At 33.0% G+C, this 72,089-nt stretch overlaps 4 protein-coding genes across 5 annotated transcripts; 2 read left to right on the top strand and 2 right to left on the bottom strand.

The window, feature by feature from the left end:
- The first annotated feature begins 9,041 nt into the window (after nt 1–9,041).
- LOC133290375 (1-aminocyclopropane-1-carboxylate synthase 3-like) lies at nt 9,042–14,151 on the top strand. The gene is made up of 4 exons (XM_061488446.1): nt 9,042–9,188; nt 10,943–11,074; nt 12,942–13,102; nt 13,212–14,151. Exons 1-4 carry the CDS (start codon nt 9,042–9,044, stop codon nt 14,149–14,151), a joined length of 1,380 nt encoding a protein of 459 aa, XP_061344430.1.
- Nucleotides 14,152–18,168: 4,017 nt separating this feature from the next.
- LOC133290374 (CSC1-like protein RXW8) lies at nt 18,169–26,693 on the top strand. The gene is made up of 11 exons (XM_061488445.1): nt 18,169–18,443; nt 19,443–19,589; nt 20,044–20,107; nt 20,230–20,439; nt 21,496–21,684; nt 22,900–23,198; nt 24,590–24,866; nt 25,063–25,341; nt 26,024–26,257; nt 26,353–26,518; nt 26,614–26,693. Exons 1-11 carry the CDS (start codon nt 18,169–18,171, stop codon nt 26,691–26,693), a joined length of 2,220 nt encoding a protein of 739 aa, XP_061344429.1.
- Nucleotides 26,694–32,876: 6,183 nt separating this feature from the next.
- LOC133290372 (transcription factor RAX3-like) lies at nt 32,877–34,151 on the bottom strand. Its single transcript, XM_061488443.1, has 3 exons — nt 34,016–34,151; nt 33,783–33,912; nt 32,877–33,657 (listed from the first exon to the last, which is right to left on the bottom strand). Exons 1-3 carry the CDS (start codon nt 34,149–34,151, stop codon nt 32,877–32,879), a joined length of 1,047 nt encoding a protein of 348 aa, XP_061344427.1.
- An 8,286-nt stretch (nt 34,152–42,437) lies between these two features.
- LOC133290371 (branched-chain-amino-acid aminotransferase 2, chloroplastic-like) lies at nt 42,438–57,896 on the bottom strand. Of its 2 annotated transcripts, none has more exons than XM_061488441.1 (10): nt 57,606–57,896; nt 54,978–55,042; nt 54,498–54,669; nt 45,639–45,815; nt 45,369–45,500; nt 45,150–45,248; nt 44,344–44,460; nt 43,771–43,866; nt 43,457–43,569; nt 42,438–42,764 (listed from the first exon to the last, which is right to left on the bottom strand). In XM_061488441.1, the coding sequence occupies exons 1-10, from the start codon at nt 57,681–57,683 to the stop codon at nt 42,641–42,643; spliced, it is 1,173 nt and encodes a 390-aa protein (XP_061344425.1). In that variant the 5' UTR covers nt 57,684–57,896; the 3' UTR covers nt 42,438–42,640. The 2 variants fall into 2 exon arrangements, with proteins under 2 accessions (XP_061344425.1, XP_061344426.1); XM_061488442.1 differs by having other exon boundaries at nt 54,498–54,666.
- Nucleotides 57,897–72,089: the final 14,193 nt, after the last annotated feature.

Below are 72,089 nucleotides of genomic sequence, written 5' to 3'. Positions count from 1 at the left end.
CCTAGTACTGACGCAACCAAACCCGCACTTGGTATTAACGTATTTAGACGCATATATGTTGTGTTCAAGTATGTTGTCACTTACACGCGCATGTGCGTCTTTTACTTTTTCGGAACACGAAATGCACACCTGACAAATGCGCGACTGAACATGTAGACACCTGATAGGTGACTTTCTGCATTAGTCTAATTATACGTTTGACCAAAGAACTAAGTAGGTGGAATTTTCTTAAAAATACATTGGTATGGTTAAAAAGCCTGGGTTTTCCTACGGCACTTTTAAAAAAAAAAAATTCAAACTAGTGCTGTGGGGGGTCCTTCGTGACACTCAAATTTTTTTTTTTAAAAAGTGATGATGCAATGGGGTCAACCCACCAAATGCACAAATATCCGTTGAAAAAGTCCAAATGGTCAATGAGCCCATAATTTAAAACAAGTGGAACGAAGCATAAATTGAATGTGAGCATGAAGTTCCCTTACTATGATAAACAAACACTTAAGTACTCTCATTCCAGTGGATTTCCTATATTTTGGAGTACTTTCTACTATCACTAACAATTAATTGTTAAACTAATATCACCCAAATACATAACAAATGATGTTTTACGCCGGCCACTAGGCCCAATATGAAGACTCATCACATGCACTTTTAGGGTAGGATAAATGTTCCATCACACCAGAGTGGGCCCATATAACAAAACTATTTGACTGATCTGCTTTTCTTACAAAGGAAAAATTTAATATGTTCAAGTCCCATCACTTATTTAATGGTTCATTTTTCATAAATAAAAAATTTTCTTCTATTTTTATCTCTCTTTTTTTGATTTTTTTTCCCTGCATCCATTTTTTTTTCTATTTTGAGAAAGGACCACCATGGTGCAGGTCCACAAAATACCTTCTCTCCTTACAAATACTACACTCATTCATTATGGAGTCATCTTCTACACCTCATTCTCTATTGTTACTATGTTGGATTACAATCTCACACAGGCACCGTGCCTTCAATCTCCCCTTGATTTTAGTCGTTGCCTAACATTTACACTATGACTCTATTGCTGAGCTCTGATTTACGCTATTTATATTGATGTACTATAGAGGACAAGCCTTATTACAACGGTAATGTTGCTCTTTATGATCCGAAGATTACAAGTTTCGAGTCAAATAACCTCTTGATAAAATTGTAATTATAAGAATGTATATAATTAACTCTCAGTGATCGAGAAATCCTATGAGTCGCATTTCGCCCTGTTATATTGATATATTACATCCTTTATATACTTGTGGACGAACTCCTAATATTACTTTTGGTTGAAAAGACATGGGATAAGGATAACTACATGTAACATTCAACTTTCAAGCAATATACTATGAGCCTTTTGAATAATGGTACTTGAAGTTGCGTAGTTTCCATCCTGACACTCCACCAACTTTGCTGGGTCTTGGGTGTCACGTGGGACTAAGTGAATAAAATGACATTAAATATTGAAAAATTATCCATGCCATGTTAATGATTAATAGTCATTTCGGCTTCTTCTTTTTCTTAAAAAAAATTGTGTAAAGACTTTAAGGTAGCATATCCAATTTCTCGCCTCAATTTTCGAAATAACATCAAACTGACCTAACATAAAAAATGAATTTTGATAATATCACTGTATGAAACATAATTTTTGCACAACTTGAATCTTATTCATAGATGTTATTTAAATGTTTATTCGTCTATGTTTAAGATAACAACATAAACAAATAAAATAGAACCTTGGTATAAAAATAATATTATAGATTTTATAATACTCCGCGCCAAATTGGGGTCTAGAATTGAATTCTAAAAATTAATTGAATGTTTATTACTTTCAATTCTTTTAATATAAGGAAATTATTTGATATTGTCAAAAATTTGGGAACAGCAAGCAATAAGATTGTTCTGCCTTGTCCTTATGAACACAATTTCACGTTTCCAAAATTTTGGTCAAAGAATGCAGAAGGTTGTAGTTTTGAAACTTTTGTATAATGTTAGATGATAGTTTATCCTGCCATATTTTAGGGACTACATAGGTTTAACAACTAATTTGAAATCGATTTACAATTAATAAATATATTGTTGCTATGAAATTGAACTTTCATAAATATTTTATTATTATTACTCAAATTTTTATTATTCATGAATGATTAATTCATAATTTTATATATGTAACCAAACTTTTTTTTATGGATAATGCATGTAACATAAAAAAAAAATCACTGGACTAAAATTGATTTCACAAACCATAGTACGTGGAGTTTTCTTTTTCTTTCTTTTTGTTATTTTGAATCCATTTTGAAACTTTTAATAAGACAAAAAATTAAAATGTTGGTTTTAATTTATTTTTTAAAAAGGGTTATATTTACAACCTCTTTTTCCTTACAATCATTTTTATAGTTGTTGGATCAAAATTAAATCAACGGCAAATTAAATCAACTATAACCGTTGATTTACTTTTGATCCAACAACTATAAAAATGATTGTTAGGGGAGAGAAGTTATAAATATAATCTTTTCTTATTTTTGATAGAATAAAGTTTAGAGGAAGGTTATACTTACAACATTTTTTTTACAACCTCTTACAATCATATTTTAACACCGTTGATTTTCGCCAATCAACGGTTATCACTTATTGTGAATTAATAATTAATTAATGAGTTTAATTTGCGAAAATCATAACTATTGATTGGCGGAAATCAACGGTGTTAAGATATGGTTGTAAGAAGTTGTAAAAAAAAAGTTGTAAGTATAACCTTCCTCTAAAGGTTTATATTTTAACCATATGATTTACTTAAAATATTGGCGAAGATTACACTTTCTACCATTTTAGCTTTATTATCTGATTGATTACCGTTGGATTAATTTGAAATCAATTGCAGTTATTTTTTTTCTCCATTTTTTAATCGTTTGATTTCAAATTGATCAAACGGTAACTAATGAGATACTAAGAGTAGTAAACCTAAAATGCTAGTAAGTATAACTGCCTCTTAAAATACTTAGGTACAAATATTTGAAGAATATATATAATTAGTACATTACATTTAACTAATTGCATATATAGAATAGATTATCTAGAAACAGTTGTAAAGAATCATTTCAATCCAAAATCTTAAAATGTTGGATGAATTTCTTTTTAATAATTTATATTATTTTCTAACTATAGTAGAATAGCAATACTTAAGTATGATGAAAATCAAATCAATAAAAAGATTATAAAGAAAAGCCCATGTATGGTGTTTTGTTTCTGACTAGGGGTGAAAGTGGGCTGGGCTGGGCCAAGCTTTGCCCCAAAAAGCCCAAGCTTATGTCAAAAAAATTCAATTTGGCCTGGCCCAAGCCTAGTACAAGTCTAATTGTTAGTTGGACTTGGCCCGTTTATAAAAAAATAAATGGCCTGGCCTAACCCGTTAGCCTGTTAATTTTTAACTTCCAAACAGAACCATGAATCAACTTTACAAAATACTCAAATTCTGTTGTTAAACCAAAAATCATAATTTCAACATCCAAACAAAATCATGAATCACAACAAAACTCATACAATATGCATTTAAGTCACTTTCAAAAGCAAAATGCTCAAACTAAATAACATATATTTCATTAGATCCAATAAACAAATCCATATTATGTAAATTAAAATAATTACATGAATCCAACAAACACATCATGATGCTTGTAGTAAGTATAACCTCTCCCAAAAACCTTTTAATATATTCATATACACAATCTAACATGTAGAGATATTGGTTCCTCCTACATAACAAATAAAGTCAGATTTCTATTGAAATATAATCGAATATAATTAAGTTATAAATAATTGCAATTGATTAAATTTATATCTTTTGTTTTTTCTTCAAGACATACTTATTCTATTTTATTTTATTTAAAATAAATAGTACAATATAGGTCGGTCTGTAGGCTTATAGACCAGACCTTGTGAAAGTGAGACTATGGCTTTTTTATTAAACAAGCTTTTTCAAGGCTCAAGCCCGGCCTATTTTACGAAATATATTAGGTCAAGTCTGACCTGACGTAAACCGAGGCGTAGGCCCCTGCAGGCCGGCCCGACGCAGTTTGACCCCTATTTTTGACAGAAGAAATCAACAAATGAGCTAAGTACGTCGATATAAAAATTTTGCTTCCCGCGAAGTCAGAATATTCAATTGCGTTCGTATCTATTAACATGTCTACTTAATATTCAATGTCCTCAAATGCAATGTTATTAAACATGATCTGATTATTGATTTGGCTGAGGTATTAGGTTATTGATTCAACTAATAGATCAGTGGTTCAATCATATTAACTGGTATATATATATAAATTTATAATTTATATTAAAAATATAAATATATTCAAATACCTATAAAAATATAATATCAATTTCAAATATTTTAATATGAAAAATAATAAATTACACATCATTGTCCAATAAAAAGTCAATCAAACATATAATACTTGTGATACTAGTACTTCAGGTTTAGTAAACGATATCTCTAACCATAAATCAAATGAAAATTTACTTCATATTATATAACCAAGATAATAATTAGTGTTGTAGTTACATAACTTATGTAACTCAATAAATAACAGATCACTCAAATATTTCAAAAGAAAACAAATTATTTGTGTATGAGAGTGAAAAAAAGGAAAAAGCATCAATTAGTGAGAACAATTTTTTTTTTATGAATCGGGTCAAGTCACCGATTTTTAAAAAAATCGACTGAGTCGCACTGATTTCATTACATGGTAGATCCAATATGAAAATTGGATAAATTATATGAACGGTTCACCAACTTTCGGGCTAACCTGGCCAGATCAATCTGGTTTTTATGACATTGGTCAAAAGTCAAAATCAATGTTTTTTTATATAAAAAAGTTTAACTAATTACAATGCCGGAGTGAGATTTTTTGTAAAGGAAATATAAATTACAAGGTGTATTCTTTATTGTAAACCACAACTATATATAAATAATAACAATAAAATAAAGATGATTTCCATAACTAAAACTTTATATGAAATTATTTAAGTATTTATATAATACTAAAATATATTCACAATAAAAATTTATATAAATTTAGAGCGATTGCTTTCTCTATCACTTCACCACTGTTGTATGTAAATTACTAAATTGATTCAATCAATAATGGCAAAAAAATAATTTTTGATCACTCCACCATGTGACTTCTTAACTGCCCCATGCGTTTAATGACTTGATTTCTGCAGTACAACAAATTAAAATATAAAGGTACAAAGGCTAATTAATTGTTAAGTACTAGTCTACCAAACAAAATATACTTCTTCAACATTCCTGGTTATATTAAAAATAATTGAGATTCAGAATTTTTTTAAAAAGAGTATCCTATTTTAAGATCAATTAATAAAGGGAAATTATTTTCTTATGTGACATACGATAAAATCTCTCTCCTACACACATAAAGATGAGAGAGAAAAAATATAAATGGGTCTCATATATCTTTATATGTGTACGTAGGAGAGAAATTTTATCTTATGTGACATAAGAAAAACAATTTCCATTAATTAAATGGATCGCCGACTGATGTGTAAAAATTCTTGTAATGGCTTGAATATGGAATGTCAAATCTATTTGTCAATAATAACGCTAGAAAAATATACATACTGTTCAATACCATTGAATCGTATAATGATACCTTAAAGGTATGTGCTTAAAGATATCTTGGTTGGCTTATAGTCACTCTCTCAATCATTGCGCACAAGCAATAGGCTTATAGCCAATACGTGAGTGTGTGCACAATATTGGCAGTAATAGTAAATAGGTTAAAAGTGTGTACCTGAGGTCTCTAGCCTTTTGATTATAGAAGTTACCTCTTGGGCTTGGGCTGTGTAGATCTCTCAGTTGATATAGGATTTAACCTCTTATTTGTAGGGATATGGGTTCTATCTCCTTATCTTTATTATCTTATGTTGTTGAGACACTTGTGCCATTATCCATTAAGGGATATATGAGATATGGAAATGGATCCTCTCATGTGTAATTTAACATGATCATGTCATGTGGGAGGATCTTAACCATTAGTAATTAAATCAACGGTGATGATTGTGTAACTTCCTATCCTTATATTTTTTCTCTTCTTCCTTATCACCATTAACTCACCCATGTATGGTTATGATTGCCCCATATGACATGGTCATGTTAATTAGCACATGAGAGGATCCACTCCCTGAAGGATATACGGTTAAGATATAGATATATTCCATAACACATACATTGTAAGTAAAAATTAAGTCTAATTTCTTAATGAATAAATAAATGAAGTTAAATTTATATCACAGTTTCAAAGACTTGAGACAAAGTTTATCTCCGACATGAGCAACATTGAACAGTCTTATAACAAATCAATCCAATTCAATGAAAAAACGAATTAGAAAAACAAAAACTTCGTAAATTAAAAATTAAGATTCCAAAATATAAAAATTAATTTTTTATTATATTTTATCAGTTTTTATTTTCAACTTTAAAAATTGATTTAATTCAAACTAAACTGAACTTATTAACATAAATATAATTTGTGTGAACATAAAGAGTGTGCATGACCACTATTCTATTCACAGGTATTGTTTTTGAAAAGAAACAATTCTTTTCTATTTTTGTGCCTTCGAACAACTTATGAGAAAAAAAATATGTTTGATAACATGTTCTATTTCTATTATGAGAATGAAAATTGCGTTTGATAATACAATAAATAATATAATAAAAAAATTCCTATTAAGCATAAAAAATTTTCGGATCATCATTTTTCTTTTCATATAGTGTGTTGGCGGTAGCGGCGGCGGTGGTAATAATGGCGATTGTGGCGGTGGCTGCGGTAGTGATGGTGGTGGTGGCGGTTGCGTGGTGATGGTAGTGGTGGTGGTGACGGCAGTGGCTGCGACGATGATAGTGATAATATTGGCGATGATGGCGGCATGGTGGTGGCGGCGGCAGTGGTAGTAGTGGTGGTAATGGCATGGTGGTGGTGGCGATGACAGTGGCTGCGACGGTGGCGGTGACGGTAATGGCTGCGGCGATAGTGATGGTGGTTGGTGACAGAGGTGGTGATGGTGGCGTTGGCGATGACGTGATAATGGTAGTGGTGGTGGTGATGGTTGCAACGATAGTAGTGGTGGTTGGTGACAGTGGTGGTGATGGTGGCGATGGTGATAGTGGTGGCGTCGTGGCAATGGTGATGGCAGTGGTGTAGGTGGTGGTGGTTTGTGGCGGTGTTGGTTGTGATGATGGTGGTGGTGACGGTGATGGTAATGGTGGTGGTGACGAGGGCATATTGGTGGTGATGGGTGGAGGTGGAGGTGGTGATGACGGCGACACTGGTGGTACAACGACGGCGATGATGGTGGTGATGGTGGTGGTCGTGTCGGGATGGTGGTGGTGGTGATGGTAGTGGTGGAGAGTGATTATGGGAGATAAGTGTTTATCATTTTGTGTCCGGAAATGAAAAACATTTTTTTTTTATTCTTCTTTATGTTTTCCAGCACAAATATTAAGCTGATTTATTCCGAAAACAAAAAAATAAACCTATTTTACCAAATAAATTTTCTATTCATTTCTTTTCTCGGGAATAGAAATTAAAAAAAATGATTATTAGAATATTATCATGCACACCCAAATAATCGTAGTTTGTTGGACTATAAATTTTTCATTAATACGAGTGAAGCAGGAGTAAAATTGAAAGTTGAAACATTACATAGAGTCCCTTTTAATTGTCTGAATTTAAAATGAGTTTTACTATAATGAACTATGCTAGACTTTTGGAATGAGATACTTGATATTTTAAATTAGTTTTTAATATATTTATTATATTTCAAGATTTATTTATTCTCTTTAAAAAATTAAAAGACAATATATATTTACAATATCTTTTCGCTTACGACCTCTTGCAATCTTATTTTAATCGCTGATTTTCGTAAATTTAATGAGTATAATTTATTAGATTACACATATTAATTAATTATCAATATTTAATAAATTATAATCATCAAATTTGTGAAAATTAACGATTAAAATTTGATTATAAGAAATTGTAAATAAAATTAGATTACAAATATAACCTCCTCGTGATAAAATATATGAAAACCAATAATTGAATGATTTTTGTTTAATTTGAAATTGAAACAATCCAATCTCTGTGCACCTTTACTAATAACTTTAAAAGTAAATATCTTTTTGGGTCCTCAACAAAAAATATGGAACCCATTTTAATTTCTTAAAATAAATAATACCTATATTAGTACTTTTTGAGGAATTAATATGAGTCTTATTTAAATTTTTGAGGAACCACAATTTCAAAGAATTGAAATTTCAGATAAATCACAAGTCGCATTTTTTTTTCCTAAGAAATTAAAATAAATTTTATAATTTTTTGTTGAGGTCCCAAAAAATATTAACTCTAACTTTAATTATTACATCAAAAAAGAAAACATGTCACTTTAACTATATAAAATAAGGGAAATAATTATCTCATGTTGCATGAGATAATATGCAACAGAGACAAAATAGTGAAGTTCACTATTTTTCTTTTTTTTTTCTTTTTTTGAAAAAATAGTGGACCTCACAATTTTATCTCTGTTGCATAATTATCTCATGCAACATGAGATTAATAGATGTACGAAGTTACAATTCTCCTTGCCAAAAGCATAGGCAACATAAAAGAATAAAAAATTAACTCAATGAACCCTGTTTATTCAAAGAAAGAAAAAAGATTTTTTTTTAATGGAATGCAACAAGCTGAAGCCTTGATAATTTCAAAAGGCGCTGTCATTTTACGTTGTCGGGCTCATGTTTCTTATGATCTTACCCTTATAAATATGCAACCCTTGCTGGCTACTATTTTCATTTCCTCACATCTCCAAAGTCTCCCACATGTTCAAAAACCCTTGATCTCACACCTTGTTTGTCACTCTGTGCTTCCGGTTCTCAAGATTGCTTAAGCAAATTACCTTGTAGGTGTTGTATTCATCAGTAGGTACCTAGCATCTGCTAAGAAAGCATGATGCACATGCTGTCTACAAAGGCTAGTAAGGACTCTCATGGCGAAGACTCTTCTTACTTTCTAGGATGGCGAGAGTACGAGAAGAACCCTTTTCACCCCATTCAAAATCCAGCGGGAATTATTCAGATGGGACTCGCAGAGAATCAGGTTGGCTTGTTTACTACTTAATTAAAGTCACCACCTTCTGTTTATAGTTACCTTAAATTAAAACTACATACAGTTGAGGTTAATTGCAACTTCCAGCTAGCTATAAGTCGATTTCGATTCACCAATTAACTTTCCTTGGTAACAAGGATCGCTTTTATTTTTTTGCTACCTTTTCCTTAATAATACAAGGGGAGAATATACATAAGGAAAACAAAAAAAGAAACAAGAAGTTCCATATGGGGGACACAAAGACAGGATAGTACATTGTGTTTCTATTTACAATCTGACATGCTTGAGCACGGCTCGGGATGTCAAACGCAATGCTTTTTAACTGTTGTTCACTGCAAATTCTCTCTGGTGGTGGCTATATCAACTGAAGAAAGCATAGGCGAGCTATATTTCTCTCTCTCTATCTCTCTCTCTCTATATATACATGACTTATAGTTTTGAAATAATTTTATTTTCGACTATTAAATCATTATGGTACAAAGATGAATGGATGGTGATAAAGAAAGAGAGAAAAAAGAAATAACTATTCAAAGTGAATCAATTAATATAAGAAAATAAATAAACAAAATGACGTAATTTTGGGATAGACGAAAATAAATATATCTCAAACTGTTTGAGAAATATTTTTCTTATATATATATATTGAGATAACTTTATCTCCGGCTACTAAATCATAACCGTACAAAGATGAATCAATGGTGAAAAAAGAAGAGACAAAAAAAAGAAATCATAACCATTCAAGAGTGAATCAATTAATATAAATAAATAAATAAACAAAATGACGTAGTTTTTTGATGGATGAAGATAAATATATCTCAAGCTACTTGAGAAATATTTTTCTCATATATATATATAGAGAAAAGTATTTCTACAGTCACTTTATATAAGGTTATCTACAGCTACTCTTTTTTAATTAAGTATGACCGGTCATACTTAGTTATAATAATAAAGCTTTTTTTTTTTCTCTTTCCTCAGACACTGTCGGCTGACGTGGCAGAGAGAAAACCTTATCTAAAAAATGGTAGCTGGTTAAAAAATGGTAGTTGTAGACAACCTTATCTAAATTGGCTGTAGAAATGTTTTCCCCTCATATATATATATATATATATATATATATATATATATATATATATAGGCTTTTTCACCCTTTTGCCCCTTATTAATTAATTAATAACCATTTTGCCCCTGATTCGAAACTATTTATCAATCTGCCCCTCTTTAGTCGACTACCTTGCATTTTTAATCGACTAAATGGCCAAAACAGACAAAAAATGGCTGCTGGGAGATTTAGTCGACTAAATCTCCCTATTTGACAAAAAAAAAAAATAAGTCAGTATGATTTTAATCGATTAAGTAGGGAGATTTAGTCGATTAAATCTCCCAACAACCGTTTAGTCGATTAAAAATGTAAGGTAGTCGATTGAAGAGGGGCAGATTGGTAGATAGTTTCGAATCAGGGGAAAATGGTTATTAATTAATTAATAAGGGACAAAAGGGTTAAAAAGCCTATATATATAGGAAAAACTATTCTCATACTACATGTGACAAGTTTTTTCTCCTACAGATCCTTCGATAATCGTGCCATATTTTTCTTTTCTTTTCTTTTTATTTTTTCAAGTGGTGGAGTCCACAAGTTTGTCTCTATGACATGAGATAATATATATATATATATATATATATATATATATATATATATATATATCATTCTTTAGCTATATTCAACAAATTGCTGTCATCTTTTGCAGCTTTCGTTTGACCTTCTTGAATCATGGCTTCAAAGAAATCCTGATATAGTGGGGTTGAAGAAAGATGGGTCATCCGCATTTAGAGAACTTGCTCTATTCCAGGATTACCATGGCTTACCTGCTTTAAAAAAAGTAAGATATCTCTTACTTTTTCAGGCCCAAAATAAAGAGTTGTATGAATTAGCTTTTAATGCCCTTATTATTTGGTTCATTTTAGTATTTTATTTTCAAACTTTCGAAATATATAGACACGTGCGTGTATATTAGATTCATTGTTTATTTAAAAGAAGAAGGGGAAGGATATACTTACCACCAAAAAAGCTTATCACCTTTACAATCAACTTAATTTTCATTGATTTTCGTCAATTTAATGGTTATAATTTATTGGATCGCATTTATTAATTAATTATTAATTCTTAATAAATCCAATAAATTATAACTGTTAGATTGACAAAAATCAACTGTGATTAGATTAATTGTAAATGTAGTAAACTTTTTTGGAGGTAAGTATATCCTGCCGCAAAGAAAAAATATTTTCAAATTAAAAAGAATAAATATTATTTCAATAATTAATGGTAATGAATTCTCTCATTGTTAAATTTCATATGACTTGTTTATGAGAAAATTTCATTTTATTTTTTATTCATAAATTCTAATTAAACTTCACCTATTTAATGCCAATAAAAAGAGAGATTAATATATTATTTTCATAAAATCAAATCATCTGAATTTTTAATAGAAGACGGGGCTCCCATTATTAATACTCGTGCAGATATTGGTCATATGCTCACATAATAGAAGACTTCATTATTGCCGTACATAACGTGTGCGCCTATCGTTGTACGCTGTCAAGCACGGAAACGCATTTTTTGAAAATTTTGCGTGTCGACACGTGTTCAACACGGACACGACACGCGGTTAATACGTGAGGACATGAAATTAACTCTTCGACACGTTTTTTGACACGCAGTCAACTTTTTCTGACACACAGTCAAAGCTCCGACACATTTTTTTTCTAAACTTTTTAATTTTATTTTATTAACTAAATATAAAAAAATAATTTATAAATTAATTTTTTTCTGTCATGAAATTTGACATGAAAAATTAATAAAGTAAGAAAAATTATCTTTATATATATTTATGTTATAAAATTTATATATGTGATTGGTTATATGACTTATTGTGGACTCTTATATGTATTAAATATAAATTATATTATATATATTAAATTTTTTATTTAATATCAAAATGTGTCTCAACGTGTCGGAATATGACATTTTTTAAAATTAACGTGTCAGCGTGTCGTGTCCCGTATCCCGTGTCAGTGTCAGTACATCATAAGTTGTACGTATTTGAAGATGCATTAAAAAAAACGACATTAATGATGATGTCATCAGTTGCATGCACTCAAGAACTTGGTTAAAATAGGAGAAATTCTTAAGAATATATGGGAATAAATCCTCAAGCTTGAATTTTCTAATAATTAATTTGTTAATTTGGTATTTTTAAAAAAAAAATATATTTATGACATGGCTTGCAATACATGACTTTGCGTATGCTTGATTTTTTTTTTTTTTTTTTTGGAGAACTTCGTATGCTTGATGTTAAATGAGTACCTACTTCTGTACCAAAAAAATAAAATAAAAAAATGAGTACCTACTTAGAATTTGTGATCAGTTGCATGCTTTCTGTCTATTTATGTCGCTCGTTCTACTTTCTTTTGTACGTATTCACACTCCCATGAAAAGAATTTCTAAGATAGTTTTAAAAAGAAATTCTATTTTATCCAAAAAAAAAAAAAGAATACAATTCTATTTTATATAACTAGTTCATATCAGCCATTGGTAAGAGAAAAGAAGTAAATTCCAAAACGATGCTTATTAATATAGTAGTTTTTGATGAATAAAAATGTATTTTATTTTATTTTAAATTACCAATATTGATGTGTGAAATATTAATTTACATGCTTAGTACTTGGCAACTTTTTTCCCCCTTCTAGGAACTAGTGGACTTTCTGGCAAAATTAAGAGGAAACAGAAGCAAATTTGTTTATGAGAAGCTTGTCCTCACAGCTGGCGCAACTCCTGCAAATGAGATTCTTATGTTTTGCCTTGCTGACCCAGGGGAAGCTTTCATTCTTCCCACACCTTATTATCCTGGGTAATGAATGGTTCTGTTTAATTTTGAATTATGGTACTATATTTCAAAATCATTCGATTTAACTATAAATCAGCGTGTAACCCTTTTGGATTTTGACTTAATTTGGCAGGTTTGATAGGGATCTTAAATGGAGGACCGGGGTTGAGATTGTTCCAATGCATTGCTCGAGCTCAAATGGTTTTCGAATCACTTCCTCTGCTTTAGAACAAGCCTATCAACAAGCACAAAAACAGAATCTTAAAGTCAAAGGGGTACTAGTAACTAACCCCTCGAATCCACTAGGCATAACCATGAGCAAAAAGGAGCTTAACCATCTGGTAGCTTTTGCAATTGACAAGGACATTCATATAATAAGCGATGAAATCTACTCAGGAACAGTCTTCGACTCACCTAGATTTGTAAGCATCATGGAAGTTGTAAACGAGAGTAGTGTAGATGGTGCTGTCATTTGGAACCGCATTCACATCGTTTATAGTCTCTCCAAGGATCTAGGGGTGCCAGGATTTCGGGTAGGAATGATTTACTCAAATAACGAAAAGGTTGTGGCTGCGGCCACCAAAATGTCAAGCTTTGGTTTAGTTTCCTCTCAGACACAATATTTGCTTGCCAACTTACTCTCAGACAAGAAATTCACTTCGAAATACATAGAGGAGAGTCAGAGGAGACTGAAAAGGCGCAAGGAAATGCTTGTCTCTGGCCTAAAAAATGCAGGGATTCGATGTTTGAAGAGCAATGCTGGGTTGTTCTGTTGGGTGGATTTGAGGCATCTATTAAGCTCTAGTACTTTTGAGGCAGAGAAGGAGCTTTGGAAGAGGATTCTTTGGGAAGTTGGTTTGAACATATCTCCTGGGTCTTCTTGCCACTGCTCTGAACCAGGGTGGTTTAGGATATGCTTTGCCAACATGTCCGAAGACACATTACAAGTTGCAATGCTACGGATGAAGGCTTTTACAGACTCAACCGTCTCTACTATCCAATGCAGTAACAATTGTACTCAACAACAATATGTCAAGCAGTACAAATTTTACCTCAAGAAGGTTAATTGTTAAGTGGGTTTTCCAGTTATCGTTGTATGAATAATCCTAATCACACCGTTAGTTCTGACACTTTTGGGAAGAAAAAGTGTTCAATGCTACTCAGCCTTATAAAATATATAAATAAATTTTCTGCTACATATGGAAGTCAAAACATTTCATTATTTGTGTGATTATGTACTCTACGATTCTTTGGCTCAATGTGGATCAAAATTCTGAACCTGCTTCTTGATAATGAGTAGAACTGAGTTAATTTTTTTTCCTTTTTTTTTAAAAATAAATTGGATTTACTTGAATTAATTTTTGGTTCTTTTATTTAAGGTAAAGGTATGGGATTAAGGTGGTCAAAGGATATGAAAATAAATAAACAGACAAAAACAAAACGTACATGAGTGGCTCAACAACACCACATGGGCTACGTGCATTCCCTTGACCCTGAGGATAACACGAAAGCTTTTGGAGTTGATTGGTACAGGAGATATTTTCTTTGGTCAGAAAAAAATATTTCTGAGAACATAGTAGGAAATTATTTAACCCGGAAAAGTAATGAAAAGTTATTTGTTATGTCAAAATTTTACCAAAAAAAACTTAGTTAATTTTATTGATAATGCTTTGGTTGATTGTAAAATATTAAAAGGAATATTAACATAAATTACCAATTTACTCATAATCTTTTAATATTGTAGACGTTCGTTTTACCTGGGCGCAAGAGGTTTGCGCTCGAAACCCACTTTATTTACTCAAGGAGAGTCGTTTTTTACTCAAAATCGGAAACGATTTTGGGTAAAGTGTATTGTGCGTAATTTGAGGGAGGAGATATTTGCAAGCATTGGACTTCATAATTAATTGCGGTGAGTAAATAAAGATTGTGTCTTCATAATCATGTCCCTTTATTCAAGAATAGAAAAGAAAATGGACATTGAGAGAAAGTAGAGCAGATGTAAAACGATGACGTTGAGAGCGAGAGATGGGGGCATAATGAGAAAAGTTTATGTAAATGAAAAACAAAATGGTGGAGATGTGAAAAGTAGCCCTTTAGGTGGTGTTTGGTTGGGAGCTTTTCAGCGGATATTTATCTTTCTCAAGTATGGCTTTTAGAAACACCATGTTTGTTTCAACGTTTTTCACCAAAAATCCATCTATCCAATTTGTCTGGATTTATGAGAAACATAGATATCCGCAGTGTTTAGAAACCCAATTTGAAGGTGAGATTTTTCGGAAAACCGGTTATCTGACTTTTAATGCACCGTTGATTTCATAAAGTTATCTAATTTTCCCAGTAAAGTTTTTCCCTACCAAACAACTTTTTTTTATATTTTTCTACCTATCTCACTTTATCTATCTTTCCAATTATTTCTCTATCTATTTCATTTTCCTACTATTCCAAAAAATTCTCCTGAACCAAACGCCCCTTAATGGTTTTTGAAGAGTGGAACGCGAAATGGTTAGTTTAGTATATTTTTACCATTTTATTTATTTATTTTTATGGATATATGTTATTTGTGAATAAATTATGTAGAACTAAAAGATAATGACAAAATAAAAAAATTAAGGTTAAGTTTAACAACTATTTAATGATGGATAAATTAGAATTCTATGGTTGAAAGTTTGATTCTTAAAACCTTTTACAGGTCGAAATTTCTTGTGGTCAAAATTTCCAAAGCAACGTATATATGTAAAAAAATATGAATAAATGAGATGGACGAAATAAAGTGAAATAAAATAAATATATTATTATTTAAAGGGGAGGGTTATATTGATTTTTTTTTTTACAAACTCTTACAAATTACATTATGTGTTAGGAATAACATACTGTGTGCTGAATATACTATCTCTAGTATATAGTGTAGTTTATAAAAATTTATAAATAAAAAATTTGTAAATTTAATTTTTCACTTATTTAAATGAGAAAGGTTATACTTAAAACCTATTTTCTTTTGTAACCTCTTACAATCATATTTTAACCATTGATTTCTGCCAATCAACTATTATTATTTTCACAAATCAAATTCATTGATTAATTATTAATGGGTTCGCTTTTTCTACAGATACTGCATATAAGTTATCTGCAGTAAACCCAATACGACGTCATTTTGGGACAGAAATTATGGTGTTTTTGTAATTTTAATTTATTTTAGGGTTATTATAGTCTTTATAATTATATTTTTTTAATTTTCAATCTCAAAACGATATCGTTTTGGAAATAAATGCAGATAACTTATCTACAGTAGCTGCAGAAATATTTTTTTGATTATTAATTCATAATAAATGATAATCATTGATTGACAAAAATCTTTTAAGATATGATCGTAAAAGATTGTAAACGAAAATAAATTATAAGATTAACCTTCTTTATTTGAATATTTTTAATAAAATGAGAAATTTAAATGTCATTGAGTCATTCTATTCGTTACGCTCCATTCTTTCGTTCCAAGGACATGCTAGTTTGAGAAGAAATATACTATAGATGAAACTGGGAACATCATTCCTCGTGACGTAGCGTTCCATTATGATTTGGTAATTGAGATGCATGGGAATGCATCGTATCAGAGAGAGAGAGAGAGAGAGACAAAGGCAAATAATGCGTTGAGAATTGAGACATATATTTGATGTGATTCCCCGTTTAACTGTCTTGTTCTCTTTTCAACTTTGAAGACCATAAAGAAAAACGCAAAACTGTTTGGATTTCAAATTTCCTTTGTTTCCCGAATCAGTTTTTGTATAAATCGTTCCTGTGAAGGTGAAGCCCATTCACGTTCTCTTTTCTTCGACATTTTGCTTTTTTCTGCCCCTGTTTCCCTAATTTATCTTCATCGACAAATTCTTCATCCCTATGCAGGTACTTCTTTGCTCTTTTCTAAAAATTTTGTGTTTTATTTTTCTTTATTCAGTTCCTCATCTCCCTCATTAGAAATACTTGTATACACATGGTACACACAAGTTGTATGTACTAACTCAATCAACATTAAATAATTGTATTAATATGTTTGTGCCACAAAATATTTTATATTTTAAAGTGATAATACATGTTGATTGGCTTAGGGCAGCCAACTATGTAAACAAGAATATCTTTTGCCATTCAATTGTTTTTAGGCTTCTCTACGCTGTTGTGCTTGCTCTCTTGACTCGCGGTTACATCGATGGCGTTTAGTTTAAATGGTAATGTGACAATGGGAGGGGAGGGAATGATTGGTTCCAAAAACTCTGTTAGTTTCAGACTGTTTGGACATATCAGTGAATCTGTTCTTGTTTAGATTACTCTTCGGTGCCTAAGCTTATTTTATTTTACTGTTTAGTTATTTACCGCACAGGTTTTGCCCCATTTTGTTTTTTCAGGCTTACAAATCCTATGGATTTAAGTGCAATTCCATGGAAACTAAGTAGAATTTTTCAGTTACAATATTATATTTGTGAATTGATAAAATTGAACATTTTATGTTGGCTCTCTATTTTGTATCTCTTGGTAACTTGGACAAGGGTATTAACTATGATAAAAATGTTTATAATACTTGATGCCATGAAGAAATTCATGCACGTGCAAGGTGCTCCTATCAAATCCTCCAAAACTCAGCATCTGGGTTGGGTTTTGGACGTATGATGAATACAGGAGTGACTGCCAAATGATGAAATATTTTTCTAGAAACTATGCGACATTTCTTCATGACTATTCAATTTGAGTGTAAATCATTCTTGCTTACAGTTTTTTCTACCTTAACTTCTCTCGAATGCTCTTGGCACGTATGTGTGTTGAGTTTTAGGTGAGTGATCGGTAATTTTACTTCAATCCTTTGGTTCTCTGTATTGCTGCCTATTGTTTTAAGGTTAAAGTTACACAGGTTACCCGTACACCTTAACCAAAGAAATCAAAAGATATTTCAATGTTGCATTCCTGAACTTGTCCAAAGAAAGTCATTTCTTTCTGAGACGTTGATTGGATTATTGTTTTTTCAGGTGATGGATATGATTTTGATGTCTTATGTCTTTCTTTTTGAGTATTGAGATGTGTCAAGTTTGCCAATATAGTGGGCAGAGATGGACATTGCTGCTCTTTTAACTTCTGCTGGAATTAACATCGCCTTGTGCGTGGTGCTCTTTTCACTCTATTCAATATTAAGGAAACAACCCAGCAATGTTAATGTGTACTTTGGAAGAAAGCTAAACTGTTGGCATTCAAGAAAAGTTGATCTTTTGGAAAGATTTGTTCCCTCTCCTGACTGGGTAATGAAAGCATGGGAATCAACTCAAGATGAAATACTGAGTAGCGGTGGCTTGGATGCTGTGGTTTTTTGCAGGATGCTTGTGTTCAGGTTGTTCAATTCTTTTAAAATTGAAACTCTTTAAAGCTGTATGTCTTATATTGTGGCGGACTAGAGCGAACTGCTTTCTTATCCAATAAGTTTTTAACACGAATATGAACTTTGTCCACAAGATGCCAACCTACTGAATGAAGATATTTGAATCCTATGGTATCATGCTCAATCTTATGATATGAACTTGAAGTATATTTTATTGATGAACCTGGGGTCCCAAGAATACACATACCAGGAATATATGTTTTGATGACATGGCTCTGGCATTACGTAGCGCAAAACCTCCTTGAACAGTATTTCACAGCATGCTAACTGTACTGCACAACAATTTTATTATATTATTAATGATTTTACCTTTTTAAGCCTCTGAACTAAATGACAGTTAAACATTAAAATTGGCTAGGAAGTGTACCACTTTTGCAAAAGTCACACTTCAATGCATATATATGCTGTTGTACACTGTGAGAGTTAAAATCTAATATATTGTTATGGCCAGATCTGTAAATCTTGATATATTGAAGATGACAAATGTATATCTACCTTTATATCATCCATAATGATGGTCACTGCATGCATAAGAAATTAATTGCTTAACCATTGGTTCATTAATAACTTGAACTGAGATTTGTGCTCACAGAACTAGAAGTGATGCTACTGTTGACTATATCTCATGCTTAATTAATATAGGTAAGCCAGTTAAGTCATCAAGTTACTAAAATAGCTTCTTGGTGATGCTAAACCCAAGTTTTGTGTTGGGCCCTTTATGTAGTTTTAGCACCATTTTCATTTCAGTTTGGTAAATTTGTCCAACTTATTCAATTTACTTGTCTGAGTTTTTAAGTGTTTGCTTTGAGCACCATTTTATTTTACTCAAATCAAAACTAGTTGCTTATCACACATTTAAAAGTACATCAAATAAAAAAATAAGTGTAAACGCCTTTTTATTGTTCATTTTGTGGCTTTACTAACTGTTGATATTGTTATTTTCTCCTTCAGTATTCGAGTATTCTCGGTTGCTGCTGTCATCTGCGCTGTTTTAGTGCTTCCGGTGAATTACTATGGTCGGGACAGAATACATAAGGATATACCTTTTGAGTCACTGGAAGTATTTACCATTGAGAATGTCGAGGAAGGATCCCGGTGGTATGAGCTTTCTCTTATTTTAAAGTGAATGTGTTCATTATGTGAGTTTAGTTCAAATAGCCAGTAGAGTGTAGAAGCTGAGAAGATAATGAATAAACAATAGAATATATACAAAGGTTTCTTGACGTTTCATAGGTAGGAATGAATAATGCTCTCAAATAAAAAGTTTGGATTTGCCCTGTGCGTTGGCTCATTGCTGAGAAAGCTACTCAAATTCTTTCTTCTTCTTCTTCTTCTTCTATTTTTAAAAAATGATTTGTTGGAGAGTTTATTTTCTCAGACTTTTCCCCAAACAGCAATTGGAATTGTTACAGGCCCGAGTCCTTTTCCTTTATTATAATTTCCCCCCTCCATTTTTCGATGTTGATGTATTAGTAATAGTTAGATGTTGAGTAATACTCCTACTGCAGACTTGTTATTTATTGGTTGTTTTTATTCTTGTGCTTGATGTCAGGCTTTGGGCTCATTGTCTCTCCCTATACATCATAACTTTGACAGCTTGTTCTCTTCTTTACTTCGTAAGGGGCTGAATTCACCAGCAAGATTGACTTCTCTACCTGTTTTCATTGAGTGACCTAACAAGTTCTGTTTTTCTTTTCCAGTTTTTAAATATGACTAATCAAGTGGAAATAATGTCCAGGAATATAAGACCATTACTAATTTGAGGTTAGCACATATTACTGGATCGCAGCCAAATCCAAGTCTTTTTGCAATTCTTGTCCGAGGATTACCCTATTCTTCAGAAGAATCATACAGCGACACAGTGAAAAAGTTTTTCTCATATTACTATGCATCAACATATTTGTCACACCAAATAGTGTATAAGTCTGGTGCAATTCAGAAACTGAAGGTCTGCCTCTTAACTTCTTTAAATACTTTATTGTGATTTCAGTATATATCATACTTTTTAATCATCCAAATTTAAATTTGTGTAATTTTGTCTCCCTCTTTGTTGACGTCACACTTAGTGTCGTCATCACAGTCAATGTGTGTGTATGTGATAAACAGTTGAAGGCCAATATTTGGTTCAAGGAAACTTATATGTGGGCTCTTATTATGAAAATAAGTGTATGCATTTCTTTCATATTTTGATTCATGCTTTGTGCTTTGTAGGCTATTTGGTACAGAACTTTTTTCTTGTATCTCTTTTTCTTTGAAGGAAGCTTGCAAATCCTAAGAATTTTATTTACTTGAGATAGAAGCTTCGTTCTGATTTTTGACATATGCCTGACTTTACATTTTGTCGTCCTCTTTGGGATGGCAAAAAGATTATCAAATCCCTTTGACCATCGTATTGTGAAATTAGTAAATCTTTTATCGCATACAAACTATTGAGAATCAACTGCTTTAAAAGCTTTAGTTGTTTGCTTGCGAAAGTTTAATATCTAACACGACTTCTCATGGAAGAGCTCCAGGCAATATATGGCTCCGCCGCATCTTTGTTTAAATTTAATATTTATTTAGAAGAATGAAAACAACTATATCCAATTCATGACTATTTGGTTCAGGTTCTGATACAATGTTAAAAACTAACTCTTCCAAAAATATACATTATTAGATGAAGGCTTCTGAGTATTTTTATGTTTAACAAAAACTAAGGTCTGTGACAAATTTCAGTTCATGGACGACCATCATTGGTTACAGTTATTGGCATTCATTTGTATCATATCAGTGGAATTTCTTAGTATCTATGGTTTCATTGATGGGAGTTTGGGCTTTGATTATGATTCCAGAAGTACTAGTATGTAAAATATCCCAATTTCTTTTATGATCTTTTGCATTGTACTCATGATGTTTAGAGTTTTTTTTCTTTTTCTTTTTCTATTAATTTAAATTTCTAGCATTCTTCTCTTTGTTGACATAACTGCTATGTAAACTTTTGTTTCTTTTAATCTTCTTCCTATAGGATGATGCAGAATATATGTGTGAGATGCTGAGTCGTAATTGTTCAAGGGAACCATCCTGTAAGCCAAGTTTTACACAATGTTATTTTTGTGGAGGATCCGCAAATTCTTTTAAGATTATTTCTAATGAGATAGATAGTATACATGGGAGAGCAAGCTACAAAGACATGCATCTAGATGCAAGGAAAAAGGTCAATTTTCTGGCTGGATTGATTTATATAATTATGATATTAATATGTGAACCTCTTTCATTTTTATGATCTGGCATTAAACTACCATGTCAAGAAATTCATTATGTGATCAACATTGATATGTGATGTGAACCTCTTTAATTTCTATTGGATTTTTTATGATTCACTTAATTATATTCTCTTCTGCTACATTGTTTGACCTGTACCCTGTTTAAACCAGGGAAACAAGTTTAATTGTTTCCCATAGAAGTTTGCCGAGGCCTCCAACATAATGTATGCCTTTTAATGTGAATGTAGAAAAGCTAGTTAGGTAACTTGCAGAAATGAAAGATCATCAATGGAGCTGCGTTCTTTTAGGCCTGTTATATAAAATTCATTCTTGGAACAACTCTTTAACAGCTTAGAATGAATTGGTTTTCAGCATAGTAATTAAGCCTTTTTGACTAATTATTTAAGAATTTGATCTTGCTCCTCCTATTCAAGATTACGTTTAAGTACAAAATAAAGTGAGTTTGTACATTATTTTTACTTCAAGTGCTAAGGACTTTAGCTTGGCAGGGCATGAGAGAGCAAAAATAATTCATGTACTTCTGCTTAACAGTTTGAATTATTTGGAGAATTGGTCTTGGACTAGAGGTGGATTATTTAGAGGTCAATAGCTGACCTTTTGGGGGCTTTCTTAGAAGATCGATGTATAGTAGGTTCATAAATGCGTCTCCAAAACTTAGAGATATGATAGATAAAGTAGTAAATAGTGGAAAGTATTCCATATATTTTGAGATTCAGCATATATTTTCCACTGGTTTGTGAATTTTTCAAGCTTATTATTTTGGCTCTGACTTTATCTCCAATTTCTGTACCACTTGGTCTAGTAGTGTGGACATGCAAATACCTGTAAAGTTTTGCACTAGTGTATTAGCCACAAATAAAGCAGTCATTACTGAAAATTTTATGTATATTAGTCTAACTTTTATTCTTGAAAGATGTAACCTTAGTTGTCACAATATATTTAGTATTCTCTTCTTTGTGTTTATCAGTATCATTATTTATTATGTAAGTTGATGTTGATTTAAAGAACTCCAGGTTATATATACAAAAAAAAAAACTCCACGTTATTGCAATTTTGTTTTGCCATTCTGTAGTTATAATAAGTGTATATAGAATACATCTTATGTTATTTAACAATTTATGCTAACATTAAGGTCTCTAATACAGGAATGCGGAGCTGCTTTCGTGTTCTTTAAAAGTCGGTATGCTGCTCTTATGGTTGCCCAAAATCTTCAAACATCAAATCCTATGTTATGGGTCACAGACCTAGCTCCTGAACCTCATGACGTTTACTGGTCCAACCTTTGCATACCATATAGGCAACTTTGGATTCGTAAGATAGCTACACTTGTGGCTTCTATCACCTTTGTGCTTGTATTCCTTATCCCCGTCACTTTCGTACAAGGCTTGACTCAACTAAAGAAGCTTGAGAAAATGTTCCCTTTTCTGGCAGGGATACTTCAAAAGTAAGTTATTGCACATATACTAGGGGCAAATATTATGGACTTTCATACTCCTGGCCCGACTCATTTTTTTGGCAATATACATGGACTAAAATTTTGAAAGAATTAATTTTGCATGATAAACTAATTTGAGGGCAAATCTTGGTACAACAATAAGGTTACTCCTTGTGACCGCAAGTCTTTTTGCAAAAATGTAAAGGTAAGGTTGTGTGTAATCAATTTTCATTCCTACCCTACAAGTTGGAGAGCCTTATTCACCGGGATTTGTCCAAATTATGTTTGACAAGTTAAGTGTGAAACTTCATTTTAATAAACCATCTCTGTGCAAGAAAGGTCCATTATATTAGAAGTTACTTCAAAATTTTCTAGCTTGTTACTTGCTCATATGGAGGGCGAGCCTCAAGTAGTGGTAAAACTGTTCTTTTGTGATTGAAAGGTCACGGATTCGAATTCGAATTCGGGAGACAACCTCTTTGCAATTATGTAAGGCTGTGTACAAGAATTGCTCTCACCCCTCCCTCGCTAGTCGGGATTTAATGGGAGTGGTTACTTGCTCATATGATCCTAGGCCTACAGCAAATCTTGTTGTGTAAATTTCAAGATTTCATAACATATTATATATTCGAACACTCTACAAATTACTGTGTTGAGCCTATAATTGCAATTTGCCACCTACAATAATGATCAATGCTGAGAAGATCTTTAACAAAGCTTTTAGGGAGAAATACAACAATGTGATTCTTGGTAAAAATATTTCCTTTTAGTAACAATCCACTCAACTGATTAACTATGTTGAAACAGTGGTTAAACTAATTGCTAACTATTTTTAAACCGAAAATATTTTGACATGGATTTTATTCTTTGTAATTTTCCCTAGCTTTTATCTGCCATTTATTAAGCTTATAAGTTATTCCCTAGCTTGTTTGCAGAAATGATGTCAGTATATTCAAATACTAAATGAAGTTGCTCATTGTTTGTATTTCTACTTGCCGATTTTCAGTTTATAATTTCACTCTAGGATTTTATTTTAATTTTGATAAAAGAATGAATTTATCAAAACGAAGAGAAAAGAATTACAAAGAGAGGATAAGGAGTCCTCTTTAACATAAGAACAAACATGAAACAACAAAGGAAAAAGAGAAAATGAACATAGCAAAGCTGCTCAACCCCTCAACATATCTGGTGAGGAAGTCTCTTTAAAATAGCCAAATGCTTTACACCAAATACAAGCCAATTGTCTAAATTATCTTATCCCGAATCAATATTTGTGCCATAGAAACCTTCTTTCAAATACGAGAGTCACACATAAGCAATGTTAGAAGGTTAGTTTGGTAGTGTTAAATTTTAAATGGTATACAGTTCATTGTAAATTAAACCAGTATTTCTTCTTTCAGGAAATTTATGATTCAGCTGGTGACTGGTTACTTGCCAAGTGTGATTTTGGTTTTATTTTTATATGCTGTTCCACCAGTGATGATGCTATTTTCAGAAGTGGAGGGATCTATTTCCCGTAGTGGAAGGAAGAAGAGTGCATGCTGCAAAGTTTTGTATTTTACAATTTGGAATGTGTTTTTTGTTAATGTTTTTGCCGGATCTGTTATCAGCCAACTCTCGGTCTTTACCAGCATAACAGAACTACCTGCACAACTTGCCAAGGCAGTCCCAGTGCAGGTGATATACCCAGATTCCTAAATGACAAATGCCTATTGTAAATTATGTACCCCTTGTGTGGACTTACATTTGTATCAAAGATTTGAGGATCACTGAACTAAAATTTGTTCCCTTTTCTTAAGTTTGTTTAGAAGATAAATTGGTAATTATTTGTGATTAGCCATTCACTTTTTTGTGGCTTTTTCATGGCATACAGGCTACTTTCTTCACAACATATGTTTTATCATCTGGTTGGGCAAGTTTGGCATTTGAAATTATGCAACTGTTTCCTCTTTTCTGCAATCTGTTCCAGAGGTTCATACTAAAGTTTCAGGATGATTCACTGGATGCCACCCTAACTTTTCCATACCACACAGAAGTTCCAAGGATCTTACTATTTGGATTCCTTGGGTTCACCTGTTCTATTCTGGCACCCCTAATATTGCCCTTCTTATTGTTTTACTTTTTCCTTGCATACCTCGTTTACCGAAACCAGGTTAGTACTATCATGTTTTTGTCTCCTTTTTTTCATCATGGAGTTAATTGTGCTTAATTCTTTTATTTTATGCATAAGCATTTACGTTAGCTGGGTAATTAAGTTGCATTATATTTGATTAACACTGTTTCATTTTAGGCATAACTTGGAAATCAGTACTTTATAGATTTTAATGTGGTGACTGTTTACAACAATTTCATGTGGTGTGAGATTTACGTAATTAATTATTGGGGAATAAGGTCAGATAAGGGGTTGAAATTTTTTAGAAATCCATAGTTCATGTCATGATGTCACCTTGTTTTCACAAATGAAATTAACAAGAATATGAAAGAATGTCTTAAATTCAGTCACCCTATGGCTTGGCCCGATATCAATGTGCACTATATGGTTCTAGCTGTCATTCTACCATCCTGTGATCGTTGACGTGTCGACTATTTCCCTGTCCATTTTTAACCGAAATAACACGTAACAGGACACGTATGCACTAAACCACGTCATTTTTGGGTGTTGAAATGCCTCAAGACGACTTTGTTTAATGTTTTCCTATGCATGCCAAGATCTGTGACAATGTTTTAGTTGTTTCTAGGATAAGTATATTATGCCATCAAATGAATACTTATGTTTGATTGTTTTTTATCTTAAAAAGAAAAAAAGGCTTCCATTTAACATCATATTTTTTCAGATTCTCAATGTGTATATTACAAAATACGATGGTGGGGGACAGTTATGGCCCATTGCTCACAACACAACGGTGTTTTCATTGCTTGTCACTCAAGTTATTGCACTTGGGGTGTTTGGAATAAAACGGTCAACAGTTGCATCTGGATTTACCGTTCCACTGCTGATTGGTACCATTCTATTTCACCAATATTGTAGGCAGCGATTTCTCCCAGTATTTAAGAACAATGCAGCACAGGTGCGGTCCCTTACTTTCACACTATTTCTCCCCCCACTTGGTTGTCTCTCATTCACCCCTTTAAAACTAATAGACGGTTTGTTTGTTTCTTTTAGGTTCTTATTGACATGGATAGGAGAGATGAGCATTTTGGAAGGAAGGAGGAGATTTTTGAACAACTGCGTTCAGCCTACTGCCAGTTCACTACTTCTAGTCCATCTGAATGCTTTAGTAGTCATCAAGGCATGGACCGTGTTCGGACTCCAGAAGATTTGGAGACAGGTTTGCTTCCATCCAATGGTGGGGATTATTTCACTTTTCTATCTGAATCTAAGAATATGACAACTTGGCTATATTTGTTTTTTTTATTTTTTCAGGCACGGAAATCAGCCAAAAAGATACACAATGGCAAGTTCCTCGTAGTTTGAATTTAGACAAATCGGTTCTTGACGGGTAGTAATAGACTTCTTAGGAATGTAAATGTTATGAGAATCATCATGATGTGCCCTAAAAGGAGGCTGTGCATGAACAATTGCGATGATAATCAGATAATCCAGATTCCAAATACCTGTGAAGAAAATAGGAATTGGACTATACCGGAAAGTTTAGTTGATTAAACGAGTGGATGGATCTCTTTATGCTATCTATCCTATTTTCTATATGTAATTCAGTAATTGTAAATATGCTTAATAATTACAATGGCTAATTTTTTAAGTGTTACAGGTAACATTGTATTTCTTTCTCCTCTACATAGGTTTCATGAGAGAGAAGCCAATCTCATCTCCCTAGTCCCTATGCTCTTTTTTTATGTAAATAAATATGCATGATAAGTTGAAGGAATTGCAATATAAGGCAGAGGCACCATTGACATGATCGAATGATTCCTTTTAATTATTATTAAAGCCCAACAATTTCTTCAGCCGCAAGATCGTATTTTTAGAGGGCCGACAAGTAATTGGCCGGTTCCAATTTAATACTTAGAAAGGCCTATCAAGCCCAACATTTTAGTCCGGCCCAGTAAAACGGGAAAGAGATGTCCTCCCTACTCTAGAGTCGTTTCGCGTAGCTTCAGCATCCATTTCATGCCACTAGTTTCAAAATATACTGACACCCTTTATTTAAATATCAACATAGAAGAATGTAAGTTTGAAATTAACATTGTAGTCATATTGTAATTGAGCACCTTTTGGCATAAAAAAACACTACTTTTTGGTATAAAAAGAAAGACAAAAAAGGACTAAATATTGTAGTCATTTTGTATGATACATGCTAAAAGACATGCTTGTTTTGCGTATAAATATTAAATACATGAACCAAGGTGGAGAAGAATGATCCCGATTCTAAGATATGATACATTATCTTTGGTACTTTGACATAGAAATAGAGTGGGCCATGGTCGGCTATCATTTTATTGGAAACGGTACATTGTCTAACATTAAAAACATTCTGGATAAATAAAATAAATGAAATTAACGAATAAAACATGTTTGTCAGATCTAAGGGCAGGACTGAAGTTTGGGAAGTTTTCGTGTTAGTGAGTGTCATTATCATTGCATAAACAATGAAGGCCATTCCAAATTCCAATTTATTATATGATACGGATTTAAATTTGCTTAGGATCAGAATCCAGATAGAAGGGGACTTGTTATTTTAAAAAGAATTGCAAATGAATAATGCGACAAGAGAAGTCGTCGTTTCGCTGTTGTCACTGTTAGGGCATGCTGGCCTCAATCACGGATCGGAGTTAATTTGTTTTATTTAGGCTCTCATTTATTAATTACTATATTTGTAAAGTATTAACTAACTCACAAATCAAGTTTTTAAATCCTTGTTTTATGTTGTAGGATTGTTCTGTTACGTTTTTCTGGCTCGGGATATTCCTTTTAACTTTACAGAGCGAAATTATTCCTATTATAAACATTATTGTTTAAATAACCAATTGCTTATAGTTTATGAAGCATGCTTTTTAGATATGTTTTTACTTTTAAGCTCTTATGGCGTGCTTTAATTTGTGTAATTATGACATGTTTAACTAATCAATAGATCTGTTACTGATGGCTATAGAGATTGTGCGTGCATCTCAATTAATTACAAGAATGGTCCTTTTTTTTTAGAGTATTAAAGCTTTTCTTATGAATTATGATCAAGTAGAAGAAAATGCCGTCTTCTTTGAGGAATGACTGCAAACGGTTTTCTTCCCACAATTCAGATTCCATCTTGTTATCCAAATGATGATAGTTCAATTGGTGCATTAGAGTTAAACAGGTGAGAATGAAAGCAATTACGGAACCAAATTTTTTTATTTATATCTACACATTTACCAAACTTTTTCTTTTTAAAAAAAAATTAAATGCATTAAAAAATAAAAGAAAAACTGCGCTCCTCATCACCATTAATAACACGTTTAGAAATGTTATAGAGACAATTTATCTTATAGTGTTCCTCTTTTATTCCGCAATGAAGGATGTAGTATTTATTTTATAACTCCACATTTATAATATTTTCCTTTTAACTTTTATTAACTAAAATTAATTTTTTTAATTATTATAATAACAAAGGCTATATTGGTCCTAGAAATCTGTGTTGACAATAAAAATTTCAACCGTAGCATAACATTAATTATCTACATGTCCACAAAGTTAAATATGAATCTCCCTTATAACAATGCTTTCTTATATGGGTTTGAGTATTGAAATACATATTATTTCAAAATGCATATTCATTTTTTTTATGAATATAACTTTATGTGATAGACCTATGGACATTTGTTATCTGATGAACATATCTTTATGGGATGCACATGTATCAACAACATGCTTTATAAGTAACATGTCGTTATATCTGATCGCAGTTTTTTTTTTTTCTTCAAAAATTTGTGATTGTACTTGCAGTCATTTGCAATAACATAAATCCGCAATTGGGTGAGAGTATGTATTCGATTCTCCCTAGTATTATTTTTTAGAGAAATTTAATGTCTTAATTCTGAACCTGCTTCGAACAGATTCCTTAGAGGATATATGTAGTTTAAAAAAAAGATTGCCTCTTCTTCATTAACATCATTAATTGAAGCTACAAAATTGGATGAGACTAATTCTTTTGGTGAGCGTGAAGGTTTTCCCTTGAACACAGCTTGCTTGTAATCTGTGTCGTCCAGAAGAGAATATTTTGTGTAATTATAGGGTAATCATTTTCTCCTATTAATGACTCATGGCATAAGTGAGTTTCACTTTAATTTTTTTTCTCTTTCCACTAATTTGAGACCCCACTTATTTTCTCCTTTAAAACGATCCAGAAAATGTTTTCCCAATTATACAATTATTGAAAGAGTTGAATCGGTTAATGGGTACGGAGTTTGAAACTATTGACAAAATCATTAGCTACCCAATTTCACATTATGTCAACCAATTCTAACAAACCAGGACTATGGCTTACCAGACAATAACCATAGTCAACAAAAATTCATCTAAAAACATTACAAGTGTAATAAACTATATATATATGCAGTCAGCCAAGAAGAATTGAGCTTGATCTATATTATAATGACTTCTTTGACATTTTGAGCAAACAAGTAAAAAATGGTAGCGGTAGGTCTATAGACAAACTATTTTGTGTTGGATGTGATGACCAATGTAAAGGTAAATCATCTTTTTATTTCATCTTTTCTTTGCTTTTCACACTAGCTGGAAGCTAATAGCTAGAATATAGTGAAAGCCATCAGAAATGGGAGGTCCATATCTCTTATGTTGTGTCTTGTGAGGATCGATGGGATGATCTAATTCAACTAAATTTTTTTTAAGAAAAAAATCTAAATCAGGCTTTTTTTTCCATCATTTCTTTGTTTTAATTTAATTGATTACATGAGATGAAATTTAAACACTAGAACAAAATAGACACTAATTATTTATGGTTACTCTAATACACATATGACAAAAATAATATCTTCAAAATTCAGAGTAAGATATTACTAATAACCGGAGGTTGCATGTGTACTAGAAATAACCCATTGGATTCCAATTCCACGCATTCTACATGCCAACCAATTTTTTGTTACAGAATATAATAACTCTGTCCATAATTTCTGAAATGAAGGAAATTAAACATGTAAAATAGATCAATATGTATTCAATTTTTCCTGATATTTAACCACTTTTTGTCGTTAACAAGCATGACTACTTATTTGACCATATATAGCTATAGGTGACAACCATGTCTATTACAAATTCAACAATGGAATATATTATGCTTTTGATGAACATTGTACATGGTTGAAAGATATATCACGATGGCTCATGGCTCTTAATTTGTACACAAGGTTAAAGGTCAAAGCTGTGGTAGTAAACAAAATACTTTAGAACTGCAAAACTTTGACTTTCGTTAGTAATAAACTAATAATCATGGAAACCAACTCTTAGAAAGTTCAAGGTGTCATCATCACATATCAATGTTATCTACTTATTAAGACCTCATATTTTCTTGACACTAGCTAGTGTATTAAGACCTCAATGTTATCTATAGATGCATCACTGTTAATGGTTTATTATTGCTGGCAACGTGTAAATTAGGAAATGGTTATAGTATCCGAAGGGGAAAAACAAATGAGCCACAAAATAACCAACCTGGTGTAGTGAATTCAAAAATTAAATTTGATTCATAATATATGTACATGCATGTCCCTCTTGTTTCTGGAGGGAAAGCAAGAGTAAAATACATGCGGGGTACGGCCCTTATTAATTTAGAGAACATATAATCAAAGGGTATATTTCTCGAAATTACCTCAAATGCAAATCTAGCTCTGAAGGATTGAGCAAAGATACATAAATCCAGTACGAAGAGTATAAACTAATTTGATTTTGGCGGCATTTATTACCTTATATTTGCATTTCAATGTTGCAAACTACCATTATTAGACGAAGCTCGTTGAACTTTCAGCATCCAGTGCATAATATGCGTAACTACAGAATGAGTTTCAACTAAATATAAAAAATGGAAGGTTATATTTACAAAAATTTGTTTACAAACTATACTATTTCTGACCGATAATACACTCTTGAGTAGTGTATTACCAGTCAGACATAGTGTAGTTTGTAAAAAAAAGTTTGTTAATATAACCCTACTCATATATAAAATATAAAAGCTTATAATTGTTTTCGTATAAAATATGGATGCATCATATGTCTTATAACTGAACATCCTGCTGCAACTCATTTTTAACTATGTATTCTCGAGAGTACATCATTATAATATTAAAGTTATTTTTCTTTATTTATGTACTCCCGAAAATATATAATTAAAAAATAGTTACATAAATAAACAATATCATTCCTGCGACATAATTCATATAAAACCCATAAAATATAGTCAAAACTATACAGGACGATATTAGTAATGCATATGCTTAGATACTTTATAAGGAGTCAGGATCATATATGGCTTTTCAGTTTTCAATAAAACTAATTTCATAGGTGTCAATTAATTAATTAAGATATGCAAAATAGTATTTCTGATCCAGCTATGTAATAATAACATTGCACTTTCACTACATATATTCTTTTCTTTTTTATTACACTAGCGAGTGTCCTACACTCTTAAATAGTACGACCAATACTTGCTCAAACGTTAGCTTAGTCCTGACCATAAGATGTTTTTGATAAATTTTAAACCCTTACATACATTACATCATAGATTAAGTTTGCTAATTCACATGACGCTTTTGTTGTTTATGACACAGCTGCTCTGATATATACTATTTCATATATAGGAACTCATGATATCTATCAAAGTATTACAGTGATAGCTGAGGAATGATGATAGGTTCAGTTCTAAGCATTGTATAAACAAAACCCATTAATCCTGAATAATTGTCTACCAACGAAAAGCAAATCATTTGGAAAGTGACACTGATCTTCATATGTCAAAGAGTGGGTTTGTCGTACATTCAACATTAATTTAGCAATTAGTGAATACTATTGATTACTCTGATGTAAAGGCTCTAAATGTGTTTTGTCAGGGTGTAATAAACAAAATGCTCCCGGGGCCGAATGATCATGCCAATATTTGCAATGTTTTTCACCCACAAGACTGATTGCTTATAAAAGATAATAGAGATATATATGCATGTATATATGCTACTTAGCTATGTAGAAGTTACTTATTGATGGCCAGAAAATGCTAAAGAGAAATGCATTAATTTAGCGGCATGTGCTCAGAATTTTGTCTCCTACATGCACATAATAAATCATAAATATTGTGTGAAAATAACAGTACAAACCAGTAGTAGTTATGTTTTTTTTTTTCTGACAAATGCTTATCTTCAGCGACCCATGAAGTGAATAATTTAGGTCCCGTGCTGCAAAAAATATCTAGCTAGTTAGAACAAGAAGGATATTTAAACGACTCTCAAAATTACAGTCAAATAATACACAAACAATTGAACAAATCAGACAAACTGCACTGACACTATCGGATCAGCACACATAAGAAAGTCTAAGAAAGCAGACACATGCATCGCTAGTCATATATATCTAGCTGATTTTATTTATCTATATGGGAATCAAATACAAGCTTCCCTTTTGCAATAATAGGCTATAGTTCCAACTTCCAGCAATTGATAATAATAATAATAATAATAATGTACATGATACTATGGGTAGCTCAACTCTTGAAAAACACATTCTTCTGAGGTCTCTTGCCGCAAACACTGGTAATTTGAAGCAACAAGAGGTGGATAAATCACAGTGCTTGTCTCACCCCAATTGGTACTTTGGATACAAGTAGGAGTATCTATTATCTTATCAGTGATCATGTCCTCCCCATGGAAGAACTCCAATCCACCAAAAGTTTGTGGATAATTAGTAGATACCATTTCCCCAATTGTTGCAGAGAAACTTCCTTGTCCTTGCACGTAGTCAAATCCTGCGGCCACCTCAGCACAATACAGATTATTAGTCTGAGAAAATTGTACTTGATTGTTGTTAATAGAGTTCATGCAACCAGCTGAAGAGCCAATATTGTGGACTTGTTCTTCATGAAATTGTTGTGTTGTGGGAGTGCCATCTGGGAATTGAAGATTCAACCCATCAAGGGTAGGATGGTAATCATCAGGGAATCTCCCTCCAAGTTTAATTAGCAATTTTCTAATAGAATCTTGGTCGTTGAAACTACTGGGACCTTGATTTGTGTATGGCAACAACGGTGGCAGCACAGGAATCTGTGGCCAATATGGCTGTTGTTGAGTACTATTTTCCCCACTCCCTCTCCCTCTATTGCTTTCTTGCTTAACAACAACACCGTTTCCTTTATTACGTGACTGTTGCAATTCTTTACGATGCTTCCCTAGAAGCTTCTTCTTCAGCCTCGTGTTCCAATAGTTCTTTATATCATTATCAGTTCGTCCTGGCAATTGAGCTGCAATGACCGACCACCTGCGTTATTCATAACATCGATCGTTAAAGCAAAATCAAACTCGGTTGAAAAACCAAACTAGTTAATTAATACATCACTAATTCAGGAACTAACACCAAACAAATTAATTAACACCTCTAGCTACCTGCTTCCAATACTAACGTAAAGGCTGCAAATAATGTTGTCTTCTTCTTCAGAGAAACCTCCGTGCTTGATATTAGGGCGAAGATAATTTAGCCACCTGAGACGGCAACTCTTGCCACATCGCTTAAGACCTGATTCAGAAATGAAACTTTGAGATACCAAAAAAATACAAAAAAAATACACAGAAAAATTTCTTTATTGAATGAGTTAAAAATAAATAAATAAATATAATACCGATCTTTTGTGGCAAAGCGATCCAGTTACCACCGGTTCCGTGCTGTTCGATGTAGGATTTGAGCTTAGCATCTTCTTCTGGAGACCAAGGTCCTTTCTTCACGTTTGCTTTGTCACAGCAAGGTGCCCTACCCATGTTGTTGCTCTGAGCTTGATTATTGATTCTTTCTATGTATATTGATGGTCAGAATAAGAGCGAGAGATATAGTTATTAATTATAAAACTGGGAGAGGATAAACATGATTCCAAGAACATCCCATCATATCGTACTATTTTTATATATAAGGGGGTGTGGCAGAAAAGAAAGGTACTTGTATATACAAAATTCCAGAAATTTAGTATTGCCAGGATAGGAGAATAAGGTTTGTTCTTCTTGTCTTTCTTAAACAGGAATCAATTTTTCTTAGTACCTTTTTCAAGTCCACTCCACTCTGACCCTCTCTGTCCAATGATATACAAGCATGCGACATGTCTAAAACCCTCTTTCTTTTGGTTTTTATACCTCTCACGATTTGAAATTAATCTTTCTACCAAGGAGAGCAGCATATATAAATAGATTTTTCTTTTCATGCATCAATAAAGCTTGAACCTTTTATCCTTCTCTTGTCGGTCTAAAACCCTGTATCATTATGGGACAATGAAGTACATGGGTCAGTTTTCCCTCCTATAGTATTGCTTTATATTATTTCTTTACAAAATTGGTATACATTACACCCCTTGAACCACAATTTTATTGCCTTAATTATCAGAACATTCGGTTAATATTAGATACTGCAACATTTTTATTTGGCGAGTGTTCTACTATCATATTTAAAGAATTTTATGTCATAAAAACAAGTATTATAACCTTGTGACAATTATTTCGATGATTTAGTTACACCATTAAAAAGCGATGGAATTATTTCCCATTTCAGTAGTTTTCCCCCAAAGCCATATAAGAAGTATTTTTTTTTTTTTATCCAAATCGATTCAAACATTATTAGACTCATATTTTTTCTTTTTTTGGAGAAATGGGAAAAGACTCGTACTCATAGACTCATATTGGTATATAGCTCTTCTAATATCATTTGAAAATGGATCCTCTCTCATGTAGAAAAAAAACATGACATGGTTATACGAGAAGATCAAAATCATATAAAGGTGAATCAATGGTTATGATTTTGTAACTATCTATTTTAATATTTTCTCTCTCTCTTTCTTTGTTACCATTGATCCATCTTTGAATGATTATGATTCCTCACCTGATCATTTCATATATTTTTTTAACATGATATGATCCAGACAATTGGTGTTAGAAAGGGTAAAATTTTCATCCTTTTTAAATTATATATGTTTTAACACTTAGTACTCTAACACACATAAACATTATTCTGATTTGGCTAGATAAATTAAAATTTGTTTAAATTTTTGGACAGCAAAATGGGTCTGAGTTGATATTTGTCAAGATTTAACAATCCAAGTTCTTTAGCACTGTCAGTCATTTAAGTTTGAAGAGAGACTACTATATATAACGTAATTTCAACAAAAATATATGTATTTTTTTATCACTAACATATGCCGCTAACTTAAGACCCATTGACCCCGAACGGTAGACGTATATGGCACAACTCTATCAATATACCTTTTACCTAATATTATCAAAACGATAGACGGTAGTAAAATTCTAGCTCCCATCGACCATTAGATTATAAAAACTCATAATAAAAATTATACCAATTCAAAAATTGAATCAATGTCCACAAATTTCTGTTGGAATTAATGAACAATGATCTATTTGTTATGAATAAGAAGTGGGTTAATAAAGAAAAGAGAGAAGGGAAGTTAAAGAGGTGTGTGAGTTTTACCAAGACCTACATTGGACAAATAGTAGGAAGTGTGAGAGTTTATAAGCTCCCACCTCACTCTCATTATTTACTTTTCAGAACATGTCTGCTGACGTGGAGAGAGAAAAAAAACTTTAGTGTTATAACTATGTTCTTCCGAGAGAAAATAGTTCCGGGAGAACTTAGTTATAAAAGGGTAGCTGTAGAATATATATATATATATATATATATATATATATATATATATATATATATATATATATATGTGAGGCATGATATTCTTACACCAGTGTAAGAGTTAAAAATCTTACACTCAATCTTGAGCATTGATCCACTTGTATCCAATGGCTCACTTTACTAAGAAATTAGAGCCCTTAGATATAAATGAAATAAATGGTGAAGATTGAGAGTGTAACTTACACTGGTATAAAATGATCCTGATTCGATGGTAATTTTGTAAGGTCAGTAATTAACAAACCAAACTTCACCCAAGTTAGGAGATTAAAAACCATGATATTGAATTTTATCACCACTTGTCACATCCATCTCATTGAGTTTGGAACCCTAGTGTTCTAAAATTGAAAGGCTGTAAAGTTTCTAGAAGCAAAAGAGATAGGGCACTACCGGGATTGAACCAATGTGGAAAATTTGAAGCTTTTTCTTCCTTTTTGGTTGGTGAACAAATGACCTACAAGGCAACGGGTTAATAAGAAGAACGCCGTGAGGACCGAGGCAGCAGGTTGACCCGCGAGCAAGCAATACCCTTTCCCCAATATACCGCCCTCAGTTCAGAGTCTCAAACCATAAACAAAATTTCGAAAAGAGAAGAAGAGAGTGGTAGTTCTCAAGAAAGAAAGACAAGGGTGGCTTCACCCCCTCTGCCCCCGCAAAATGAAAGCATTCGATAGTTCATTTGCATAAAAAATTAAGAGGGGGATATTCTTACTACCAAAATTTTCTACTACCAACTTACTACCTATCTAATCATCATTGGATCAACATTTTCTCTTTTTTCAAAAACTTTGTAGCATTCTCTCTCTTAAATTCAATGGTGATTAGATAGGTAGTAAGTTAGTAGTAAAAAAATTTGATAGTAAAAATATCCTCCCTCAAAAACCAATTCATATATACTAAAAGAAAGCTTAAGCTGTTGGCGAAACTTTTTAAATAGTTTGTATTATTCTCTAATACATCCTCTCATATTAGCGTTAAGTGAAAGGGTGGATGGTGTTGGAAATTTTCGTAAAATCATATTTCACTAAGAGTCTGTTTAGATCCTCTTATTTTTAAGTTAGAAGTTATTTATAAGCTAAAGCTAAAAAAGAGAGCTTAAAAAAAGAAACTAAAAGCGGTTTGGAAATTACATAAAAAGTATAGTTTAAAAATTAATTAAAAGCACATATTTCAAGAAAATTATTTCTCTCTCTATCTTTATCACTCTTCATTTAAAAAAAAAAAACACACAATTCAAGAAAAACAGATAAGAGCTTAAAAAAAACTCCTCCTAGGAGCTTTTAGTTTTCAGCCTTTTTCTTCACTATAAAAAAAGAATTTTTTATTATAAGAACTTTTGTCAAAACTTATTTAACCTAACTTATACTTATAAATAACTTCTAACAAAAAAAAAAAAAAAAACAACACTAAACTTCTACATATAAAGAGAGGATAAACTAAAAATAAGGATTAGCATGCACTAAAACTCAAAAGTCACATATAGGTGTGCCTAAAAAGGGTGAAATAGTAATTTAACGTATCTAGTGGGTAGGGATGCCAGTGTCACATCATGGGCGTCACTTGGTTGACCATAAGGTCCTCCATATATCCTCCTTGTTGGGTTGGCCACGTGTTAATGCTTTACAGACTTGAATTATGAGCACCAGCGCAGCCATGTAACAGTCGCAGGTTAGTTACGCAACAAATTGATCTGTAATCACACTGAGATTTCACATCAATGATTTGGAGTGAAAAGTTTCAGATTTTGGTCCTGTTTTCTGATGAGCCAAAGTGCTGGTTACCTTGCAAATAGTACCAAAAGGGATAAAGCTAATTCAAGCTTTTGTTCATATGTCTGTATTTTTTTAACTCTAATTAACGAATTCGACTAGGATCCATGGTATTTAATTTTGAGGAGTTACAAACAATCAACCATGGATGACACTTTTTCTTCACCTAATGTTTATTGTTTATGTCCCAATGAATCTTTAACGTGCGCAACGAAATTACGGAGTCAACGAATCGATTGTGGTACCAATTACAATAATTCGGACAGAGAACATTGCGAAATAAGGAGATCAGAGCTAAAACTAGCTCTATGTATATTGTTTCTGACACGTGCTTGTTTTTATTGACCATTGATCATCTTATGAAACATAAATCAAAGACGCATTCAAAAAAGGTGCAATAGAAAAAGGATGATTATTAGAAGAAGGAAAAAAAAACTTGAAAGATATGGACAACAATTCCAAAGACATGGTTTAGCGGAGAATAGAAGCAAGCTCTAGTTGTATAATGGTAATTAAATAAATCAGTGCAAGGACAAAAGGTCTCTGCTGCCGAGTAGGGCAGCCAGCATATTATATACGTTGTAATTTCCAAGCTTGATTTGACCTAAATGTTTGAAAAATCAATCATTTCTCGACAATCTCCTTCCTCACTAGTCAAGTAATACAGCTGAAGCCAACTTCCTCCCCGGGCCTTGTTATCTTTTTTATCACCAACTTCTAAGTATTCTACAATAAAGGAGTCTACAATAATAGATAAAAACAGGATAAAGGAAACCTAAGAGAGAAAAGATTAATGAGTACAAACCAACGCAGATTTTTTGCACCCTGTGAGATATATAGGCTTGCTTGCATGCATGCATGTGGACAATGACACAATGTTATAAATCATGTCAAAAGATGGTTTTCTAACACTTGTTTAATTATTTTCATTTATTCATATATACGACATATATGGGTTGCATTCCATTTGGAAAAAAAAAAATCAGGGCAATCATGACAAAAGTTAGCTAATCAAATGTACTTAAGTACAGAATTCAACTTAAATCAAGAAGAAAGGCTTGATTAATGGGGTCATATTTCACATCTAAGGAGAGAATCAGTTTTATGATGAAAGTGACTGCGGATTTGGACTATTGCAAAGAACTTCCTATGTGAAATTAATGGACATAGAGAAAATATTAACGTAGTGAAAATGAAGGGTTCAAGAGTCCGACAGCTTGACTTTTTATGGGATTGGGATGGGTTCATTGAACAGTAATTAGTTTGCTATTTGTTCTACGTGGCGTCTTTCAGTAGCTGTAGGTCCTACTTAGTTTATTTAATGCATGGCCATTGTGCATGCACCATGGCCTGATGCAAGTCAATTATGATTTATGACCATAATATGGGGGCTTTTTGACGATGGTGTCGTTTTTTATCATCACTTTGTCCCTGTTTCAAAACATTTTATTAATTTGTGTCTATTTGACTGTTGACCGACTCATATATATACTCTAGGACATTATCTTATACTTGAGTATATTTTGTATTCTGGGTTTTTTTTTTTACTATTTACTCAAGTATATGACCCAGATATATATTCGAGTATTTGTTGTTCCACGCAATATACTTGAGTATTTGGGTATGTACTCAAGCAAATATTCAAAAACTTTCCTACACAAATTTTTTTAACGCATAGCTCTTGAAAAGTTATTTGGAATAAAAAAAAGCACATGATTCGGACACCCGAGTCAAAAATTATGATCTTTCGAAGTTTTACTCTAAAATTTTGTAATGCCAATAGGTTTTGTGATACCCACAAAGCTCCCCTAAGGTTACTGAAGTCAAGTCCAATATTATGAATATATAACTATAGAAACTTGTTTGATCTAAAAAATCTCGTGAAAATAAATTTAATCGTAAAACTTCGAAAGACCATATTTTTTTAATCAAACAAGTTTATATAATCATATACTCATAATATTGGTCCGAAAAATGTTTCTTTGTGTCCCGTTTGGCATCTTTTTTCTTTGTGAATGATGTTATTTAAATTTTTTATTTTCCAACACTAACAAATAATTCGTAGCACTCGAAAAGTTATGTGGAATAAAAAAAACACCTGATACAAACACTCGAGTTAAAAGTTATGGCTTGATTCAGACACATGATTTCAAAGTTTTATGATTAAATTTTTTTCACGAGATTTTTGGATCAAACAGGTTTCTATAGTCATAATATTGTGGACTTGATTCAAGTAACATGAGGGAGAGCTTTGGGAGTATCACAAAACTTATTGGCATTACAAAATTTTGAAAGTTTTGGAGTAAAACTTCGAAAAGCCATAACTTTTAACTCTTGTCCGAATCATGTGCTTTTTTTAATTCCACATAACTTTACGAGAGCTACGAGTTGAAAATTTTGCTTTGGAAATTTTATGAATATTTACTCGAGTACATGCTTATATATATTATGTGGAATAGCAAATACTCGAGTATTTGAATCTTATACTCGAGTAAATGTTCAAAAAAACCTAGAATACGAAATATACTCAAGTATAAGTTCATGTATTTGAGTATATGAGTTGGTCAATGGTCAAACAGGTACATATTAGTGAAATATTTTGAACGAGGAGCAAAGTGGTACTTATTTTGGTCAAAAAGGGCACAATGATTAAAAAAAAAAAAATCATAATATGGGTGGCATTTTTATGCTGTGAATTTATAATTTATTTTTCCCGCATTTGAAGGGTAAGTTAGCTTAATGCCAGTGTTCCAACAGGACGAGATATGGTATCAAGTACCTATGCGGCTCTGCCCATGTGGTATTATTCACGGTTAGCAGCAACTTCAAGTTTATACGCTATGTTAAAGCTTTATTTTGCTCCCTCAAAGTTTTAGTTCAAGTTTTGCCATTGTCTAGCTGTGTGTGTCATTTTATGCTTTTGCTAAGACTTGTGAATTGTGATACGCTTATTCTTTTATTATTTTTTTCACCCCGACTTATCCGGTTTTGAATTTGTGTTTCTCCATCTTATTCGGAAATTTCAATTCTCAATATTTAAATTCATTATTCTTTTAACAATTTAAACTCTGAATTCTAACTGAATCACCCTTTAGACCAACAACTCTTAGAATGTGATGCCCTTATTCTAAACCTAAAACGAACAGCCGCCTCCATCGTTCGATTTTTTTAAAGGTCTTCTTCACTCTTTCTCTTTTATTTCTCTCTCATTTACAATTTTTTATTTTCATTAAATAGATATTTACCAAAATATGTGATTTACCACCCCCAATCATTTATAACATATGCATTCAATTAAATTCATATTTTAAAAATAGAATTATTTATAATTATTATGAAGTATATTACACACTCAATAAAACAAACACCCTATTATAATAAGAGTTTACTTTTTCTACAATGTAGATAACTTATCTTCATTGAGCCTAAAACGACGTCGTTTTGAGGCAGAAATCAATGTATTTTTGTAATTATAACTTATTTCAGGGTTATAATAGTCTTTTTCATTATAATTTTTAATTTTTTAACCCAAAACGACGTTGTTTTGGGAGCGAATGTAGATAATTTATCTACATTCACTTTAGAAACGTTAAAGCCTTGTAATAACTAATATTTTCTTGTAGTAATTAACCTTTATAAATATGGATTCGCTTTTTCTACCGTCAATGTAGATAAATTTACATTGAGCCCAAAACGATGTCGTTTTGATAAGGAAATCAATGTATTTTGGTAATTATAATTTATTTCAGGATTATAATAATATTTTTTCATTATAATTTTTTAATTTTTTAACGCAAAACGACGTCGTTTTAGGAGCGAATGTAGATAATTTATCTACATTCACTTTAGAAACATTAAAGCCTTTAAATATACTATAATATAATATTTGATTATAACTAAAACTCTTTAAACTATCGGTTAATTAGAATCAAATAAATAACAAATAATTTTTTTATTCAAAAGATTTAAAAAAAAAAGTGTTATCATGTCCTAAAATAAGTAGGCGGTTAGTAACACTAACCAGTCATCTTTTTATTTGTACTGGCCCATTTGTTCTATTGCTGTGGGTCAAGTATATCTTTAATATTACCGAAGTAGATATTCTACTCAGTCTTCAGTATTACGAAGAATAGATGGGATATTTACCGGCGGGTCAGGTTTGTTGTTGCAATACCATTGTTTTGGTAAAAAGGCTTAAATGGATCTGATTTAGATTGGTTTGATTTTTCCAACTTGTTTGGGCTTGATCCGATGAGCTCTGAGTCCTCGACCTTGTCCATTTGGCATAGTTTATTAGCAGTCCCAACGTATAGTTGGATCGACTCAGCCCGGTCGAACGAAAGACCTTTTTTTTCTCGTGTTTTAAGTAAGTTTAGCCGTTTAGGTCCATAAATAATGAACTTAAAAGTGGGGGCAAAAAAGCCTCCAAGACGCGCTGGAGGAAAGATAAGCACAATATGCTATCTTACCCCATGCATATCATATGCCCTGTTTTTTCTTTTCTTTTTAAATCCAATCCTTCTGTTATCCTTTGCAAATCTTTATCCCAAAAATGTTTCATAGTATTCTGATAATTAATATAGAAAAAGACATAATTCGATAAAATAGAATCCAAACTTGCAGCCACGAATTTTTTTCTTGGAGTACACTTTTGAAGTTTTTTTTATACACAATTTCGATGTTCTCTAACTTATATACTTTGTGCATAACATTGTATATAATACATGTGATTCATGATAATGAACAACATTAACCTGTGAACAACAGTATTTTTGGCCACATTTTCGTTTATGATAGCATCAAGAACATTTGTCAACTTCAACGATCCATCCCTTCTTATCTTCAATAATACCCGTTTGAATTCCAAAAAGGATATTGTATAGCTCCTGACAAATGGTTCCAGAACCTGTTTTATATTTCATCCTGCATATGTATAACAATGTTTCATGAAATTTTGAACACATCTGATGCTATATACCGTGTTCTAAAATATTACAATGAAAAGATATAGTAATAAAATTGAAAATATATCTAAAGAGTTCAATATATATATATATATATATGAACAGTGATCATTTTGTCACTGTTGGCAAAAAAATTTACCAGACTGTCACGCCAACAGTAAATTTTTCCAAAATGTCACGTGGCATATTTCGCTACACTGTGTAGCGAAATATGTGTGCAAATAATTCGCTACACAGTGCAGCGAAATATGCCACGTCAGAACCAAAAATGCCACGTGTCAAACAGGGAGAATTTCGCTACACAGTGTAGCGAAATTCTCCCTGTTTGACACGTGGCATTTTTGGTTCTGTGCATTCTGACGTAGCATATTTCGCTACACTGTATAGCGAATTATTTGGACACATATTTCGCTACACAATATAGCGAAATATGCCACGTGGCATTTTGGGAAAATTTACTGTTAGCGTGGCAGTCTGATAATTTTTTTTTGCCAACAGTGACACTTTGGTCACTGTTCCTATATATATATAATCAGATAAAAAATAGTAACTTTTGTTCATCTAAATTTTGTATGTTTTCTTGACTATATTATATTCTAATAATTCCCCCCCGCCCCCCCCCTATATATATATGTATTGCCATTACTTTACCTTCTATTCTGGTATGTGATACTCCCTACAGGAGCAACACCAACGGCAGTTCCTGTGCAGAAAACTTCATCAGCCTCAATCAATTCATCCACGGCTACAGCACGCTCTTCTACCTGAACCAATTTGGACAATCAAAATAAGCATATTTGAAACAGAAAATAAATATAGAAAATTTGATGAAGGATAATTCAAATTTATACTGTGTGTGAGAAAGGTTGATCGTGAATTCAGAAAGCATAAAGCAAGAAACAACTAAATGCAGAATGAATATTAGTTCCCGTTATCAAGTCTGAACCTCAAATATGTAGTGCTACCTGATAGCCGAGATCACAAGCAATTTCAATGATACTTTTTCTGGTAATTCCAGCAAGAATGGTTCCATTGGTAGCAGGTGTTAAGATGTATTTGCCCTATGAAATTGTAATACAAATTAGATTGGCCAGTTAGAAATAATTTGTTGTACAGAGTAAATTTCACCAGATCGTTGAATTAGAACATGCGCAATAGGGAAAGTAACAATTCAACCCAACATCAATTATCTGAAAACCCTTTTTTTTTAGTACAATTGTCATGTTTTCTATCTTACATTGCATGTTTGATCATATGATCTATTAAACATAGAGAATAGCTCTCCTTATTCATTACAATCCCTGGTTGCATGACACATTTGTTGTCTGTTTGTCTTTCTTTTATCAGTTTTGTGTAATTTTCTAGCATTATATTAGATGGAACCTTAACAGCATAACTTCAGGTTCTGAAAGACTTATCATGTGTTCTTAACTTACTGTGCAATTTTCTTTTGCAACATGCTTAGAAAAAAACATACCTGATCTATCTTTATAAAAATTATAATAGAAGGGAAAAATAAAACTAATTCGAAAATATACCTTGGCAATAAAAATGTTACAAGAAGAGACCTCCTCCAGATTTTTCTTGGAGACTGAATCAAGGTATAACACATCCGAATATCCTCTTTCCTTGGCTCTAATTTGTGCCATCAAGACCTACATGTCAAGACAGGTAGTAAAATTAAATACTCTAGTATGCACGGGATCTGAACCCCATCAAAGTCTGTTCCTTTCTGTCTGTGATATGTCGTGCGAATTGCTCGGCTTGCAAACCTGTTCTCCCCTCGTCCCCTTTTTATATATTCCAAATTCGTCAAGTGCATACTTCTGATATTATGTACTAATATAAATTCCTAATACATATATGCTATAATAATAATAATAAAAAGAGCAAGGCACATGAATTGAGGAAAGTTGGGATTGGGACCAATATTACAGGGGAAGAATATTGTAAAAATCAATTAGTGTTATTACCAATCAATTTTATCGTTAAATTGATTATGTTATCAAACGATTATATTTATTTTCATCTTTGTATGGTTATGATTCTCCATATTTAATACTTTTACATTAAATATGGAGAATTATAACCATACAAAGATATAAATAAATATAACCGTTAGATCAATATAATCGATCTAACGGTGAAATTGATTGATAGTAACATTAATTGGTTGTTATAATATCCTACCCCATTATACTATTGTTAATTAGATTAATCTGGATTCCGCGCCTAAAGAGAAATAAAATAAAATAAAGCAAGAGGCATTTTGTACTAATGTTTTACACACACGACAAGTTATTTGCTCTTTGCTTGATTTCAGTGAAAGACTTGAAATATATACCGGGGCATAATTGGAGATGGTTTTAACGCTTCCAGTACCACGTCGAGAAGCACGGTCAAAATCCTCCTCCACGTACAAGTTGAGCGGCGCCGAACCTTCCTGTGGTGCGAATGAAAAAAAAACTCGAATTGTTGAAGTAAATTGAAGTCACTGTTAACTATTATATCTAGCCAGCTATAATTAAGAAAAGAGAGAAAATAAAATAAAAGTTTCACTAACTTTGAAATAGTTGCGAACAGGGGAAGCATATATGAGGAATGTGTATTCAGGTGCTGGAGCCAAACCCAAAATTGGACCACTTCCTAAGAGCAGAGGCCTAAGGTACAACGACCCTTTACCCGGTGGAGGAACCTGCTTAGTGATTACAATGATGAGTCCAAGTATACATTGTCAAATGACAGGGTTAAAATGTAGCACGTACACACATGCAAACCAAAAACATTGTGTGTCATTTATTTTAGAATAAAGACTTGAGATGAATACTCATACCCAACGCTTATTTGCCAAGGCAGTTTGCTTCAAAGCATCAACAAATTGATCAATGGAAGGGGATGTCATGCACATTCTTTCGGCACCAATCTTCATGCGAATGGCATTTTCTTCTGGACGGAAGAGGAGCAGGTTCCCGTTTTCTTTTCTGTATGCTTTGGTTCCTTCGAATAATCCCTATGTTTAGATTTCAAGAATGTTCGTCAGAGCACTTTTTGCTTAATCACTCGTGCACGGTTAACTGAAATTTTAAGGTAATATTTTAAGGCAATAATAAAATAACTTTTAACAAGGATTTTGTTGTCTTTTTCAATTGTTATTTTAATGCATTTTGAATTTTTGATTGGTTGAGACTAAGGACGGAATAGTGACTATTTTGTCACTGTTCATCATAAAATTTACCAGAATGCCACGCGCACAGTAAAAATTTCCAAATTGCCACGCAGGCTAATTCGCTACACAGTGTAGCGAATTAGGCCTGCTAATGTGTCACCTCCCCACTGATCAGGCTGACCTTTTGACCACGTATTTCGCTACACTGTGTTGCGAAATATGTAGACCAGTGAGGAGGTGACACATCAGCAGGCCTAATTCGCTACACAGAATTTTTACTGTGCACGTGACATTTTGGTAAATTTTATGATGAACAGTAGCAAAATGGTCACTGTTCCACTAAGGACTCACTCTGCTCATGCTAGAAAATATAATATGTTTAAAAATAGAATTTTAGACAATGGCCCCTTGGTTCGTCGGTCTAGAAAATAAAATTTTAAAAACTTATATACGTTTACAATTTGAAATAGTTATACTCTATTATTTAATTAAAATTTAAGTTTTTAAACTCCCTTTAAAAATATCATTTTCATATAAAATAAAATAGAGAAAGGTTATACTGACAACCTATTTTCTTTACAACCTCTTACAATCATATATATTAACCGTTGATTTCCGCCAATCAACGGTTATCATTTATTGTGATTTAATAATTAATTAATTAATAAATTTTGCAACCGTTGATTTGCGGAAATCAACAGTTAAGATATATGGTTGTAAGAGGTTGTAAAGAAAATAGATTGTCAGTATAACCTTCCCTTCTAAAATATTTTTTTAATATTCATTTTTTTCAAAATTAATTCTTGCAAAATTAACTCTACAATAATTTAAACGAAAGATACCTTACTCTTTAGGAGACAAGATATGAAGATTAATGAGATTGTAATAACACGTGGAACTAGGTGTCCGTTCGTAGCAGTATGGGTCCCAGAAATGGATAAGTTTCTCTTTTTCTTCCTGTTCGCAATATTTACATAAATTCCTAAGATAGCCATGAGTGGTTATGTTTATTTATTTATTTTTTTGATTTGACTTTGTTGAATAATTTATCCCAAAAAACTGAGGTTGTCCTTGTTGTATATGCATTGAGTATCCCTATAAGTAGCCTTATTGTATATTCAGTTATGCATATTAGTTAGGGGCATTTAAGTATTTTCGTTATAACCTTTGTAAAATGCTGCGTTTCACTTTGTATAGGTTAATATACAAAATGCAGTAGTCATTTTATTCATTCAGTTTTTTACTTGCTTTCTCTCTCACCGATATTCATATGCAAAAATCCCTAACTCATGCTTTGCTAGGGTTTCTCTTGAAACCTGATTTCTGATCTCTTAATCAAGATTGCTTGGTTGGTTCTCTTCTGTCTTTGCTTTCCTTGCTATGTTTGCAGGTTCCAATCGGCTGATTGGTGGTTCTCTTGAAGAGTGAAGCTTCGGTGGTTGAGAGTGAAGGAGGTTCCGGTAATGCAAGAAGGAGACGTTCTTGTGAGGAGCTGTTCTGGTAACTCAAGTGTTCTTGCGTGTGACCGTGTGCTGCTATATGATTCCTGTGATTGTAGTAGCTCACAATGTTGAGATTCTTGATGTTGTTTCTGTATTTTGGGGCTTAGGGTTTTTCGTTTGGGGCTTTGTTTATTAAGTCTGCATATGAATATTGTATTTCTTTTTTCTTGATTTAATTAGTGCAAGTGTCAGGGAGTGCTCTCCCTAATTGATCCTTGACGTAGGAAACTTGGTAACACAAGTTTCTGAACAAGTAAAAATCCTGCGTGTGATTTTCTCTCCTTACTCCTCTTTTCTGTTTTAACAAATAAAAGAAAACCAGAAAATTCTCCAATGTAATTTCAACAATTGGTATCTAGAGCTTAGGTTGCGTGCCTCCTGTTTCCTGCTTCTGTGCTTTGTAATTGCTTATTCATGTTGATTGCCTTCTTTCTTGCAATTCTTTATTGCATGCTTTATTCTGCTTCTGTAATTACTGTTGTTTCTGAATTCTTTATTTCAAGAATATTATCTGTTATTTTTCCGCGCTTCCTCTCCCCTTCTTTCTTGTATCGCGTCTATTCTGGTTGCTGTCTTGGTTGCTGAAAGTCATCAAGATGGGCACTGCACGCGTGGAGGTGGAGAAATACGATGGCAAAGGAGACTTCAATATGTGGAGGAAGAAGATGAAGGTTGTATTGGTTCACCAAAAGTGTTCCAAGGCATTAGGTAGTGCTAGGGATCTACCTGACACCATGAGTGCTGAGGATAAGGAGGAAATGTTGGAAACTGCATTCAGTTTGCTGATTTTGCACTTGACTGACAATGTGCTTAGACAAGTGGATGATGAAACCACTGCTGCCGGGGTTTGGTTAAAGCTGGAATCCCTTTTCATGACTAAGTCCTTATCAAACAAAATTTATCTTAAGGAAAAATTGTTTGGATTTAAAATGGACTCTAATAAATCATTAGATGAGAACTTAGAAGAATTTAAGAGGATAACCATAAGCTTGGCTAATACGGATGAGAAGATCTCTGATGAAAACCAAGCCATTATACTCCTAAATGCCTTGCCTGATGCTTTCGAGGATGTGAAAGCTGCAATTAAGTATGGTAGGGAGTCTTTGTCCCTTAAGGATGTGTTGACAGCCCTTAGGTCTAAGGAATTGGAGATGAACTCCAATAAAAAGGCTCCTATAGAGGGGCTGAATGTCAAAGGAAAATCCAAAAAGAAATCCCAGTTTAACAAGAATAAGGGAAATAATAATAATCAAAATAAAGACCAAGGTAAGCAGAAGTTAATCTGCTGGTTATGCCACAAGGAAGGGCACATGAAAAAGAACTGCCCGGAGAAGGGAAAGCAACAAGCTGCCCCTTCTAATAATCACAAGACAGATTATGCAAATCTATTGACTGGTTATGAGAGTGGTGAGCTGCTGGTCTTGTCTGATAACTCCACTGATTTGGAGTGGGTGTTGAATTCTGGGTGTATATTTCACATGACACCCAAGAGAGAGTGGTTAAGTGGTTTTAAACCATTTGAGGGAGGTAAAGTGTTAATGGGAAATGATGATACTTGTCAAGTAACAGGTATTGGGTCTGTCAGTTTCAAGACGGGTGATGGGATTGTCAAAGTCCTAAGGGATGTGAGACTTGTCCCCACCCTAAGGAGAAATCTAATATCCTTGGGGATGTTAGACTTGAATGGTTACAACTTTAAGAGTGAGAAGGGAACTCTAAAGGTTGTTAAGCGGTCTAGGGTGGGTATGGTGGGTAAGCTAGTGAATGGGTTGTACATTTTAGATGGTGAGGCCATAGGACTGGAGTCCTGTGTGCCCTTGAAGAGTTCTGATTTGCCCCTTCTTTGGCATAAAAGATTGGGGCATATTAGCAACCAAGGGTTGCAAGAGCTATGTAAACAAGGGATCCTTCCTTTAAAGAATTTTTCCCCTCTTGGCTTCTGTGAGAGCTGCATCCTAGGGAAGTCCCATAGGCAAAGCTTCATAGCAGCCAAGAATCAAACAAAAGGGACCCTTGATTACATTCACTCTGACCTTTGGGGTTCTCCCAATATTCCTAGTTCCCTTTCGGGTTGCCACTACTTCCTCTCCCTTATAGACTCCTATTCAAGGAGGGTGTGGACCTATTTCCTAAAGCAAAAGGATCAGGCTTTTGATTGCTTTAAGGAATTGAAGGTTGCTGTTGAAACTGAGAAAGGCATGAAGGTTAAGGTACTCAGGACTGATAATGGTCTTGAATTTTGCAATAGTCAATTTTCTGATTATTGTAAGGAATATGGTATTGCTAGACATAGAACATGTGTTGAAACACCTCAACAAAATGGTAAAGCTGAGAGGATGAATAGAACAATTTTAAATAAAGTTAGATGCATGTTATCTGAATCTGGCTTGGGTAAAACCTTTTGGGCTGAGGCTGTTTCAACAGCATGCCATGTGATAAACAGATCTCCCTCATCTGTTTTAGCCTTTAAAACTCCCATGGAGCTTTGGAATAATAGAATTCCTAATCTGAACTACTTGAAACCTTTTGGGTGCTTGGCCTATGTACATTTTAAGCAAGATAAGCTTGGGCCAAGGGCATTAAAAGCTGTTTTCATTGGTTACTCTAAAGGCACAAAGGGTTTCAAGTTGTGGTTGATTAGTGAAAAGAAATGTATAATTAGTAAGGATGTTACTTTTGATGAGCTAACTTTCTACAAAGATATTTTGCAGGTTAAGGAGCAAAATAACCACCCCAATAAGGTCCAGCTGGAGGTGGAGCAATCTGCCCATACAAGGCAGAATTAATGTCTTTGATCCAGAGAGGATCATGAAGATTCTTCTGAAAATGAACAAGAAAATACTTCTGATGTCCCTAGGGAACTAGAGACTGAAAATAACCAGCAAGGACAAGTTCCTACTGATTATTTGTTGTCCAGGGATAGAGCTAGGAGGCAAATAAGACCTCCTAGCAGATTTGTACATGCTGATATTATTGCTTTTGCTTTGCAAGTTGCTGAATTGATGGAACAAGAGGAACCAACAACCTACATGGAGGCAATGAAGACAAGTACTTGGAAGGAATGGCATGCAGCAATGAAGGATGAAATGGATTCACTAATAAAGAACCAGACGTGGCTCTTAGTGGACAGACCTCAACATAAACGGGTAATTTGATGTAAGTGGGTTTTCAAAAGAAAACCTGCCATCCCTGGTGTAGAAGGATCAAGGTATAAAGCTAGGGTGATAGCCAAAGGCTATGCCCAAGTGGAGGGAGTAGATTATAATGAAATTTTCTCTCCTGTAGTTAAACATACTTCTGATATGTGCTCAACATATAAGGAAATCTAAACCAAAAAGAGAAAGAATGTGATTGAATCTTAAGCAAAAAGGGCGATAATCACTGTTAATCTGTCAAAATTCTTAATCAGAGATTGCATACTGATTTCATGTTGATTTCGTAGGAAAAATAGACAAATTGGAGCTAAAAAGGGAAAGCCAATCTGAAGGCCCACGCTCTTACCGTGGGTATGACGCCCCTAGCGTGAAGAGAGACCTTTCATACAGAGACAACCACGCTACTAGCGTGGGACTCACGCTAGTAGCGCCAGAGTTCCAAAACAGGCAGAAGTTACCACGCTACTAGCGTGGGATTGACACTAGTAGCGCCATCCTTTTTCACAACCCACGCTTGCAGCGTGGCAGCCACGCTAGTGGCGTGGAGCTCCAGGATATAGAAGAAAACCTCCCACGCTCACAGCGTGGATCTCACGGCAGTGGCGTGGGAGGTGCAGATAATTCAACATGGAATCTTTTTCAATCAGAGACAAGATCACAGTGAGATTTTGGAAAGAAATTGGACCAGACTTCTCCACTAGGTCAAGAACTCTATAAATAGAGACTCAGACCTCAAGAGAAAAACACACTTTTGCACGGAGCGACAAGAATCGGAGCAAGCCTTCGGTGACTGCCGATCAAGATTTCTTCTTTCATTCTTTCCGGTTATTTCTAGTTTTTATGAATTCTTTTGAATACTTTGTTTTGTCAGACATGAATATGTCTGGCTAGTTTTTTTATATTGTGGTAAGGGTCACAACCCTTGATGTGAACCCCTTGTATTTTGGTTAAGTTTATGATTAATTATTCAATTGAATTTATTTTACTCTGTTCTTCATCCCATAATTCTTTTAGAATTCGCGACTCTATTAGGATTGCGAGGGTTAAGGTTCACAATAGGGATATTGGGATTCTAATTCCTGACAAAGGGTAAGATAACTGTTCATGTATGCACTAGGGATAGACTACATGAACTGCAAATGTGGAAAATTCACTGGGCTTAAGGATTAACTTGAAAAGGGATTTCTAAGGGATTAGGATTCTAATAGGGTTAATAAGGTTAAGATCACTAACGGATTAGGGCTTAAATCATTAATTATAGATGGTGAATTATTTGGTCAATTGGGTAATTAAATATAAATATTAATCAATATTACAAGGTGGGGATCAGAAAGGTGTTGGCGTCCTTTTAATATTTTTTCTTTTAATATTTTTTCTCAAATCTCAATCTTTGTTTTTTTTAATTTCTTCAAATTTCTCTCTGAATTATTCACGAAATATTGAATAGTTTACAATTGTTACAAATACCATTATTTCCAAACCAACCCTTGTTCATCCAATAAGAAAGGAATAGTTAAATTTAAATCTGGTGCCTCAATCCTCGTGGGACGATATCTTACTCACTTTTATTACTTGGTACGATCGGTGCACTTGCCGATTTTACGCAATAACTTCTATTAGACTTCTTTTATCTGCTGTTGCTATTTTCAATTTAGAATTAGAACAGCTAGATGTTAAAACTGCCTTTTTGCATGGTAATTTAGAGGAGAAAATTTTTATGGAGCAGCCTGATGGCTTCATAAAGAAAGGCTCCAAAGACAAAGTCTGCCTTCTTAGGAAATCCTTGTACGACCTAAAACAATCACCTAGGCAATGGTACAAGAGATTTGATGACTTTGTGATATCACAAGGTTTCAATAGGTGTAGTTATGATCATTGTGTTTATTACTTGAATGTTGATGATGATAACTATGTTTACTTGCTTATCTATGTTGATGATATGCTCATTGTTTCTCATAACATAGATAATATTAATAAGCTAAAGGAAATGTTGAAAAGGGAATTTGATATGAAAATCTTAGGCCCTGCTAGAAGCATTTTAGGCATGGATATTTTTAGAAATAGAGATGCAAGAGTGTTGTCTTTGTCTCAATCACACTATGTGAAAAAGATTTTAAAACTGTTTGCTATGCATTTGTCCAAGCCTGTGAACACTCCTTTAGCTGCTCATTTTCGTTTGAAACCTGTATGTGGTGAATTGGATGAAACCGAATCTGTTTACATGCAAAAAGTGCCTTATTCAAATGCTATAGGAAGTCTAATGTATGCTATGATAGGCACTAGGCCTGATATTGCTCATGGAGTGAGTGTGGTAAGCAGATTTATGTCTAAACCAAATAGAGAACATTGGAATGCAGTAAAATGGATTTTTAGATACTTAAATGGATCTTGTGATAACTGTTTAAATTTTACTGCTGATGATTCTAACTTGTTTGGTGTAAAAGGATACTGTGATGCAGACTATGCAGCTGATCTGGATAAAAGAAGATCAGTGACTAGCTATGTCTTTACTGTTGGAGGGAATGTGGTTAGCTGGAAATCAAATCTCCAGCATGTGGTGGCCCTCTCAACAACTGAATCAGAATACATTGCACTGACTGAGGCAATCAAAGAAGCCTTATGGCTTAAAGGTATTGTATCAGAATTGGGACTTGGTAAGAATGTTCTCAAGGTTTTTTGTGACTCACAAAGTGCTATTCACTTATCCAAAAATGGTGCCTTTCATGAAAGGACCAAACACATAGATGTTAGGTTGCACTTTATTAGAGATATTATCTCTAATGAGCAGGTTGAGGTGGAGAAGGTCTCTACTTCATGGAACCCTGCTGACATTTTCACCAAGTTCGTTCCTGCAAACAAGTTTAAGGATGCCTTAAGCTTGTTGAAGGTTCTGGGTCAATCTTGTTGAGAATATATGATCAAGGAGGCTATCTCCATTCACTGGTACTTGCATGCTACCTTATGAGAATAAGGTGGAGTTTGTTATATATGCATTGAGTATTCCCATAAGTAGCCTTATTGTATATTCAGTTATGCATATTAGTTAGGGGCATTTAAGTATTTTCGTTATAACCTTTGTAAAACGCTGTGTTTCACTTTGTATAGGTTAATATACAAAATGCAGTAGTCATTTTATTCATTCAGTTTTTTACTTGCTTTCTATCTCACCGATATTCATATGCGAAAATCCCTAACTCATGCTCTGCTAGGGTTTCTCTTGAAACCTGATTTCTGATCTCTTAATCAAGATTGATTGGCTGGTTCTCTTCTGTCTTTGCTTTCCTTGCTGTGTTTGCAGGTTCCAATCGGCTGATTGGTGGTTCTCTTGAAGAGTGAAGCTTCGATGGTTGAGAGTGAAGGAGGTTCCGGTAATGCAAGAAGGAGACGTTCTTGTGAGGAGTTGTTCTGGTAACTCAAGTGTTCTTGTGTGTGACCGTGTGCTGCTATATGATTCCTTGCTGTGATTGTAGTAGCTCACAGTGTTGAGATTCTTGATGTTGTTTTTGTATTTTGGGGCTTAGGGTTTTTCGTTTGGGGCTTTGGTTATTAAGTCTGCATATGAATATTGTATTTCTTTTGTTCTTGATTTAATTAGTGCAAGTGCCAGGGAGTGGTCTCCCTAATTGATCCTTGACTTAGGAAACTTGGTAACACAAGTTTCTGAACAACTAGTGATCTTCTCTCCTTACTCCTCTTTTCTGTTTTAACAAATAAAAGAAAACCAGAAAATTCTTCAGTGTAATTTCAACCGTTCTTTTGGATTAGTATCTCGAAGTCTTTAATTGGTATATGCCTATATTCAGCAACTTTGAATGATTTTATTTGTTCTTAAGAAAATAAGAACAAATAAAATTTGAAATGATACCTACCTGCCCATAATTTAGGACTCCAGCTGATGGGCTAAGTTCAATGTTCCCATACCGATTAAGTTGTCCTTGTCCAAAACTATGGCCCGCCGTACATTTAGTAATGTACATGTAATCAGTTGGCATAAGTCCAAACCCAAGACTGTCCCAGTCCACGTCAGCATACTCATTGCTACTTGAATTCAAAAAAAAGAAAAAAAAGAACGAGTTAATTAATGCACACTAATCCCTAACAACAAAATAAAAGAAAAAATTACTCTTATGCTAGATGTGATATTTCTTACCTACCCTTTTGATAACTGGATCACCTTTTCCTTTTTTTTTAGATGATGGAGTTCATAAATTTGTCTCTATTGTATGAGATAACTTATCTCCTTTAAGATGAGATTAATAAAATCCAAAATAAAAACTTTAAATAGGATATAAAATCGTTACTTCTATATAATGTCGTTCAATACATTATGCAAGAAATTATTAATTCACCTGTAAGTTGGGTCGGCGATTTGAAGAGGGGAGGGCTGAGATGCATAGCCATTGTAAGCTCCGATCTGCCACAATATATTTGTGTGTTAGCATCACAAATTTAGATGAATGCTTAAATCAGGGACGGGACTGGGACATATTTTTCAACATCCTATCTAATTGTTTTTTCTTTTTCTTTTTTTATTTGAGTCGTAGGGATGGGAAGTCCAATATCCAATTTTCCACTCTTAAACCTCCTAATAAATTAAAATGTTTTTTTCATATAAAAGTATAGGTTTCTATTTTCTCATGTCACATGAAATAATATATCTCTTATGCTATAGACACAATAAATGATAGGTCTTACTACTTGTTAAAAAAATAAAAAGAAGAAAACACGGATTTCGATGTCTCACAACATGATAAAACAATCTCCAACAACATGAGAAAATGATTTCTCTAAAACTATATATAGAACGATCGTTTTATATTGAATTTAGACTGTCTGAACTGTTTAGATTTATACAATTATATTTATAATCTTTATTTTACTATAAATAAAGGGAGATGTTATATTTACTATTTCTTTTTCTTACTACCTCCTACTATTAAATCTTAACAGTTAATTTTCGTCAATCTAACGCTTAAGATTTATTGAAAATTAATAATTAATTAATAAATATGATCCAAGAAATTATAACCGTCAAATTGACAGAAATCAACAATTAAAATTTAGTAATAAGAGATAATAAGAAAAAGAGATAATAAGTATAATCTCCCCTAAAATAAGTATTTTTTATGATTCAGATCTTCTCTAGTTTATTTTTAGTTATAGAAGATCCTAACCCCATAACTTTTCCTTTTGTGGATAATAATAAACTTTTCCTTTTGACCACCAGAATATTTCTTTTATTTAATTAATTAACATGGGAGAATATTCCTTTTGACCACCAAAAGGAAGAGTTACCATTTTGTGGCAAAAAAATTTACCACATTGTCACATTAACAGTAAATTTTGTCAAAATGTCACGCGGCATATTTCGCTACACTGTGTAGCGAAATATGTTTGCAAGTAATTCGCTACACAGTGAAGCGAAATATGTTATGTCAGGATGCACAATCAGCAAAAAATGACACGTGCCAAGCAGGCAGAATTCAAGCATAATTTGCTACACAATGTAGCGAATTTCTGCCTGTTTGACACGTGTCATTTTTGCTGACTGTACAGCCTGACATGGCATATTTCGTTACACTGTGTAGCAAATTACTTGCAAACATATTTCGCTACATAGTGTAACAAAATATACCGCGTGACATTTAGACAAAATTTACTGTTGACGTAACACTTTGATAAATTTTTTTACCAAACGTAATAAAATGAAAAGCATGCAACCAGACTTTTCGTACAAGTTACAACAACAAAAACAATCGATACTCAAGAATGTATGCATAGAATCCACACAGTGAAAGATTTAATTTAATTTTTAATTTTTTTTGCATATATATTTTTTTGAATAATTTTAAACGTAAATTTCATATCTCTCCAAAAATTACAATCAAGACATTTTACTAAACATATTTATAAATTATTCTAAATTATTAATGTCAAATTAGCCTGACTATTCCAGATTTAGATAAAGACAAGATCGTACTTGAGTTTAAAAGATACGTGCTTCTTACGGCACTCCACGAAGTTTATTGTCTATCTATGTACGTCGGAATTCGTAAAAGTGTGACCATTCCGGCCCATTTTGTATTTATTATAAGGGTTATGTTTATCTCATTTTACATGAGATAAACATCTCTCCTACACACACAAAAAGGGTTGGGTCCCACCACTTTTTTTTTCTCTCTCCTCTTACATGTGGGTCCCACTTATACTTTTATTTCTACAACATGAGGTAATTCTTTTCCTACAACATAAGAAAAATATATCCCTTATTATAATGCAAGAAAATGATAAAATAAATAAACAACAATATATTCATTTTTTATATTTTAACAATTTAAGATTACAATATATTTTTTATTAAAAAAATTAATTTAAAAATTAATTTAATTTTACAAAAAAATCTTAATCAAAATTAATAAATTATAAATATTATTGCTTTAAAATATAAGTGATAACACATTGTTTTTAATATTATGTTTTTATCACATAAATAAATAAAGAGAAAAATATTTGTTTTTAAAATACAATCATTTTAGTTAAAATTATTATTATTTATTTAATATTTAAATTAAAAAATTTATTTTTTCTTATCATAATTTCTCTTTTTCTTGCTATAAAAAATAATAATTCTGTCTAAAATAACATAATTTTATATTTTTAAAAGAATAAATACTAATTATTATTAAAAAAATTAATTTAATATCAATAAATAACCACACCTATATTTTTGAGTGATCAAAATAAATATTTATTTTCAATTGCTTTTGGAAATTGAAAAGTAAAACTGTCATCATGTTTCATGAACACGGGAACAAGGAATTGAGGAAGGAAACTGAGGCATAAGGACAGGGGGAAAAAAGAGAGAGAGAGAGAGAAGAAGGTAAGGAGATTTTATTGTTTCGAAGGAATGGAACAAAACAAGGTTCAAAACAGATTATCGATGAAAAGAAAGAATAAGAAAGTAAAACATCGATCACCTTAGACGAAGAAGAGGGACAACCAGCTCGAAGAAGTAGTTTCCTTAAACCTGGAAAGCACAGAGTTCTTTGAATCATTGTGTTCGATCCTTCTGGTGAGGAAAGCCCAGTCCTTTCAAAGCACAGCAGTGGTTATGGACTGATGGTGGTGATGAGTGTGAGCTGGCGATACTATGAATCCGAGCATACGCTCAAAATAATAGAGACAGGGACAAACAAACAGGATAGGAGGAGCAAAGGATAACGCCAGCTCTGCAATCTGCATATTTATACACCAAACTTGCTCTTGTGTTGTTCGCTTTTTCGGAACACTGCATGAGGACTGTATAGCTATTACCAATTTTATATTAGGTCAAATTACATTTTTCTCTCCAAAAAATGATCAAATTACACCCTTTCCTTTTTTATTTTTTATTTTTTGAGACAATTCCTTTTTTATTTTTATAAACTACACTTCAATCCACTAAGCAATAAAGTGAGTGGGTATTCTACGAACAGTTTTTTCTCTCTGCACACGTGCCAGGGACACCAGTAATTGGTTTTAAATCCTTACCATTAGTTTTAGGGGAGATTGTTAGAACAGTGACCAAAATCTCATTTTTTCTGTTATCAAAAAAAAAAAAAATCTCATTTTTTCTGACAAAAAAAAAAATTATCCAAATGGCACGCGAACAATACATTTTATCATACTGTCGACGTAATTCGCTACCAATGGTAGCAATTTACGCTTGCCAATGATTTTGGGTTTAGGGTTTAGGGTTTAGGGTTTAGGGTTTACGCTTGCCAATGATTTTGCTGACGTGTCATAATTCGTTATCACTGGTAGCGAATTTGGTCTGCAATATGATCACATGTCACGGAATTATTGACCACGAAATTTGTTACCAGTGGCAGCGAATTATAGCACGTGACAGTCTGGTAAAAAATATTGTTCACGTGATATTGGAATAAATTTTTTGATAAAAAATACATTTTGATCAGTGTTCCGAGATTGTTAATGAAATTTCATCGGTGTCCAAAACATTGTTTTATTTTAAGAGTTTGCTGGAAAAATATAATGTAAAATTAATATTGCTATACAGCTTTCACCTAATGACTTAAATTTTTAGTTGAGATTATTCTTTACCTTCTGACCTTTGTAATTAATGTCGTAAGTTTGATTCTCAATGCTTTGATTTTAGTAATAAATAATTAGAGTAAATATCTTTTTTAGTCTCTAATAAAAAATATGGTCTCTACTTTAATCTTTTATAAAAATAAATTAGTCAATTAGTTCCTAATAAATTCAAAGTGAACCCATTTAGTTGAAATCGTGGTTCCTCACAAATTCAAATAAGACCCATATTAGTCCCTCAAAAGGACTAAAATGGGTCCACCTTGAATTTGTTAGGGACTAACTAACTAATTTATTTTTGTAAGGGACTAAAGTGGGGACCGTATTTTTTGTTAGGGATCAAAATTGATCTTTACTCAAATAATTAAGTATTATAAAATTTTTCAATACACTTAAATAAGCTTTTATATTATCAACTATTCAAACTCAATTGGCTTTTGTATAAGGAAGTGTATTAAAATATAAAATTATTGATGAATTTTTTTTGAATTGAAATAATTCTATGAATATAAAAAATTTACAAATATATATTTAAAGTAATAGCAAGAAGTATGACGCCTGTGACCGCCACAAGTATTGATACTTCTTGCTCACTTTCCCTCAAATCCAGTATGGCTCAAATATATATTAGGCATTAGAGAAAATAAAAATATTCTTAAAGGACTTATTTACAATTCTCACGGGTTTAATTTTATTAAAATAAATTAAAGTTTAATACATTTTTATTTACGGCAAAAACAATATAATTTACCTTTTTTATGTTAAAATTGAGAGTGTTGGGTATGACTCATCATTGGCAGTTAGATAATTACTTTTTTGTTGGGGGTCAGCGAACTGATGAAAAGTCAACGGGTCCCGTAAATGTCAGGTATTGTTGTGGGCTTCTAATTTATTATAATTTTACTTTTATCAGTAGTTTGAACTTGGGCTCATGAATAGCTGTTGTTAATTGTTTTTTTAATCTTATTTATATTCTCCTTGTAAACCTAGCGGCTAACGACATGTAGCAAATGACGGTGAAGTGAATATACTCAATGTAATACAAACAAGCTGAATTTAATCTATATTAGATGAATCTGAGTAAATCACGATGTCAGTCTCTCTTCTCTTTTCTCTTTTTTTTTTGTTTTATCAATTTGTATAATTGTTGATTTTTCAACAGAGAGAACCACTTAATTTTTCGCGTAACATTTATTTTAATTAGTATCGGCCATTCTTTTTTATGTATTTATTTTATTACATAGGAAATAATGCGAGAAATTAAAGTTTATAATTTCTCTAATCAATCTGGCCATTCTTTTTTATATATTGGAGTCAGTGAAAATAATAACAAATGTTTATGAACGAACACTGATTGAAAAAGGTGAATTAAAATTGATTTGAAGGTTGTTACGTAGTAATCTGAAAGTTTTCTTTGTAGATTTGAAAATCCACCTCGGGATAATTAGGCTCTTAGCAAAAGATTCTACATACTATTGTCAATTTTCGTTTTGATTTGATAGTTAGTTGTTATTTTGTCTTTCCTGGGCCAAGGCCCTCCACCTACAAAAGAAAAAAAAAAAAATCTCATCGCGTTTTCTAATTTATTAAAAAATAAAATAAAAATAAAAAGTAAAAATTCTTGTCGCTTCCAGGAGAGATGGAAAGACACGAAGCCTAGAAGGCAATGTCGATTAGAGTTGCCTATACCCTATCTTGTACTGATATTAACACGAGATATGACATGATATGACAGGTCGATACATTAATTTTAAAAAAGGTCATATTTTAATATGTTAGGACATGTTTTGATATTAATTAATATTTTTAATATATATAACATAATTTATATTATATACATATAACAGTTCATAATAAATTATATAATCATTAAAATATTTAAATTTCATAATATAAATATAAAAAAAAATTTCATACTTTGTTAATTTTTTATGTCAAATTTTATAATAAAAAAAATTGATTTATAAATTATTATTTTGTATTTAATTAATAAAATTGAATTTAGACCTTAAAAAAAAAGGTGTTTGATGTGCTGGAAACATTGACTGTGTGTCAAAAAAAAATTGAATGTATGTCAAAAAAATGTATCAAAATATTAATCACAATGACACAAAAATTGACCGGATGTCGATAAGTGTCGAAACATGTCGGTATCTTTCAAAATTTTGCACATGTCCGGGCTTCGTAGGCTGTAGCTATCCAAAGTACTGCATTACCTAATAGCCACGTCAATCCTCATCCCCTTTTAGCCATTAGTGCAAAATAACGTCATGGTCCTTCAACGTTTTTTAAATTAATTATTAGTGGTTTTTTCACTCACATTAAACATGACACAATGTCAGTATTATTTTGAGTTGTATTCATTTATTAACATATTAATTTTTTGTCATCTTACTTTTGCATTTTATTCTGAAAAGTCGTGAATTCAGGCTAAAGTAATGGTTGCTACTGGCTCCATCTCCACTTGGTAATGGTAAACTATAGTTCAAAGCAAGAACCACGAACACTTATAAAAATAAGGAGAGTTGTGTCTGACACGCTTCGAGACGGTGTCAGACACACGGTCAATTTTTTTCGACACGTTGACCATTTCGACACGCGAATTTGATTGTATCTGACACGATCAAATGATATTTTCGTAATTTTTTTTATTTTTTTTAAAAAAATTATTTTGTTAAAAATTAAAATATATTAATAAAGCTTCCACTTGATCATATCAATTTTATATTTTTGTCTTTTTTCCCCTTAAGTAGATAAGAGATCATCTCAACATCATTGTTGTCAATTTCTATCACGCTTTTGTTGTATCTCCTTCTCTATGATCTCTGTCTAATATGATTTGATCTCTCTATCTGATATTATATATATCTCTCATCCCAGATCTTTTTTTTTTTATTAAAGCTTCCATCTTTATAACGTGTTAATGGGTATTATTAATTTAGTTTCATTTTTTGTTAAATTATTAAATATTAAATGAAATATACACTATATAAATTAAAAATATTATTTAATATTAAAACGTGTCCCAACGTGTCGAAATCCATAATTTTTTAAGATTGACGTGTCGGAGTATCGTGTCATGTCATATCAGTGCTACATAGGTCCAAAGTTACAATCAGGAATTTCAGTTGTTCGGGTAAAGGGGTCAATGTATCCACTTCCTAATATGATAGACACTTTATGAGCAGAGGTTGACCAGACTAATAAAATAATTTATAAACTAACTGATCGTAACCAATTTATCCAATTAGGCTGACAAGCAGCTTTATTCTATGAGTTCTTATTGGAACAAAATAGGAGTATATTTACAAGACACTCAAATACTCAAATCATCAAATTTGGTCTAAGCATATTAATTCGTGTAAAAGAATATGTATATCTTGTGTTCATGCATTCATATTTATAGTGGAGAGATACATTCATATTTATAATTGTCTGCAAAGTTGCTTGGCAGTAAACTTTGTTCGGTGGTGAAGTTTATAGAAGCAAACATGGCCAGTAGCTTTTCTTAGTGATAAAAGCTTTTAACATGAGAATTGTATTTCATTATTTATATTCCAGATCACTAACAAAAAATAAAATAAACAATCTCTCAAAATCGTAGGTACTAAATAAATTATTAACCTCTATTTATTTTCCCATATTCGATAATGGGCGGTCTTTCAAATAAAAAAGAGAGACTAAATCTAATTAAGAATATGTTTTTTTTAAAATAATAATTAACTCCTATCACAGTTGTTTTCTATTAACTTAGGATATTAATTTAATGAGTTCATTTTTTCTGCAGTCAATGTATATAAGTTATTTGTAGTGAACCCAAAACGATATTTTTGGGACAGAAATTAAGATATTTTTATAATTATAATTTATTTCAGAATTATAATAGTCTTTCTCATTATAATATTTTAATTTTTCAATCCAAAACTAGAGGTGGAAATATGGGGTTGAACCTGACCTGCAAACCCGTCAAAACGGGACGGCTTGGTTATATATTTTAACCCACCAACCCGCCCCGTTGGGTTGTGGGTCAAAACAGGTTGGCGGTGGGTCGGGGCGAATTGGCCTGCCGGGTCAATTTTTATTTACTTTTTACTATTAGGTAGTATTTTAATTATTTTTAAACTTTTGTGATATCCAATATTTTATTATCTTAGTACTCTTTAGAAAAGATAAAGAAGAAAAACTTTATTTATGACAAAGGTAACCTATGTATGGAGATAAAATTAAGTTTGTAAAAAATGTCTATCTGAATATTAACATACATTTAGACTTAAGATTAAAAAAAATACGGGGAATGTGATATGAAAATAATTAATATTATAATATTAATAAAATATATTTTATTTTTTATTTTTAATTATTTTTATTTTTTAAGCGGGTTGACCCGCCAACCCACCATAAAACGGGACGGGTTAGGGTTTTCAACCCACATTCAAGAGGCAGGGGGTAGGGGTGTGCTAGGGTTGGCAAAAACGAGCCAACCCGTCGGGTTGGCTCGCAACCTGTTATAAATGAGTCGGGTTGGGTTGGCCTAAATAAGCTGCCAACCCAATCCAACCCGACCCGATCCAACTCAGACCAAAACGAGCCTGCATGCGGGTCAAACGGGGCAGCTCGCGGGTTGGGTATTTTTATTTTTTTTAATTAAAAAAATAATATCAAAACTGCCATACGCTAACGCTACAAAACTACAAAACGGGCCAGCTCTCGGGAATGTGATTTGTTCATTTTGTGGTTGTGTTTGTGGTTGTGGATCCACTATCAGAGAGTGAGAGAGAGGGAAAGGAAGGAAGGTTAAGGTGTGGGGTGGGGGGGGTTGGAAAGGGGGTTGTAGTAATAGTGAATGGAACTAAACTATATCAAGTTGAAAGAGAGGATGGACATTCTGAATTGTTGAAGATGGGAAACTCCCAGATGGAAAAGATTGATTTTTTCGAGGAATATGGTGTCCGATGGACACACAACATTCCGAAGAAAACATTTAGATGGGTTGAAAATCTTCGGGGTGCATATATGAAGATTTAATGGAAGAAACAAAAGTAAATGCCCTTCAAAACTGGGAAATCAAATCGCAAGAATCTGAAACTGGTTGGTCTGTGATGTGATTTTTTGAAGATTGTTTCTATTTCTCTTATTTTTTAATCATGGGAAATTTTGAAGAAGATAAGGTGAGATGATTGAGGTGTTGTCCATTTGAAATTTTGATGAGAATAATAATAATAGTACGGAGATTAGGTTATGTGTAGAAAGGTATAGAGAACACGGTTTTAATAGGGTAGAGAGGGGAAGGTGGGATTGGGTGTGGTTGCTGACAGTTGGAAACTAAATCACAAAACAGAGATAAAGGGATATTTAGGAGGTGGACAACCCGCGAGCCAACCCGTTGGCATTATTTCGAGCTAACCCGCGCGCTTTTTTTGAGCCAACCCGCGAGCTGATTATCGAGCCAACCCGCGAGCCAACCCTAACCCGGCTCGGGTTGAGTTGGGTTGGGTCTTCTGGCTCGTTTCTCTTGCCGGGTCAACCCTAACCCGACCCATTTTTTCGGGTTGAATGCGGGTTGGGCCGGGTTGGCCCGTTTTACCAACCCTAGGTGTGCATGGGTCAGGTCGGGTCAGGTTTTTGTGCTGACTCGACCCAACTTGTATTTTATATGTCAGGTATTTTGACCCGACCCACTTTAATTTGATCCAAGTCAGGTCTGACTTGGTTTGGATTTTTTTGAACTAGTTCAGAACCGGATCAGATCTGACCTAACTTGGTTTCTGAAGTGCGTCTGACTTGGTTTCTGAAGTGGGTCAAATCCGACCTGACCCGTTTTTGACTTGGTTTCGTCACAAAATTTCGTCGAAATTCTACGTTGCAAACAACGAAAATTTCGTCACAAAATTATTTTTTCGTCGGAATACTTATTGTCGAAAAGCGACGAAATTTTTTCTCTAAAGAAAATTTTTACAAAAATAAATTTTTTATCGAAATTTAGTTTTCGTCAAAAGTTTTGACGAAAATGATTTCCTCCATCAAATGTTTTAAACCCAAAAAGAATTCCGTCAAAAAATTTTACGGAATGTTTTTCGTTCAAAATTTCGATAGGAATGTGTTCTGATGAAAAATCAACAGAAATTGTTTTGAGGAAAATGTTTAATTCGAAACTTTTGACGAAATTTAGATTCTCTAAAAAATTTTGACAGAATAATTTTTCCGTCAAAATTTTTTATCGAAATATTTTCTGTAAAAAATTATTACAAAATTTTTTGACAGAAATGTGTTCCACTGAAAATTTTTATGGAAATTTTTTTTATCAAAAAATTTGACGAAAATATTTAGTCAAACATTTTTTATGGAAATGTGTTTCGCTAAAAATTTCGACGAAAATTTTTTTGTCAAAAAGTTTAACGAAAATGTTTATGTCGAAAACTTTTGCCGACATTTGAATTCTGTAAAGATTTTTTATGAAATTTTTTTCGGTCCAAAAATTTCGATGGAAATGTGTTTCGTCGAAATTTTTGATGAATATGTTTTTTTGTGAAACATTTTGGCAAAATTTAGATTCTGTAAAAAAATTTGACGAAAAATTTTTTTCGTCAAATTTTTTTACAGAAACGTTTTTTGTCACAAATTTTGATGAAAGTATTTTACATCAAAATTTTTTGCGAAAATTTTTTATGGAAATATTTTTCGTAAAAATTTTTGACGTAATTGTTTTACGTTAAAACTTTTCTTTTAATGTAATTGTGTTTTTCTTTTTCTTTTTTTTTTCCAGATAATGGGTATGGGTCAAGTTTTGGGTCAATGAGTCATTATTAAAACAAGTCAGGTCTAAAACTGACCTAATAAAAAGTGGGTCATTATTTAAACCCAGTTCAAAAAAATAGGTATTTATGGTTCAGTTCAAGGTCAGATCAAGCGCAGGGCAAGTGAATCAATTTTTTTGCATTACCCTAGCAGGGGGCAACCCACTTTTGGCGAGTAGGGGGCGGGCCAACCCGTTTTGCCACCCTTATCCAAAACGATGTTGTGTTGGAAGTGAATGTAGGTAATTTATCTATATTCATTATAGAAACATTAAAGCTAATTTAATTATTGTGGTTTGATTTATATGATATGGAAAAACAAAAATGGATGATAGTGTCGATTTAATAATATGGCGACACATGGTCAAGGTCCATGAACGGAACTGCACGGGGCCCATACATGAAAGCGCTCTCAAAGTAAATTGGTGTGATGGATTTAACTATCCCAACTATAGAACAATTGCGGGAAGACTGAAGTCCATTTTGGATCCCAGACAAAAATTACAGTCCTCATTTTAGTCCCTTACAAAAAAAAATTAATTGTCTGGTCCCTATGAAATTCAAAGTGGATCCATTTTAATCCTTTTGAGGGACTAATGTGGGTCTTTTTTGAATTTATGAGGGATCACGATTTCAACTTAATAGGTCCATTTTAAATTTCTTAGGGACCTCAGGACTCTTTTTTTTGTAAGGGACTAAAGTGGGGACCGTACCTTTTGTTAAGGACCCAAAAATGACTTTACTCATAGGGAAATTGTAACATTACAAAAATGGGAAAGAGTGTACTTATTATTATCAATTTTTTTGTTATCTTTTAGGCAAAATTATTTCTCATGTTATTGCAAAATGTTCTTGTCCTTTCACTCTTAGATTGAAAAGCGAGCCACACTATTTTTTTTTTCCTTCAAAATTGATAGGACTCACTTTACTTCTCTCAACAGGAAACAACTCCCATCTCCCACTGTAGGAAAACTATAAAACCCTATTATCTTATTATTAACTTTATTATTGTTAAATTAAAGTTAAATCAACAGTTACAAAATAACTTTAAATGAGAATCATTGAATTGATTTTGATCCTATAATAGCAAAATTGATAATAAGAGATAGTAATAAGTAAAATCTCTCCAAAAATAATAGCCTGGCTTAACTTTAAGGGGGGAAATTATTAGGTTGGAAAGGGAGTGACAAGGATTTACAATTTTTCTAAGGGGCGTTGTGATAAATTTTAGATTCACAGAAAACTCACATTGGGAATCTTACTTACCCACCTTTGGTATAAGGATTCTTAAGATTTTACTGGGAAAATGAGATTCATAAGAATTAAAATTGTGAATAAGAATCCTATGAAATAATACCACCAGTTGGATGATATTCTTTGATTCCCACCTGGTGGAGAAATTTTATATAATTTATAGATATAAATAGCCGTTCTTTAATATCTACATGACTAAAATACCTTCTCTTATTAAAGTCCTAGCCGTAATACTCTACTTCACAAAATCGTGCGTTCCTCTATTTCCTTTCATATTCTTTTATTGGGTTCTTCTCTGCTTCACACCGCTTCGCTCCGATGACCCAACAACTGCAATGTCATTCATCAAAGGTTAGTTTTATAAAATCAACCCACATTCACAGGAATCATTGACAATTAATCACATAGAATCAGAAATCTTAAGTCAACATTTCAGAGAATATTTTGACCTATTAAACAGTTTTTTGGTAATATTCTTGCGAAATTCACTTTCTCAACATATTTTCAGAAATAAAAAAAATCCTTTATCAAATGCTCCCAAAGGGTTTGGTGTTTCTCTTTTTAAAGACATAGAAATGTGTAATTTTAGGTTAGAGAAAGTGATAAACAATAAAAATTATAGGAGGAGAAAATGAGACGCTTTTTTAATTCTAATTTTAAATAAAAATACTAATTTTAATTAAAATAACCATACTTTAAAAAGATAAAAAAAAATTAACATTAAATTTAAAGCAGCCGGTGTGCTACACGTCCAATGATGTACTCCAAGAACATTAAAAAATCGTCTTATGTGCTGCCAACCCTTAAATTTACAAAGATGAGACCTAAGGCACTTCTAGCTTTCTCGTTCCTTATGTTGTTCAAAAACAATCATACGCCCTTTGATATCCCAACAGATTCTTTTTGCCCTTCAAATTTATTAGCGATCGAGCGAATAAGTAATCAGAGGATTTTGTCCCCCTCAAATTTATATAAACATTTAAAAATAAGTATTATTTCTAATTTATCATATATATAATATGGGAAAAGTATTTCTTCAGTCACCGGATATAAAGTTATCTCCAATGAGCTCAAAACGATGTCGTTTTGGGTTATAAGATTAAAAAATTATAAAGATAAAGACTAATATAACCCTGCAATATATTATAATTACAAAAACACCTTGTTATTCGCCTCAAAACGACGTCATTTTGAGCTCACTGGAGATAACTTTATCTATCTCCGGTGACTGGAGAAATCCTTTACCCATATAATATATGTCCCCTTTTAAAATATGTGTAACGCCCGGCCGCTTTAAGAATCAATAACTATCCCTACATACTAACACGAGACTTTTCAGTGTGCTTTTTCCTCACTCGCACACTTCCTGGGAAAACTTCCTAGGAGGTCACACATCCCAGAATTGCTCCAAGTCAAGCACGTTTAACTATGAAGTTCTTTCGTTCCAGGCTACTGAAAAGAAGATGCATCTTGTTAGTATAAGTAGTATCAATTAATTCTTATAAGCTATTCTCAACTATACCGTCCCATACCAGCACAGTCTTGGGAATCCCTCTCTTTCGGGTGTTGATTCGATTCATTCATGTACCCCTGTCGTTGGAAGCCTGCCAGGAGCCGCTCCTTGTCCATGCCCTTTCGCACCGGCGATCACTCCCCGCCCGCGTCAGCGCCCGGGATGTTACAATTTGAGTTCGTCTATTCTAAAGTTACTTTTGATAATTTTGTCTACTGTTCACCGAAACGACATCATTTGGAGCAAAAATCATGATATATTTGTAATTTTATTTTATTTCAGGATTATAGTAGTTATTATCATTCTAATTTTTTAACCACAAAACGACGTCGTTTCGATGAACATTAGACAAAATTATCTAAAATAATATTAGATACTTTTTTCCCATAAAGTATATCATTGTAAGCATTGTTTTTGTTTTTGTTTTTTGTTATATATGTAAGCATTTTTTTTTTTTTGCTATATAGATTGAAAAATTTTATTTAATAATTTTGTCTTTCTTACTTTTTTTTGGCTCCGTCATTAATATTTATCCAAAATAATAATAATAATTATTAAATTTTGTAGTTTGGGTCTAGATCCATTTTTTCTGGTTGGGCTGACCATGTGATCTTCTTCTACATAAATAATGTGGTATAACTTTAACCCAACGATATTCACTTGAATAAGGCAAGGAGTGTATATGCAAGACACTTCGATGCTCAAATTAGTTCAATGTTCAAACAAGTTCGTTCATGTAGAAGAAGATGTATAGTTTTGGTTAACATATATATTTATAATAGAGAGATGACCAACTTCGTTATTTGCAAATGGTGGGGCAATAAGATATCTTCATTGATCCTTGTGGATAGCTTGGAATAAGGTCTTTGCTGAAATTTCTTAGTGATGAATTTTGTAAATGAAAGCAACCTTTGTTGACTTGGCTCTTTTTTTCATAATGAATACTTTCAATATGGGCCAATTATTTTTTACTCCAAATCAAAAGTCCTCTAACTTATTGCTTATGTTAAAAGTAAAGATAATAAAATGGACTTGGTCTGTAGGATCGACCCACCCCTTCCACTAAATGGTACGGGGCGGGGCGAGTAACCTTTTTTTTTAAACAAAAGCAATGCATTTTCAATCAAAGTTTTTGATGAAATAGATAGTCTCACTGTAACTCGTGGGAAAGAAGGTGATAATGTTTCAATGTCAGATAGGGTCATGAGTTATCTTCTTGTTGAATTAGATGGTTAGTGATGAATCTCGAACATTGAAACGTGAATAAAGCTTATATATATATATTGCTTAAGATGTAATAAAAAGGATAAACTATTATTGGGCTCATTCAACAGTTTATAAAAGTTGTTATAGAAATTTACTTACCAGCATACTTAATCAAAATAAAAAAAAGTTAAAATTATAATTAAATAATAATAATAAAAACTTGAAAAAAAGGCGGGTTGGCAGGGCAGTATGGAGTTATAAGTTGGCAGGATGACTCATTTGTAAACGGGTTAATGGTGGGTCGGGGCAGGCAGCCCGTTTTGTCACCTCTAGCTGAGAGCATGAGTAGCGATATGTACAAGTCTGCGGGGTGATTTGTCTCTTTATTAAGCTGGAAAATTTATTTCACTTGTTTTAATTTTGTACTATGGTCTGTATTTAGTTGGTGCTTGAGAATTGCACTGTTCGGTCCTGTTGAACCGTATAAGGATACCTCAAGGGTATGCGCTCAGAGGTATCTAAGAGATAGATATCCGACTAACTTATAGCCAATACTCCAATCACTGCGCAATATCAATAGGCGTGTATCCAAGTGTGGGTGTGTGTACAGTGTTGGCAGTAATAGTAAATAAGTCCAAAATGTGTACATGGGGTCTTTAGCCTCTTATTTATATGGATTATCTTCATAGGCTTGGGCCTTTGAGATCTCCTAGTTGATATAAAATCTGCCTTGATTGATGGAGATAGGGATCTTATCCTTTTGTGCTCTCTAGATTATATGGTTGTGATATCTCTATCCAATTTTGCTAGTAATAGGGTTGTTAGGATATGAATCTAGTTCATAACAGTTGCCCCCCAGCCTAACAATTTAGAAGCTCAGATTGTTGGGGTGCCTAAGTCTGATTGATAGGACGACCTTACCGAGGTGCTATGATACTGCCTTGGGTCTGGTGTGGCTACCTCTTCTTGGTTTGGCTTTTTATATTGGCTTCTTTTCTTTAGAAGTCTCTGAGTGGTGAGGTGGTGTTTGCCTCTTTTTGACTGAGTCGGTTTCTTTTGCTGAGGCTCTTTAGTTTTGACTAAACTTATTGTCAGTCTTTTATATAGGCGTTCGCCTAAGCTTTAGGACGGCGTTTCGTGCCTCCTTAATAATTAACCCGACTTTGCACTCCCTGTCTTTAAGTGTCATGGTTTCAGATTTGGTTCGGTTTCGTATACTGAGATCTCTATTAGCATGGATTTGACCTTTTGCAAAGGTGTATTATACTTTAGGGAGCACGACTTCTCTTACTGCGACTTTCCCCTTTTGGATTTAGTTGCTGCCTATGTCTTAATTTTGGGAAGGCATTTTGTGCCTTCTTCATGATTAGTCTGGCTTTATATACCATGACTTTTCTTGTTTTTGACAGACTTGGCTTCTTTTTCCATAGTTTTGGATTCTTGAAAGAGGAGTTCGCCACCTTGATTTTAAGCTCGAATACGTATATCGTGGCTTTTATTTTGAGCCCCGCTTCATTCGCGGTGGCTTTTTAATTTGAGGCTAGCATGTTAGGCCTTTGTGGCCAAAACCTTAACGACTTGGTTTTGCTGTTGTAGTCTTAATTACTATGACAGTTTTCTGCCTTCTTCATTTTGAGCCCAGCTCTGCATAATTTGGCTTTCTTTAAATTAATTTGGCTTTTGCCATGTCTACGCTTTTGAAGGCGGTACCTTCGCCTTTCTAATTTTTGCCCGGCATATTATACCATGGCTTTTGCATTTATGATTTTGTCATAGTTGCTTTGTATTCCTGGAATCGATTTTCACCATATTTTGTTTGAGCTCAGCTTCACATGTCGTGTTTTTCCATTGTGACTTGGCTTCTTTCACCGAAGTCTTATATTTATGGAGGCGGACTTCGCCTCTTTAATTGGAACCCTGCTTCTTACGTCGTGATTTTTTAATTTGAGCCCCGCTTTTTTCACAGAGAGCTTTTTATCTGAACCCGGCTTCTTACGCTGTGGTTTTCTTTTTTGAACCATGTTTCATTTGCGGTGGATTTTTAATTTGAGGCTAGTAAACTTTGTCATTTGGCTTTGTTGCCAAATTCTTGAATAAGAGCCCGACATCATATGCCGTCTCGATTTTTCTTTTATCCCAAATTGGGGTGTGATTATTTTCCAGGATCACTATCTCTCATAATGTCTTCTCAGATTAGGGTGTAATCCTTTTGTTAGAATCACATCTCTACAATTTCATCTTCATCTTTATCTCGGATAGGGGTGTAATCCTTTTGCTAGGATCACATCTCTCCAATTCCGTCTTTTTTTTATCTCGGATTGGGGTGTGATACTTTTGTTAAGATCACAATCTCTCCTTTTCCGCCTTCATTTTGATCTCGGAGCCTCAAGCTATGGCTAAGGCTGAGTTGAAGCTCAAGACTGAGGCTAAGCTTTAATCTTGAAGCCCTTGGTTGGGCTGAGTTGGAGCTCAAGGCCGAGGCTGAGCTATAAAACTTAAAGCCCTTAGTTGGGCTGAGCTGAAGCTCTAGGCTAAGGTCGAACTCTTAAACTTTAAGCCCTTAGTTGGGCTGAGATGAAGCTGAAGGCCGATGCTGAGCTTTT

The sequence above is a fragment of the Gastrolobium bilobum genome, unplaced genomic scaffold (assembly GCF_033153095.1).
Source record: "Gastrolobium bilobum isolate Gb01-03AN ecotype WA unplaced genomic scaffold, APGP_CSIRO_Gbil_v1 utg37784, whole genome shotgun sequence".
NCBI classification, from domain to species: domain Eukaryota; kingdom Viridiplantae; phylum Streptophyta; class Magnoliopsida; order Fabales; family Fabaceae; genus Gastrolobium; species Gastrolobium bilobum.
Note: the sequence above shows the minus strand (reverse complement) of the source record. Positions and strands in the feature narration are given on the sequence as shown.

Bases quoted from the DNA above. Each gene is read 5' to 3' on its own strand.
- LOC133290375 (XM_061488446.1), top strand. From the start codon at position 9,042: ATGCACATGCTGTCTACAAAGGCTAGTAAGGACTCTCATGGCGAAGAC. The intron at 9,189-10,942 runs GTTGGCTTGTTT...CATCTTTTGCAG, and splicing joins TGGGACTCGCAGAGAATCAG to CTTTCGTTTGACCTTCTTGA. The intron at 13,103-13,211 runs GTAATGAATGGT...TTAATTTGGCAG, and splicing joins CCCACACCTTATTATCCTGG to GTTTGATAGGGATCTTAAAT.
- LOC133290374 (XM_061488445.1), top strand. From the start codon at position 18,169: ATGGACATTGCTGCTCTTTTAACTTCTGCTGGAATTAACATCGCCTTG. The intron at 20,108-20,229 runs GTAAGGGGCTGA...AATAATGTCCAG, and splicing joins CTTGTTCTCTTCTTTACTTC to GAATATAAGACCATTACTAA. The intron at 26,258-26,352 runs GTGCGGTCCCTT...TGTTTCTTTTAG, and splicing joins TTAAGAACAATGCAGCACAG to GTTCTTATTGACATGGATAG.
- LOC133290372 (XM_061488443.1), bottom strand. From the start codon at position 34,151: ATGGGTAGGGCACCTTGCTGTGACAAAGCAAACGTGAAGAAAGGACCT. The intron at 33,913-34,015 runs GTATTATATTTA...TTTCTGAATCAG, and splicing joins CGCTTTGCCACAAAAGATCG to GTCTTAAGCGATGTGGCAAG. The intron at 33,658-33,782 runs GTAGCTAGAGGT...TGAATAACGCAG, and splicing joins TACGTTAGTATTGGAAGCAG to GTGGTCGGTCATTGCAGCTC.
- LOC133290371 (XM_061488441.1), bottom strand. From the start codon at position 57,683: ATGATTCAAAGAACTCTGTGCTTTCCAGGTTTAAGGAAACTACTTCTT. The intron at 55,043-57,605 runs GTGATCGATGTT...ATATTGTGGCAG, and splicing joins GTCCCTCTTCTTCGTCTAAG to ATCGGAGCTTACAATGGCTA. The intron at 45,249-45,368 runs GTTAGTGAAACT...TTCGCACCACAG, and splicing joins CTGTTCGCAACTATTTCAAA to GAAGGTTCGGCGCCGCTCAA.